General features: G+C 37.7%; 9 protein-coding genes, 1 long non-coding RNA gene and 4 pseudogenes across 16 annotated transcripts; 5 read left to right on the top strand and 9 right to left on the bottom strand.

The window, feature by feature from the left end:
* Nucleotides 1-1278: 1278 nt before the first annotated feature.
* LOC114752858 (aldehyde oxidase GLOX-like) lies at nt 1279-3252 on the bottom strand (annotated as a pseudogene).
* Nucleotides 3253-3633: 381 nt separating this feature from the next.
* Nucleotides 3634-6948, bottom strand: LOC114752862 (E3 ubiquitin-protein ligase RGLG2-like; annotated as a pseudogene).
* Nucleotides 6949-9212: 2264 nt separating this feature from the next.
* On the bottom strand, nt 9213-11909 carry LOC114752860 (cytochrome P450 71A26-like). Its single transcript, XM_028941555.1, is given in 2 exon segments — nt 9213-10038; nt 10184-11909. Coding segments are annotated over 2 exon segments (1560 nt in total). The 5' UTR covers nt 11117-11909; the 3' UTR covers nt 9213-9411.
* Nucleotides 11910-12375: 466 nt separating this feature from the next.
* LOC114752863 (uncharacterized) lies at nt 12376-13042 on the top strand. The gene is made up of 2 exons (XR_003740911.1): nt 12376-12558; nt 12764-13042. It is a non-coding gene; the product is annotated as an uncharacterized LOC114752863 (long non-coding RNA).
* Nucleotides 13043-15295: 2253 nt separating this feature from the next.
* Nucleotides 15296-17035, bottom strand: LOC114752866 (cytochrome P450 71A3-like). Its single transcript, XM_028941557.1, has 2 exons — nt 16139-17035; nt 15296-15980 (listed from the first exon to the last, which is right to left on the bottom strand). The coding sequence occupies exons 1-2, from the start codon at nt 17033-17035 to the stop codon at nt 15366-15368; spliced, it is 1512 nt and encodes a 503-aa protein (XP_028797390.1). The 3' UTR covers nt 15296-15365.
* Nucleotides 17036-21975: 4940 nt separating this feature from the next.
* Nucleotides 21976-24298, bottom strand: LOC114752861 (cytochrome P450 71A2-like; annotated as a pseudogene).
* A 2708-nt stretch (nt 24299-27006) lies between these two features.
* LOC114752864 (cytochrome P450 71A26-like) lies at nt 27007-27948 on the bottom strand. The gene has a single exon (XM_028941556.1). The coding sequence runs from the start codon at nt 27946-27948 to the stop codon at nt 27007-27009; it is 942 nt and encodes a 313-aa protein (XP_028797389.1).
* A 4004-nt stretch (nt 27949-31952) lies between these two features.
* LOC114752868 (manganese-dependent ADP-ribose/CDP-alcohol diphosphatase-like) lies at nt 31953-34163 on the top strand. 5 transcript variants are annotated; one of them, XM_028941564.1, is made up of 3 exons: nt 31953-32123; nt 32531-32771; nt 33044-34160. In XM_028941564.1, the coding sequence occupies exon 3, from the start codon at nt 33065-33067 to the stop codon at nt 34037-34039; it is 975 nt and encodes a 324-aa protein (XP_028797397.1). In that variant the 5' UTR covers nt 31953-32123; nt 32531-32771; nt 33044-33064; the 3' UTR covers nt 34040-34160. The 5 variants fall into 5 exon arrangements, with proteins under 5 accessions (XP_028797397.1, XP_028797396.1, XP_028797394.1 ...); XM_028941563.1 differs by lacking the exon at nt 32531-32771; XM_028941561.1 differs by lacking the exon at nt 32531-32771 and having other exon boundaries at nt 32954-34160.
* A 533-nt stretch (nt 34164-34696) lies between these two features.
* LOC114752871 (high-affinity nitrate transporter 3.1-like) lies at nt 34697-35831 on the bottom strand. The gene is made up of 2 exons (XM_028941569.1): nt 35624-35831; nt 34697-35491 (listed from the first exon to the last, which is right to left on the bottom strand). Exons 1-2 carry the CDS (start codon nt 35751-35753, stop codon nt 35034-35036), a joined length of 588 nt encoding a protein of 195 aa, XP_028797402.1. The 5' UTR covers nt 35754-35831; the 3' UTR covers nt 34697-35033.
* A 3909-nt stretch (nt 35832-39740) lies between these two features.
* LOC114752870 (uncharacterized) lies at nt 39741-42304 on the top strand. 3 transcript variants are annotated; one of them, XM_028941567.1, is made up of 7 exons: nt 39741-39947; nt 40245-40325; nt 40435-40521; nt 40673-40805; nt 40896-40964; nt 41755-41931; nt 42046-42304. In XM_028941567.1, the coding sequence occupies exons 1-7, from the start codon at nt 39762-39764 to the stop codon at nt 42165-42167; spliced, it is 855 nt and encodes a 284-aa protein (XP_028797400.1). In that variant the 5' UTR covers nt 39741-39761; the 3' UTR covers nt 42168-42304. The 3 variants fall into 3 exon arrangements, with proteins under 3 accessions (XP_028797400.1, XP_028797401.1, XP_028797399.1); XM_028941568.1 differs by having other exon boundaries at nt 40893-40964; nt 41782-41931; XM_028941566.1 differs by having other exon boundaries at nt 40893-40964.
* Nucleotides 42305-42675: 371 nt separating this feature from the next.
* On the bottom strand, nt 42676-45219 carry LOC114752869 (uncharacterized). The gene has a single exon (XM_028941565.1). The coding sequence runs from the start codon at nt 44309-44311 to the stop codon at nt 43352-43354; it is 960 nt and encodes a 319-aa protein (XP_028797398.1). The 5' UTR covers nt 44312-45219; the 3' UTR covers nt 42676-43351.
* A 3548-nt stretch (nt 45220-48767) lies between these two features.
* Nucleotides 48768-52498, top strand: LOC114752859 (probable serine/threonine-protein kinase WNK3; annotated as a pseudogene).
* A 1164-nt stretch (nt 52499-53662) lies between these two features.
* LOC114752867 (elongation factor Tu, chloroplastic-like) lies at nt 53663-55497 on the top strand. Its single transcript, XM_028941558.1, is given in 2 exon segments — nt 53663-53954; nt 53957-55497. Coding segments are annotated over 2 exon segments (1455 nt in total). The 5' UTR covers nt 53663-53770; the 3' UTR covers nt 55228-55497.
* Nucleotides 55498-56359: 862 nt separating this feature from the next.
* LOC114752873 (protein DEHYDRATION-INDUCED 19 homolog 5-like) lies at nt 56360-58637 on the bottom strand. The gene is made up of 4 exons (XM_028941570.1): nt 58493-58637; nt 58112-58189; nt 57803-58012; nt 56360-56717 (listed from the first exon to the last, which is right to left on the bottom strand). Exons 1-3 carry the CDS (start codon nt 58574-58576, stop codon nt 57812-57814), a joined length of 363 nt encoding a protein of 120 aa, XP_028797403.1. The 5' UTR covers nt 58577-58637; the 3' UTR covers nt 56360-56717; nt 57803-57811.
* Between the last annotated feature and the right edge of the window lie 42 nt (nt 58638-58679).

Below are 58679 nucleotides of genomic sequence, written 5' to 3'. Positions count from 1 at the left end.
TATATATATATATATATGGAACCATACATAATAGCATTACTAAATACAAATGATACAGATTAGCTTAAACAATCCTCCCCATAGAATAAGTTGGTGGTGATTTATGAAGGCCATGATTCATACTGAAAGGAGTGGGATTGCAGTGCATGAATAGGAAGTTCCCCCGAAGAGATCACTGAGATGACTCTGCCCATTCTTCAGCCTGTGCAGAGCTTTTCGCCATGAGACCTTGAAGCACGCAGAAACTTGCTTCTTTTTTCTGAGGAATCTCTTCAGTCTGGGAACACGAACCTTTGGCCTTCTTCTACCAGCCAGAGCCTTGAACTTAAGCCACGCCTTTGCCTTCTTCACTCTCTTTCTAGTATTCTTCGTCCAGCTCTTGTTCATTTTGCAGCCTCTGGTAGGAAAGCTTGACCCCAGAAGTCATCGTACAGTGAAATTGCTGTATGGTCGGTCAGAGCTTCAAGGGCAAGTCACGCTTGCTTAATTATTTTCTCTTCACGGGATTTAGGACTTTTGCATGGGTGTCCTCTGAATCACTCAACTTTGTGGGCTTAAAGTTGGCTTGCAACACGCATTCATGCGCAAACTAGTTTGGTACAGTTAATTAATGAGGCCATTGGAGCTGCTGCAATTTTTTGGTAAATGCTATGCGCTTCATCGCCGTCTCACATTTAAGAAAACCTAATAATTCACAATCATCTGGTATAGGGTCAACCCAATTTCTTCAATTCTAATTCCTCAAATTAAATTTTTAAGTTTGGGTTATTTAATTTTTTTTATTATGGAAAAAATCTCATACACATGTTTATTTTTGTCTCCCAATTTTATCAAAATTTTATAATAATAAATCTCAGGAAACTTGTCCCACTTATCTTCCCTTCTTAACTCTCTCATAAAGTAATGGAATCCATATTAATTTATTTGGACAAATGTAGTTCGCATTAGAGCCACTTAAATTCAGTTCAAAGTTGGGTAGATAAGAATTTATGTAGCAGACAAAACTCAAGTACTAAAATGATTTCTTCAATTTAACAAAACTCAAGGTATTCTGGGCACTTCATGTTTTTAAAAGCCTAGCGAAGGAGGGTTTTTATTTGGTTAAGCAAATAAATGAAAACCATAAAGTTGACCAAATAAAAGAAAAGGGAAAGAAATCAAAGTCCTTAGACGTTATGCATATGAAAGCACACAATTTCATAAACAAAAGAAAATACTTTCCTGATAAGCTTTTCTTGTAGTCTCTATCATATTGAAATTTTACACTAGCCAATTCACTCAGAAAATATCATAATAAAACAGAGAGATAATTAAGACTAGGCATGAATAAACCGAACCCACAGAGACATGCTGGGGATTCCAGCATTCACAATGGTGAACAAGTAATAACCAGAAGGAGCAACATTTGGCGATGGCGGGGCTTCTACAACCGCATTAATCCAGCCACTTCCATCTCTCTTCATGGTCACGCATCTCAGCTTCAGCAACCTCTGATTCATGGAGAACGAATCGTCGTAAATGGCGGTGCGTACACACTGAACTCCATCTCCTTGCTCGGCCTCCTTCCAAGAAAAAATCTGACACTGAACTGTTTCCCATATTCGATCTCATAGCTTTCATCACCACCACCTCCTCCATATGCAATGGACACATTTCTTGGCCTCCATTGATGGTACCTCCTGTGCATTGTAATTTGGAACGAAAGCTTGTAGTCTCAGCTCAGTTGGGTAGGCCACATTGTGAAATGTGTACTTACTGTGAGGGTTACCTCCTGCAACTAAGACCCTCCCATCAGGAAGAAGAGTCGCTGAAGAGTGGTACATTCTGGCTATTTTGGTAGTAGAACTGAGCCACTGTGAATCTTTTTCCTCGTCTTCTTCCTGGACCATAGAGGTAGGGTTGAAGAGAGGCGTTTCTTGCATTGTCGTACCCTGCAGAACCACTTTTAGCTCCATTGATAATCAGAATCTGTCCAGTTGGGAGGATGAGCATGTCATGTAGGAGACGTGGCCCGGGCATGTTCTCCATTTTCCATACGTGCCTGTTCCCTGTGATCACCATTCTTCCACATGAACGTAACCCATCAAGAATCTTCCATTGTCTGCAGCTCTGTAAGCTCCGGAAGCTGCTCCTCCACAGATCATTACTTCTACTTTCTGGAAATTGTCTCCGTGGTGTAATGGGAGCATCACGGATGAGCCTGAGCTCGGGTAGTTTCTGGAACCATCTCCTGGGATCCGAGGGAAGGTCTTGATCACTCTGTGTCGTCTCAAGTTGTATAAGATAGAATCACGGTTAGCGAAAATGAACAAATTGCCATCTGATGAAAGATGGAGGAAGGGATAGAGGTTGTTCCCTTCTGACTTTCTGTCATTAGTTTGGCGCAAGAATGGAAGAGCAAATGACTTTTCTCTCGAGTCTATTTTTGGGATGACTCATATGAGAAAGCTCCTTTTCCCCCAAACCACGACGACTCGGTCATTTCCGGGCAGAATCTGAGTAGAAGCATACCATCGCCGATCAGACAGGGATTTCTTCGTCTGTGTCCAGTCACATTGGCGATCCCTACAGGGTCTAAACACTCTGACTCTCTTGGCTCCGCGATTATATCCACCAACTTGTAAAGTGTCCCGTTGCTGAGGAATGAAACAGAGGAACACCAAGGATCAGAGACAAGCTTCAAAGGCCTCACTCTGTTACCACCAACGTCATATTCGACAGAGTGAGCATAGCATGCAGAATCCATCAAGTCGTCGCTTCTTCTGGTGCATCTTCCGCCACTGAAACGTCTCCGAAGCCGGTAATCAGACGGGCCAGCTCCGGTTTGATCGAACATTACGACGGTGTTACGTTGAGTTAATGCCATGTGCATCCCCACCACGCCAGTGCTCTTAAGCAGGAGCTGCCATTGCCCTCCCCTGTTTCTTGAGACCACTCTTGTTGCGCCATCTCCAAACCAAAAACAGAGCAAAAATAGGATAAAGATCATCACTGTACTGGAATAAGGGAAGGTTGTTGTGCCACGCTCCATCTATAGCAAGAAATGACTAACATGGAAATGGAAGTGACTTTGAGGCTCCTTTTGTAGCCCCCTGTTCAGTTCGAATCCGATTGACAAGCAGTCATGCTCTTGAAACTGAGCAATCAACTAGGCTAAAAATCAGTCCGCTAATTCATCCTCATATATGTAATGAATCTTGCCGTGAGGAGAGTTTATAGGTCACATAAGAGTATACTTGATAACAACATAGTTGGGGTCGCGTAAGCACGGACGGGATGGGCGTGAAAGATGATCTTTCTGATGCCAAAATTCCGAGCTTATAGTATCAAGGCATTACCTTTTGTTTTCTCGGTTTTTTCATTAACTTTCTCATACTTAAGCAACAAAGATTAGTACAGCCGCAGGTTTGACTATTAAGCCATCTAATTATATATATACAAAGCAATTCCTCTGTCCTGGTTCATCAATAAAACATGGACTTGACGAAACACCACGGAATTAATTAATAAAAAAATCGCTGTCCCGGTTCATCAACGACTTTTTTTTTTTTTTTAAAAATACGAGGTTCAGCAACGAATTTGAAACGCAGAACGCCGTCATGTTATGATGATTGGGATCATTCATATGGAATGTGAGTAGAACTTGAGTTTTTTTATTTTGAGCAAGAGTAAAACTTAAACTTGGACGAATAGATATCCAGTATATGTACTTAAACTTGGACGAATAAATATCCAGTATATGTACACTGTGAATCTGGCGAGCAAACCTCTGCTTCATTCTTCATTTTCATCGACAGACAACTTGCAAAATATATAAACTTGAAAAACAATGGACAGGTTTCCAGATGAGGTATCGTCTAATAAAGTCTTATTCGAGTATCAATGGTACTCCTGCAAATGGGGCATGTCTCCATGTCTTGTCCACACTCGCAGCAAGTCTGCCGATTAAGTAGAGTAGAAGACGAGTCACGTAACCGATGTATGCATTCAACCACAAAGCTAAATGTAAACCTAGAAAATAATTAACTGCCTGGCACTGTTACCTGATGTCCGCAACCAAGGCCATATTCTTAGGCTCAGAGAGGCAAATTGGACAATCCTGCCAGGATTACACAACATAATAATTTAGGATGTTCCAAAATTCATTGAAAAGCCATATCGTTAAGCGAAATAGGTGTGGGTAGAATAAAGGTACATGATTATCAGAAGCAGAACTTGCAGGACGATTTGCGCCCGTATCATGATGCCTGTCAGATGGTGCACTAGGATGAAAACTGCTTGAACGGGAAGCTTTTGGGGCGTTGACAGATGCAGCACCATACAGAGGCGGGGGGAGAGGAACCTATCTATCGCTTTCCCTCTACGAGCACTGTTGAAATATTACAAAAATTAAACGGCGTTACAACAGTTGTTACATCAAGTACGGCAAGTTTTACCCAGAAAAAGAAAAAAAAAAAATAACAGAACGGAACAAATAAAAAAAAGGGCTTAACATGCATACCCCAGTATATTAAGTTCCAATGTTGCCTGGTACTGAGAGGGTATTTCCATTAGCGCAGCAAGTGCAATTCTGTTTCTTTTCTGGATCGATCCATGTTCTTTGACATTATTTCAGTAAAATTCACAAACTGCGCCAAACAGATTAAAGAAAAGCAAAATTACAGATTTTACATTATTGACCAAGGACATGTCAGGAGCAAAACAGACAGCTTATAATCTGGTCTTGAGATGCAAACCTGGAAATTATCAAAGGCCCGGGCTGGTATGTTGTCGTCAAATTCTTTCATCATGTCCCATGGCCCATCTCCAACTCCAACTAATATAATTGACAGTGGATATTCACTGAAAACAACACAAAGTTCAGAAATATGATTCCGAAAAGGGCAATTGAAAGACTACAGCAATGTACAGATAATTGCCTTGCTTTCACAATAGCTTCAACAGTTTGTTTTCCTGAGTGCTTAGCTGTCCTCTCTCAGTATCAAAACTTCTTGTCACCTGAAGCAACCCTGGGCTTCAATTAGTTCAACATAAATAAGTTTCCAATTCCAATTTTCAATCAGGCCCCAAGGCAACCAAGACCATACCATACTGATAATTCTGCAGCAATATCATCTTTAGGCTTTCAGCAAGTTCTTATACAAACAATTAATCTTTTTATTAACAGGGACTTAACATAATCTAAAAACGTTTTACCTGTCCGTCTGCTATTATCAATAAAACATGGTATTGGCCACCACTCTGCTCAACTATGGTGATTGCCATTTCAATTACTGGGGCAAATGATGTTGGCCCTGTCAAAGCATAGTAGGCAGAACAGAAAACACCATAAGCAAGATGCTGTCGTCAAAAAAAACAACAAGGAAATGAGGAATGACCAAGGTTCTAATACCTGCAAGCTTTAATTCAGGGAACCAATTCCCGGTACCGTCTCAACACTTCTTCAATCCTTGACAAATCTCTCATCCGGATAAAAACTAAAAACTTCCTGATCATGGGTTGATGCTGCCAACATGTAAACCACATATAATATAACTTGGAAAGAAACACAAGAGTGTGATACATTAGATACTGAAATTTTGAAATTACCATCGCCAAATCCAAAACAGGGAATTAAGTTATCCTCATCAAAGGAAGACATTGTTTTTCCAATTATTGATATTGCTTGTTCATACGGATTTTGGTCATGACCAATATGATGCAGGCTTCTCCTTTGGAATGATCTTGCACCTGATGAAAGGCGAGTTATGAGTATCAGTTGTCATCTAAATTGCAGAAGAAAGACAACAAAGGAGAGCAGCCAAATGAAGGAAAACCTGTCCACTCATTGCTCTTTGTGAAGTCAATTCCAACAATTAGATTGGAAGACTCTAAACCAGCAGCTGCTAGAGCCTCGGTTACCTGACAAAATCAAGAATTACAGCAGATTGTCAGTGAACTTAAGATACCAACAACTACTGTTATGCCATCAGTCAGAATAACCTAAAATTATTATGTTGTGGAAAACAGCAAAGCAATGGAAACTATTTGTGCCTTAATTTAAACAATGTTTATGATGAAAGCGTCCATATATAATGATGATGATGCCTCCTTAGACGTATAACAGCGATGCACTTGGATCGTGGTTGTCAGAGAGAAGAGTACCGCAAAAAAGAAAATGTTATTCTGGCCTCATAATGCATTAGTTCATAAAACCACTTCGTAAAACGAAACTTGGTGAAAAGAAAAACCACCTGGTCCAAGCTAACGTAGTTGTCACCTATCTTTGAATACTTCCTCTCCAATCTCTTTCGTGATTCAGGTGCACGACCACCACCGTAGGTTTGAGATGGAGCCCCGTAGTATTCACGAGGCAAATGATCTTGGCTTTGTTGCACGTAGGGTGATTGAGGCGGAGGGTAACTCCAAGAATGTGAACTAGTCCTTGAATAAGAACGTTGCCTCCCACTACGCCGTTTTGAAATGGATCCACCCATCCCCTCTAAATTCCACGGAGATTCTGCACCTGATTAAATTCTCTCAGGAAGAACTGCCATGAAAAAGCAAAAGATGTGCCACATTACACTTTGAAACAAAACCTGACAATTTCTGATTTCTCTTTTTCCATAAAAAATACGCGAAAAACATGCAGGAATATGGTTTAATGAAATACAACTGAAACCAGACAGCAAGTCCAAGAACCTGCATTTTAACATTAATTTCAATCCAGCGACATTTGTTTAGTAGCCCCGCCCCACCCCTTATCATTGTTTGAAGCTATGACTAAACACTACATTTAAGATTTGAAGGGGTGGCTGGATTGGAATAAGGAAAAACCAAAACAAAAAAAAAAAACAAACAAACAAACAAAACAAAAGAAGGGATACAGTAGATACCTTTTACAGGGAAGGTGAGGGAGAACATAAGAGAACTGGAAACGTAGAGAGAGAGAGAAGGAAGAGGGAGAATCAGGGGCGATGAAGTGGAAGGGGTAGTTTGCTGAAAAAACAATTGGGTGTGATTGAGAATTTGATAGAGATAGGGATGTTTGGTGATAGCGTCCTTCCGCGAAATTTCTCTCCCCACTATCCCCACCACTATGCTGCCACCGCTTGCTGCTTCTTATATATATTATTATATATATATATATATATATATATATTTGATCTGAATATACGGGTAAAATTGAATTCAACGATCCATAAACGTTTTAGTGCATGTTTTGCGTCAGGTTTTATTCAACAAAATTGACTTCCTACATTTTAAAAAGTCAGTTTGAGATAGCTTTTCAGAAAATGACTTTTAATTTTAAAATAGTTTAGAGTATTTTTTTTTAATTTTTAGCTTTTATTTTGTGATTTTTTAATATTGAAATTGTTTGAAATTAACTTTTCAATATATCGTCTGAATAATAAATTATGTTACCTTGCTTAAATTTTATCCTTATTTTAATTTAAAAATAAGTTAGGATGAAACTTAATTTGACAAATGTTAATTTAAATAAATTTTTATATAGCAGAGCTTTTTATTTTTTATGATAATGTTTAATTTAATGAAGAGAAAAGAAGGGGGAAAAGGTAAGGAAAAGAAAGACACCCTTCAACGGCCGTCTGCGATCGGCCCCGGCTCCTACCTTTTTATCCTGCTTCCTAATGGCTACAATATCTTCCAGCATTAAATTTTGAAAAATTGCCATACATGTATTATCTTATCAGTGATTAATATAAAAACTAATTTGATTTTTAATTTGATTTTAAATAAAAATTTAAATTTATTTTATCTCTAATATTTATTTATTTTGTCCTAAAATAATCCCAATAGTAGTTTCATGTGTTAAGGAGTTATTATCAATTTGTAATTCAAACACATATGATTAATAAATATATTTTAGAAAAGATAATATTTATTTACTATGAATAACTAATTTTAATTTTTTTAAATTAATAAACTAAGTCTTATATTAAAAACCAGAGGTAATACTTTTTAATGAATTGTTATCGCATTAAATATTAAGTGGGTGATTAAATCTTCGTTAAAAATTTGTCTAAACAACTAATATTGACACGAGAAAGAGATGTTCTCGCAATTTAACCAAGTGATTGGGGAATATTATATTATAATTAGATACTGAGGGTAATTATTTTTACTAATTTCAAATTTAAATAATTAAAAAGAAAATGTAAACCTGCATTCGGCACATTATCAATTGGGCTTTATTAATTTCAGCCTGTTTACAGAAATGGCCTGTCGAACCTGTTACACGCTAGGTTGTTTGCCACTTCGAAGGCGAATATTGACATGACTTGTCACCCAAAAAAAAGGACAAATTATAGTTTTAGTCTTTTAAACTTTTAGTTATTAACAAAAAATAATAATGATATTGATATCTTACATGTTGATAAAACGTTCTCAAATGTTAATATATTAAAAACAATGTTTTATTAAAAAATCATAAGTTAAGCCTAATGATTTTAGAGTTAAAGGACTAAAAATATGTTTTTTAAAATTAAAAAACCAAACTAAAACTTTATATAAAATTAAAAGATTAAGTATATATTTTAAACTTAATCTAATTAAATATCCTAGTTAATTTTGATATTAGGGTTGAGGCCACATTTTAATAAATAATATTTAATGAAAATTTAATTTGATTATGTATTAGATTATCCAAAATCTTATCAACTAACCCATTGAATCATAACAAATTAAATTAGACCTGGCGGCGAGTAAATATTATCGTTTTTGTTATGAAACTTCTCACCAAAAAGGTTTCCTTTTTTTCTTGAGGATCATTTTATTTTGTCAATGATTGCGATATTCCTGCTATGGTGGGCGACCAACCAGCACTAGTGCGCACGTCAACCGCTTGATCAAGTATAACTCAACAATCAAATTATATTACCTCCACTCCTTAATATAAGATCCTATTTGGTTTTTATTTTGGTCCTAAATATAAAACCCCAATCCACTTTGTCTCTCATATTTATACATTTTTTTCCAAAATTACCTTTCTAACAATAATAATTCTAGTCAATACACTTGATTAGTAAGGATATTTTAAGAAAGACAGTACTTATTTAGGACAAATAACTAACTCAATTTACTTCCTTCATCTCCTCAAATTAGTCAACTGGCTCTTATAATTAGGACAAGAAGTAGTATTAATTTTTCTCTCTTTTAAATTTAAATGACCTGTCAATTTTACTTACAGCATATACATAACATCTATTTGATACATTTGAATTGTGAAGATGAACTTCAGTGCATTTCTAAATACAGAGCAACGTAAATGAAAATGATAAGTTCAAAAACATACCTTATTACCATAAACAGATTTTACTTTTATAAAGGAGGCATGTGCTAAATATTAAGAAGGGGGGGAAAAAAAAAAGGAAGACACGGAGGGGGGTGAGGTCTCGAGCCTTGACTAGCTCATATTATGCTACTTTCGATATAAGATGATGGATCTGCAATAAGAGGCAACTTTCTATGCACTGAAAGACCGGCTATTTCAGACATATCTAAGGCCTCTGCAGTTTCTCCATTAGGTAAAGCCCAATCAAATTGGAAGACAATGTTTGCCATCACAAGCTCAACAATGGCCATTGCAAACTCTATTCCAGGACACCCCCTTCTTCCTGCTCCAAATGGGATCAGCTGAAAGTCACGTCCTTTATAATCTATCGAACTATTTAAGAACCTCTCTGGCTCGAACTCTTGAGGATTGTCCCAATACACAGGATCTCTTGCTATTGCCCAACCATTCACAATTACTTGTGTCCTAGATTTGATGTCATGGCCTTGAATTTTCACATCTTGCATGCTTTCTCGAGGGACTAGTAAGGGAATTGGGGGATGTAAGCGAAGTGTTTCTTTCAAAACTGCCTTTAAGTAAGGCATGTGATCTATGTCCTCTTTTGTTACCATATCTGATCTCTTTCTCCCCACATTTCTAACCTCATTCTGCAATTTTTTCATGATATCTGGATGCCTTAATAATTCTGCCATTGCCCATTCTAAAGCTGTAAATGACGTGTCAGTCCCTGCAGCAAACATGTCCTGCAGAATCATATTCATATTGACAAGTCTCAATGAGAAGAGATTAACAAGGAAGATCAGTTAGCTGGGTTGAATTTGTCAATTTACGACATCATAATAACAGAGATATATGACATATATTGTAAGCTAAGAGTAGTTTTCTTACCAGGATCAAGGCCTTTATGGCAGTCATGTCAATGGGAAATCCTGTGGAGTTTGTTCTTTGAATCGAAAGCAAGACGTCCACAAAATCTTCATGGCCTTCAGTTTCCCCAGCTTCTTTTGGACGAATCATGTGCTCTGCAACTACTTGCTCCAAAAATTGATCCAATTGGTTAGCCACTTTACGTGCTTTAGCATATAAACCATTCACATTACCAAGCCAGTCAAGCCAGGGTATATAGTCCCCAACCACAAATGTACCCAGTAACTCTCCAAACTTCATCAAAATTTCCATGAAGTTTCTTCCACTTTCCTCACCATATTTCCTCCCCAAAGCCACCCTGCAAGTCACATCGTTCGTAATTGATGCAAATAACTCACTCAAATTCACCTACATGTTCGTAGAAGAATCGTGCTTGATCTTTTCCATCATTATGGCAATTTCTTCCTCTCTCACACCACGAACGGATTGAACCATTTTGTTGCTCAGAAGATGCAGCACACTTATGCTCCTCATCTGCCTCCAGTATTCTCCATACGGAGAAGATGCGATGTCCTTACGGCCATATAACAGTATGTGATTCATTTTACCCTGGGGTCTATTTGCAAATACAAGATCATGGGTTTTCATTACATCACGAGCAGCATCTGCAGAAGAGACTACAAGTACTGGCTTTTCCCCAAAATGAAGAAGCATCAAAGGACCATACTTTTGAGCCAAAGAATGGAGAGCACGATGAGGGTACAAACCTAGTTGATGGAGATTTCCTATGATTGGGAATTTCGGTGGGGAAGGGAGTGAGGTTTTGCTGGTTGTAGATTTGGAATACCATTTGAATAGCAGAACAAGGAAGATGGGGAATATAATAAGCGACCATGTGCGCCACAACATTGAGGTGTTGTCCTGCACTATGGAACTTGTCATAAAAGTTGACATCTCTCTCTCTTCCTCTTGTGTTTGGTCAATCAAGTCAGTCCTATCTGTTTGTTAGATGGACGGGTTCTCTCAATCGCATACAATCCCCTGCATTAACCAGAACCCACATAGGTTAAGAATTTTTTAGCTTTTCCTCACCCGTGTATGTGTATGCCCACTAAAAGATTCAAACATTACAGACTAGACGATCATGTTGTGAGAGATCAGAACGCACCTTCACTGTCAAGTTTGACATAGCAAATAAAAATTTTCTCCAATTTTCGTACCAGCAAGTTGTCCAGCCCTTGCCACCACCTTACCTAAAGCACCCTTTTAACCGTGTTGTTCCACTAGTTTCATATCTGCAGATGCACAGAGCTAATAAGTCATTAACTAAGATATGGTTTATCATCGATATCTTAAAAACATGCATTCCTCAAGTGAGAGAGATATTTAAATTAATGAAAGCCCGAGTGAGATCAGAGAATATCTTTCCATGAGGTTGTCAATATCCTGTTAGTACCCATGGTAACAGATATATAAACCCCAAAGCATAAATGCTGTTAGCAGAAAAGTTTGATGCATCAGTCCACATCGCAAGAATACCAATAATAACGATGGAATAGGAAAAAACTATTTGAAAATTTCATAAGAATTTTAATTGCTTACATAAAAATTTCAGTTTTAATAGTATAGATTTAAAATTCTCAACTTATGATTTTTAAATAAAAAAATTATTTTTTGAAAATCGTACGATTAAAAGATTACATTTGTTTTGAATTATATAACTGTTAAGCAAATATTTTTCAGGAAAAAAATTAGAAGTTTAAATCTTAGCCTTCCACCTTAAATTTATACGGTTGGAATTTGATGAGCATCTTAAAGGAGGGAGGGAGGTTTGCAGTCCAGAAATTGAATAACGTAAGTACAGAGCCGTGCAGAGAGAAATTGAATAACATAAACGGAAGAAAACCCAAATCGAAATCAAAGATAAGGAATCCTACGGAAACAAGAACAAAGAAACCACAAGAGTGCATGAACAGACGGCTGAAGAAAGCTCGCAGGAAGGAGGAAGCTCGACTGTGGAGAGGAGATGGCTGTCGGTCGCCGAAAATTGCAGAAAGCCAAAGCAGATTAAGAGATGCGGTTATTACTTAATAGGATTAAGAGCGAAAGGCCAAGATTCAAAGAGAATAGGAGGTCAGAATTTGCGCCGGAGGTCGGTGTCATGATCAATGAAGAAGGAAGGCCAATTGCTGATTGACTAATGAGAATACTCCAAGGGAAAATAGGGCTGAGTGGAACTGGACAAAAAGCATAAGGACGATATTGATGCAGAGCAAGAAGCACAGCTGGCAGCAAAGCAGAGCAGAACAGGACAAGGTGGTGCGTGCCATGCAAATATTTAGCTGGTTAAGTCATTGGGGGAGGCAGTTTTTGGGCAAATCAAATTTTCTCTGTTTGTATGCTTCTTCCTTCCTCTGTATTTCTTCCCTTCTATGACTCTGCTATTTCTGGTTTTGAGAGTAGCGTTTCAGTGTTATTAAGACCTGTAGCCTATGGCTTATTACTTTCAGTTGTCGAATCTGAGGAATTAACTCATCTATGCCTTCTCTTATTTTGTGGATCTCTGTCACTTTACTTACCACTGAAGGGTGTTCATTACAGCCGGCTTCTTCCCCGTCTTCCACCAACTTCGCCGCGTCGTCGCAGGTGGAGGTCCAGCAAGGACCTTCCGTGATAACGTGATTATCTCAGATCCCTGTTCTGTTCCGTGATAAGCAGGATTGCAGAATTATTGATGAAGGTGGGGGGTTGACCTGTCCGCCAGATTCCGGTTGGAGGGAGAGGTGAGAACCGAGAAGCTGGAAATAGTTTGAGAAATGTGTCGGACGGAAGTCTTTAATTGCACTTTTAGACATATTATAGCTGGAAATTTTAAAGGGGGCGGGGGGGAAAAACTAAAAAGCAAGTGAAACGATGAGTTTTGAAGGAAAGTATTGATGAAAATGTACTGGCCAGCTGGATTCAATTTGCATGTACACGTGGAGTACTCTTGCAACGAAAAGAAAGAAGTAGTGAAGAGTCAAGTGGCAGGATACGTGGGTAGTTCTTTTCTCTGATCAAGAATTATTGAAGTTAAAAATTTAAGAGGAAGATGAGACCAGATGGGGGATATGGCATATTAGAAAATTTTCAAAGGGTGTGGGAAGAGACGTGCACACCAATTGACTCTCGCTTTTCATTTTTTCTGTCTCTCATTTTTGGATTTTCTCGCTTTCTCCGCCAAACTTTCCGTTCGCACTGGTTCGTCAAGGGCAAAACAAATTTCAGGGTCTACTAAAGCCACACCTACAATCATGAGGAGCTGAATCTTCTTCTTCCCTTGGAGATCAACCGAAGCCTGGGTCATGAAGCTTGAAAAGGAGTTTGCTCCTGCGACAGAGCTAGCCAATGTCTAGCACTTGGAAGTATAACGATAAGATTAAAATCAACCCTATAATAATTACAGGATTGGAGGGTGTACAAATGATACATTATGGGACAGAAACTGGCAGATTCGAGTGTTGTTGAGATGCCTAGAGCTGGGAGTCAGTGTGCTAATTGTACTGGCCAAGTTATATGGTTTGGAATTTTCTATTGGCATTTTATGTATGGCATGTAATGGGGAGGTCTGATCTGCTTAATTCGCTGATACGTGTTGGTCTTCTTGGGAGCTATGTTCCTGTTCTTCATTGAATTCACATTTCTATTTTGTGCTCGTCATCCTATCCTTCTGTTTAAAGAAAACATTAGAAAATTTTGGTTAAATGAGTAAATTTTCAGCTCGTAATCCGTGAGATCTCAGTTTTAACTCCGTTAGCCCAATTCACATGGTTGGAAACAAAATTCACTTCACATGTTCACTTTGTATTTTATAAATCATGATTAAAAAATTATTTTTAAAGAATTTTACTGTTTGAATATTTGACATCCTTCCTTTCGATCATTATAAAATCCAATTTGATTCTTAAAAGGTGTTTGGTTCAATAAAAAAAAACATTTTTAAAAAATATTCTTACATAAATCGAAATAAAATTTTTCTTACATATATATTTTATATAACGTAAAATTACTTTTAAAATTATAATTTGATTTTCATTCAAATCTTCTATGCCTAAGTGAAATATAAATGATTAGTTTTGCATGCGTCTCTGTTGTTCGTAATGGAGGATCAGATTATTGATCTCTCACTATTTGCATTATATGAATCAAACACTGACTTTTTATGTTAAGTTGTCAATTTTCCTTATTCTCGTGAATTGTGATAGTATACACGTTCCAATTTCAGACAGTGGAGTGGTAAGGGTGAAAAATCAAATGAAATTTGTAAGTAATATTGTTATATAATGATAACGATTTGATGAAGACTATATATTCTTGGCCTGAGATGTGATGAAGACTTGATTTAGATAATAATTTTTCTCTTCTTTTTTTTTTTTTTCCCGGGCCAGAAGGTCAGAAGGAAGTCAAATCCTTTATTAAGACGCAGAAGAATTTCAGTCCCCCAAAAAAAAAGACGCAGAACAATTTATATAATTTTTTTCCTTCTAAAATCACATGGAAAAAGTCGTCAACAATTAAATGTAATTAAAAGCTACCATTAACACTTGAACGGGGCCACCTTCAGTGTCAAGGCTTGCATAACACATTACGTTGAGATGAGGTTTTATGTTCACAAGCTTTGGCTCTACTGGATGCACTTGTTTCTTTTGAAAATCCTTTGACTCCATGCAAAATAATTTCAAAAATAAGCAACTGAATTAATATGTCACCGTACATTTAAAAGTTATATTAAAAAAATCATAAAGTGTCATTATTTGCCTTTTTTAATAATGGAAAATTGGACACTACATGCTTGCAGGTTGCAGAAGAAGAAATAAGTAGCATTGAGATTATTCTTTTTAGTTTTTAAATGAAATGTGACATAAATTATTTGAAATAAATAAAAATATATACATAAGAAGTACCCCTTGTGATTATATTAAAGGACAAGAGTAAGGTGGAGTATAAACAGTACTCATATATCAGGGGATAAGCCTTTCCCAGGTGTTTTATTTTTAATATTACTATGCTGCAAAGTGCATTCAGATATTATAGAGAAAACACTAATAATAGTCTCTCTCACAAGTCACAACTCTCTCACACTATTCTTCCCCATTCTACTATCAGATATAGATAAGCCTACACACATTCATTAAAGTATTAAATGTTGGTCCTGACATGTTGGTCACTTGTTACGTGGCAACGCAACTACCTGAAGAGGTACCCTTTTATGCACAGTGAGCCCAGCTGTTTCAGACATGTCCAAGTCCTTCCCTTGTTCTCCGTTTGGCAAAGACCAATCAAAATGGAACACAACGTTTGCTATCACGAGCTCGTTCAACGCCATTGCAAGTTGTGTTCCAGGACACCCCCTTCTTCCTGCTCCAAATGGGATCAATTGAAAATCAAGTCCTTTATAATCTATTGAACTGTTCAAGAACCTCTCTGGCTTGAATTGTTGAGGAGTGTTCCAATGCACAGGATCTCTTGCTGCTGCCCAAGCATTCACAGCTACTTGAGTCTTAGTATCAATGTGATGGCCAAGTAGTTTTATTTCTTGCATGCTTTCTCGAGGCATTAGTAAAGGAACTGGAGGGTGTAAGCGAAGTGTTTCTTTCAACACTGCCTTTAGGTAGGGCATGTGATCTGTATCCTCCTCTGTTATTATGTGTGATCTGTCTCTCTTCACATTTTTAACCTCGTCTTGTAGTTTCTTCATAGCATTTGGATGTTTTAACAATTCTGTCATTGTCCATCCTAAGACTGTGTGTGTGGTATCTGTACCTGCAGCAAACATATCCTGTAGAATCAAATTCACTAATAAAATAAAGTATCGGTGAATAAGACATGAGTTTCTTAAAAATACATGCAAGACGGTAACTTAGGATCATAATTTACAACACAGCAGAGACAGACGGCACATTTTTCGTTGACCAGTTAGAATATGAGGATTCTTACCAAGATCACAGCCTTCATGGCAGATCTGTCAATGGGAAAGCCAACGGAGTTTGTCCTTTGAAGCGAAAGCAAAAGGTCCACAAAATCATCATCGCCTTCAGTAGAATCATAGGCTTCTTTTGGACGATTCATGTGCCCCTCAACTACTGCCTCCAGAAATCGATCAAACTCTTCAGCCACTGCATGTGCTCTAGCGTAAAAGCCATTCACATGACCAAGCCAATCAAGCCAAGGTATATAGTCCCCTATCACAGAAGAACCCATTAGCTCTCCAAAGTTGTCTCGTAACTCCGTAAATTTTCTCCCACTTCCCTCGCCATATTTCCTGCCCAAAGCCACCCTGCTGCAAACCACATCGTTCGCAATCGATGAAAATAACTCGCTCAAGTTCACTGATCTGTTAGCAGAACAAGCGTGCTTGATCTTTTCCATCATTATGGAAGTTTCTTCCTCTCTCACACCGCGAAGGGATTGAACCATTTTGTTACTCAGAAGATGCAACACGCAGATGCTTCTTAACTGCCTCCAGTATTCTCCACATGGAGCTGATGCAACGTCCTTGCCATATAATAGCATATCAAACATTTTAAGCTTAGGCCTGTTTGAAAATACTAGATCATGGGTTTTCATCACCTCGCGAGCAGCTTCTGCAGAAGAGACTGCAAGTACTGGTTTTCTCCCAAGATGAAGAAGCATCAAGGGGCCATACTTCTGAGCCAGAGAATGGAGGGTACGATGAGGGTACAAACCTAATTGATGGAGATTTCCTATCACTGGCAATTTTGGTGGAGAAGGGAGTGAGCTTTTGCTGATTGCAGACTTGGAATACCATTTGAATAGTAGAATGAGGAAGATGGGTAAGATAAGGAGCAACCAGGAAGTGTTGTCTTGCGCCATGGAACTTGGCAGAAAACTTGGCATTTTCTATCTTCTATCTTCTCTGTTAGCTCTGAAAGCTTGAGGTCCACTTATATATACACTGTAGCTGCCGTTTCTAATTACATGATAACCACATAAACCTGCGTGGGATGATGGGAGAATGATCGCACAACCATTTCCAACTAAGGCAATGGAATTTTGATATCAAGGCAAGTTTTTTTCCCCCCCACTTTTCTTGGTGGCTATCCAGTCATTGTGCAATTTGAATCATTCCCACTTCATTACGCATGGTATAAATGGCACCTTTAATCTTTTTGTGGTGATAACTTTTACCTAAATGCAAAATGTTAGAATTTACGTTGCATACGGTTCCATGGAACGTAGAAAAGAAACAGATAGAGTCGAGAGTAAATTACCTACCGTGTTTTGATTTGACAAGATAAAGAAGTTTACGTGAGATCTAAACACCTCATCGTCAATTAATAAACGATACTCAGTCGTGCGAGGCTGAGAAACTCTCACGCTATATCTTGTTTGCAGTCGAATCATCATGGAATTTAGCGAAATATAATATATCAGGACAGGGGGGCGGTGGGTAAGTATTACTTCGATCTGATGTTGCATCCATGTTCATTCTCCCTTTTGTGGTTATCGTATATTTTGAGATGAGATTGAACTTCAGAATTATAGGATACAAATAGTTGCGAGAACCTTTTGTGGCAAATGATAGTGGGAGGATCGTCATTCAACTTTTAATCCTGAAAGAGGCATATGGATGTATGACTGAGTGTGACTGGTCCTAATTTATCTTAGTCTATCATAACGTCCAAGCCTTGAACTTCTGACCCACGCTAAACTATGTTTGGCCACGTTATACTCCTACACATTGTTCTGCTTTCATTCCTCTTTGAAACAGAGAGAAATGGGAGCAAAGCAATATGTAGTAGTCAAGCTAAGAAGAAGAGAGAAAAAAGCGGACCAGTTTCAATACCCACCACTTTAATAAATACCATAAGTGCACCGTATCTTAGTTGTTCATATCTCATCTAAATGGTCTGAAAGAATATGATTTCTTTTTTTATTTGTTTAAAATAATTATTTTAATACGTGTACAATTTAAAATAGAAATAATCTCTTACCTATTATTTTTTCAAAAACTAATTTTTCTATTTAAAAATATTTAATTAAAAATTTTAAATTTAAACCATTTAAATCACATATACACAATCTAGATCTAATGAGTTTAATATATTTTTAACTGAAAGTGATTCCAGAAAAAAAGGCATTTTCATGAGCGCAGAGATCGAGAGGAAGAGGACGCTTTCTTTGTTTTCTTCTTGTTCCTTGAGCTATCCAGTAAACAAGTTGTGCTAGAAATTGATTATGCTTCAATCGGCATTTATGATTTAGCTTTCTTCTCAAAATTTGTCGTCGTGATCAAAATTGTTTACTCTCGACCGCCCAAACTTCCAACTTTGAGGCAAAGGACCGTGAATTTAGTTATTCGTAGACAACGATTAATTATATTTTAAGTCATGTAAATTAATTAATACTATACACAGACTTTAATATAAAAAGTAATTGACTAAAACATATTAAAAAAATTTAATAAGTTAGTTATTTATAATAAATAGGTTTTATCTTTTGTAAAATACCATTACAAATAATATATATTAGGATTAATAGTTTATGGAAACTTTTAACATATGCAATCATTATAAGAAGTATTTTGAAAATAAATAAATAAATATAGAAGACAAAGTAGATTATAGTTTTATATTTATAACCAAATTAAATATTAAACTAGTTTTTATATTAAGAAACAGAATTAATATATACACCTGCAAAATAAGATAAATATAGTGCAGATCAGGTCATGAGTGCAAAAATCTAAAACAATTGACAATATAACAGCCAATTAAATTATGTTCCATTTTTTATATTATTCAGTAGCAGAACAAATTCATAAAACAAAGAAGCAACAAAGCGTGTGTTAATCATGATTTTTTGTTGGATTAAATTTGTTCAAATTTAATAATAATGTGAAATATCATCAATTAATGAGAATATTTACTTTATTTTAAGTAATTAATTAATCCTAATTTAACATTACGAGGTTTTGTATCAGGTTGAGTCAAGCCCATTTGACTAGAAGGGCTGTAACCTCCGTAAAGCCTGTGATGGTCAGAAGGATTTTCCGCATAACTTTTGAACCCCGAAAAAGAAAATGGTAGATATCCTCGTTGCTGTAGTGGGCCGTCGAGCTTTTGCGGTTAATATTCCTCCGGTCCTTAATATAGGACCTAATTCTTGAATTGGTTTTGGTTCTAAATATAAGATCCATTTCTCATATTTATCGATTTTCTCTAAATTACCCCTATAGATACTCCATCAACCATAATTAAGTAGAAGAGGGAGAGGAGGTATTAAGTAAAATGATTATGGTGTTTTAAGAAAAATGAGTCACTTTTCCTATAATTAACTAACTTACCTAACTTTCTTAATACAATCAAATTAGTTAAATGGGTCTTATATTAAGGATCGGAGGAGTATCTCATAACCCGACCCGATACGCAGGAGTCAAGTTTTTTTTTTTTTTTTGCTACAGAAGAGGCTTAAAGCCAAAATAAACTAGACAATATTGGGATCACATCCCATACAATCTTCCTGCACGAGAGCCCTTAAACTAGTCGGGCAAGCATCAAAAAACTGAGAATGGGAAATTCCCATTTTAGCCAAACTATCAGCAACCTTGTTACTTTTCCTCGAGATATAGTCCACCTTGACAGTCCAATCAAACTGCAGCATCTGTAGAATCTGAATAAAAAGAAGACTGGACTTGGTACTTGAGTGGTGAGTATGGAGCTGTTGTACCAGGAATTTGGCATCTGATTCCAGGATGATATTTCTGAATCCAAAGTCCCAGGCTAGTTTTAACCCCCTATAAATGGCCCATTCTTCCGCCTCTTGTGCACTGCAGATTCCTAGTTCTTGGGTAAATCCAACAATCCAACAGCCCTTAAAGTCCCGAAGTAAGCCTCCACAACCAGCTTGAGATGAGTTCAAAGCCACAGCACCATCCACATTTAATTTAATCCAATTGAGAGGAGGTGGAGTCCAGGAATAAGAAGTTCCAGCATCACGATTACCAATCAGTTTCGCCTTGCCACAAATAGTGTTCATGCCATAAAGTTTACCACATGTCCTCAAATAAGCTGTAGGATTAAGTGGTTTCATAAAGTTCGTGTCAAAAGCTACCTTATTCCTCCAGCTCCATAATTTCCATACAGCTACTCCCCAAAAAGTATCCCAACTCTGGCTGTGGGAATGTCCCATTTTAGTTTTGAGATTAGCAGCAATCCAATCCTTCAAAGAGAGGGAGAAAAAGGATTGTACATACTTACTTTTAATATTCTCCATCAACATATTTCGAGCAAAATGACAGTCCCGTAAGATATGTAATATATCCTCCGTTTTGTCTTGACAATAACCACAAAGGGGTGAAGTATGAGCCCACGTGCTCCTCCATTCATTTGTTGGCAGACAATTGTTATAAGCTCTCCATAAGAAAGTTCTAATCCTCTCAGCTCCTTTCCACTGCCAGATCAACTTGAATATTGGGTCATATTTATCAGGAGGCCTTGTTTCGATCATTTGGTAGGCACTCTTAATGGAAAAAGAGCCATCTGAAGTACCTTTCCAAGACATCACGTCATATCCTGCACTCTCCATAGGTGGCATAATGCTAATTAGCCGTTGTAAAACACTATGGTCCACAATAGAATTAAGTTGTTGAAAGTTCCAGGTGCCATTAAGTATCCAGTCTGCAACAACACTATCGTTCTCCTCTTTGGTGAGAGGTTGTAGGCAGAGATCTTTAATTCTCTTATCCGTGAATAACCACAGATCATTAAAAAAATTAATACTCATCCCATTCCGAACCTTCCAAATTTGTGTATTGTGAGTTGTGACCCCCTCTTTTTTTTAGGACGCATCCCAATTTAGCCTACGAATATTACAGTCGGCAGTTGGGCCAAAAATGGCCAGCTCGCATTGGCAAAATACCAACCTGCTAAAGTACGGGCTACTTCAGCCCACACTGCTTTGAGCCTGATCCACCACAGGCTAACTCGTAGGTTGGTAGGCTAGCTCTTTTTTTTTTTTTTGCCCCCCAATACAACTCCTAATATATTATACTACCTCCGGTTCTAATTATAAGACCCAGTTGACTAATTTGAGGAGATTAAGGAAGTAAGTTGAGTTAGTTATTTGTCCTAAATAGGTGTTGTCTTTCTTAAAATATCCTTGCTAATCAAGTGTATTGACTAAAACTATCATCGTTAGAAGGGTTACTTTGGGAAAAAATGTGTAAATATGAGAGATAAAATAGATTAGGGTCTTATATTTAGGACCAAAATAAAAGTTAAATAGGGTCTTATATTAAGGACCGGAGGTAGTATAATATAGTTGCAGGATTGTAACTGTCAAATTTCATATGAATATTGCCTCATACATATCATTGTATATGTAATTAAGCACTTTATATATACACATAAAAAATCTATTTAATTAATTTGGATAAGGAAACTAGTTAAATTAATTATTTAGAAAAAATATGTTAGTTTTTCTAAAATATCTTCTTAAATTATAAATCAATCCTTATATTATTTTATTACAACCCAGTACTTAAGTTTAAAACTCTAAGGGGGTGTTTGAGTTGAAATTAAACCATAGTTTCAAAAGTGCTTTTATGATATATGAAGCAAATATGTGAGGAGTTTGCCTCGTTTTATGGAAAAGTGTTTCTGAGAAACACTTTTGGATGCTTCCAAACACCTCCTAAGTCTAATTTTAATATTTCAAACTAAATTCAACCTATACAAATAATAATTTTTTTTTTAAAAAAATAATTTAGGCGGACTAGGGCTACTTCAACCTGCATCGCTAACCCGCATTATTGGCTCTACTTATGGAATATTATTACCGTTTGTTTTTACTTCACATGTTACAAAAGTCACATGATACCAGTTTAGAATTTGCCACTCTCCGTCAAATCACTTTTTATATGTTCATCTCTAACACAAGAAATTACTACCTCATGTCTTAATTATGAAACCTTATTTATAAGGTCTTATAAATAGGAAGGAAGGTAGTATATTTTATTTCCACATACAAATTTTATTTCCTAACAAGAAGCATCACATCACAAAATCATCACCACCATTTGTAGTATCAAAGGCTTCTTTAGGAGGACGTACGATTCTTGTGGCGTTCACTTGTTGCGCGGCAACGCAATTCCCAGAAGAGGCATCTTTTTATGCGCAGTAAGCCCAACTGTTTCACACATGTCCAAGTCCTTCCCCTGTTCTCCTTTTGGCAAAGACCAATCAAAACGGTACAAAACGTTTGCTATCACAAGCTCGTTCAAGGCCATCGCAAGTTGTGTTCCAGGACACCCCCTTCTTCCTGCTCCAAATGGGATCAATTGAAAATCAAGTCCTTTATAATCTATTGAGCTGTTCAAGAACCTCTCCGGCTTGAATTCTTGAGGATTGTCCCAATGCACAGGATCTCTTGCTATTGCCCAAGCATTCACAATTACATGCGTCTTAGCACCAATGTGATGACCAAGTAGTTTTATTTCTTGCATGCTTTCTCGAGGGACTAGTAAAGGAATTGGAGGGTGTAATCGAAGTGTTTCTTTTAACACTGCCCTTAGGTAAGGCATGTGATCTATATCCTCCTCTGTTAGTGTGTGTGATTTGTCTCCTTTTACATTTCTAACCTCGTCTTGTAGCTTTTTCATAACATTTGGATGTCTTAACAATTCTGCCATCGTCCATTCTAAGACTGTGTATGTGGTATCTGTGCCCGCAGCAAACATGTCCTATAAAATCAAATTCACTAGTCATGTCTCAAAATGAATAGGACACGAGTGTTCCTTGAAAATATAGGCGAGGGGGTAACTTGGGACCATAAATGCGTACGTGTGACGATAGACCTAATGACATGGAATATTCAGAAGAACCAGTTACCAATTTAACTAAATTGCTATTCAATTAGAACACGTATTGCAGAAAGTGAAAAATGATATATATATATATTTTGGAGAAAAATTAGAATTGATATTCACACACAATATAACTGTTTTCACCAAAAAAAATTTTTTCCCCATTTATAATAATTAAGTAATTTACTTAGCTCCCTTAACCTATACAAATTTATTAAGTAACTCTTACAGGTAAGAACCAGAACAGTAATTTACAACACACAAGAGAGATGGTACATCGTTTTTCTTACCAAGATCAAGGCCTTTATGGCAGACCTGTCAATGGGAAAGCCAATGGAGTTAGTGCTTTGGACCGAAAGCAAAACGTCCACAAAATCATCATCGCCTTCTTTTGGACGATTCGCCTCGTGCTCCTCAATTACTTCCTCCAAAAATCGATCAAACTCTGCAGCCACTGCGTGCGCTTTACCATACAAGCCACTCACATGACCAACCCAATCAAGCCAGGGTATATAGTCCCCTATCACAAAAGAACCCACCAGCTCTACAAACTTCTCGAGTAACTCCATAAATTTTCTCCCACGCCCCTCTCCATATTTCCTGCCCAAAGCCGCCCTGCAAATCACATCGTTCGTAACCGATGAAATAACTCGCTCAAGTTCACTGATGTGTTAGCAGAACAAGCGTGCGTGATCTTTTCCATCATTACGGAAGTTTCTTCCTCTCTCACACCGCGAAGGGATTGAACCCTTTTGTTACTCAGAAGATGCAACACGCAGATGCTTCTTAACTGCCTCCAGTATTCTCCATATGGAGCTGATGCAACGTCCTTGCCATATAATAGCATATCGAACATTTTAAGCTTAGGCCTGCTTGAAAATACGAGATCATGGGTCTTCATCACCTCACGAGCAGCTTCTGCAGAAGAGACTACGAGTACTGGTTTTTTCCCAAAATGAAGACGCATCAAGGGGCCATACTTCTGAGCCAGAGAATGGAGGGTACGATGAGGGTACAAACCTAGTTGATGGAGATTTCCTATCACTGGCAATTTTGGGGGAGAAGGGAGAGAGGTTTTGTTGACTGCAGAATTGGAATACCATTTGAATATCACAACGAGGGAGATGGGTAAGATAAGGAGCAACCAGCAGGAAGTGCTGTCTTGCACCATGAAACGTGTCACAAAACTCGACATCTTTCTCTCTATCTTCTATCTTCTCTGTGTTTGCTCATTATGAGGTCCCTTCGTACACACACACTTATATACTGTAGCTGCCGCGGGGCAACCATTTCCAAATGTTGCAACGGAATTTCGGAATTAAATGAAAGTTTTTTTTTTTTTTTGACTTTTATCTTGCTGGCTATCCTGTCATTTGGATATAATATGAACCTTTCAACTTTATTAAGCATAGTACGAATGGCAATCGTTGATCATCTTTTTGACAACTTCTGTCTAAATACAAAGTGTTTAAGTGGGATACAAAGAGCTCATCGGCCCATATTTTAGCCAAATAATTGTCTGTTTTTTAATATAAGGACTAAGTATTGAATTAATAATTTTTGTCTTAAATATAATACATATTTATCATATTTATTAATTTTTTTAAAATTATCCTATTGATACTTACTTGACCATAATCAAGCAGGAAAAAGAGGAAGAATATTAAGAAAAATGATTATGATATTTTAAGAAAAACATATTACATTTTTTATAATTAACTAATAACTTACCTAATTAATATGCCTGTGTGTAAGTGGTTGGGAATATTTCTACTCTATCTTTAAGTGGGGCCTACAACTATCTCTCTATCCGCATATGTATGGATTCTGTGGTAAAGATTGGATTGCACGCCTGCGCTGCGAGAAAATTGCAACCGGCCGTCATTATGAAATTTACGTTCATACATATCAGCATATCATGTTGAAATTGCATTAATGCATGATTTAATTTGAACATTAACTAAATGTATCCTGACTTGAGTTCAGCAGCTTTCTGTGGGATCAGAGTAAGTCCCTAATTCAAAAGAGTGCCAAAATTCTTCATTTTTTGCTTTGTTTCAAATGTTCTGTTGAATAAGTCCAGAACCTGAATAAAGCAATTAATTCAGCTGTAGAAGACTCATATACGCGAACTACGACGTGCCTTAATCAGAGATAACCTCACTACTGTATTTGAGCTGTGGTTTGTGGGAACATGTGTCTGTAAATATTTATGTATCCTTTTGTTTTGTGAATTCTCTTCCGGCTTTCCAGGCACTTCTATTTCTCAACAACATCTTAATCATTTTTCCCTTTTCAACCTTGTCTGGGTACTCTGCATAAAACGACTCATTTTTAACTCATCAATCTGGTCAACCCATCCTTTTCAATCACCTTTGGAAGACAAATCTATATTATAAAACTTATATGAAGTAGTCATGCTTCTTATAAACAATGAGTTTAGCAACTCATTATCTTAAACTTCATGCAGTGCCGTGACATGCAGTTTTAGTTTTACAGGATAAACCATACAGTTTTCTTTTCATTTTTTCGGTGAACAGCATAAACCATATTACCTTATACAAATAACCTCACATTACTTGTTATGGCCTCAATTTTTTTTCCATGACTGATTTTGTCTCATATTCTATAAAGGATTAATGTGCAAATTTGTCTCTGGCCATTTAAAAATTTTCTTTTAGAAATAAATTTGTTCTGAAAGTTCAAAATCATAACAATATTGTTCTATATTATAAAAAAAAACTGCCGTTAAAATTAATTACGACTCGTGAGTAATTAATTCTTTTTGTTAAGGACACGTATGTATTTCTATATTAAAACAATTGTCAGAAAAGTGGTTTTCAAATTAGTATTCTCTTTATGTTCATACCAATGTGGTGGTTTTGAAATTGTCAAGTGTCTCTGGCCCAAAAAAAAACAAAGAAAGAAAGAAATTGTCGAGTGTTAACATAAAAAGATGTGGCAATTAATAAACCTAGCTTGTATTTTTCGTGCGTTAGATTAGCATTGCTGTCCAAATAAGTATACTCATATTACATGCATGACAGTAAATTATATCCCGTGTGCAATATTTAATTTGTCTCCAGAGCCACCCCATCCTACAAACTGCATGAAATATGGGAAGCAGAGTCAAACAATGCCGTCCGCCGGATCTTTGGACGCGTGTATGGCGTAATGGCCTCATTCCTTTTGTGACCGCTTTTTTGATTATTTATTGTCCACGGGAATCCTACGCTTTTCGTTTTGCTCCCCCGTACCAAAATGCAATTCAATTACATTCAAGGGGTGTAAAAAAGTGTTCTCAGTAAGAATGAATTTTTTTTTTTTTACATACTTATTTTAAATTTCATAACATTATTATTCAAATTGTATTTATTTTTCTGTCCTCATGACAAGTGTAATATAATCTCAAATAGTACATTCTTAATTGATTACTTTGAACTACTCGACATATTTAAAAATGGAATTGTGCTCGCATTGAGAGCAAGTTTTGTTTGTTCCCCCTTCTGAAATTTCTTGATAATTGAATGAATCAATTACGGGGAAGCCAGATGATAACTGACGAGATGCCAGAAGGCTCCCAGTGATTGGAGGAGAATTGAAGTGTCTCGCACTTTAAAAACAGTCATTTCATCATTCCAACATCCAAATTCTTACGCAAACATAAACTCGCGCCTCTTTCATCAAGTTTCGCTCTTTCCGATCTTCTTAGCACTGGTACGTTTCGTCTCTTTCTCTCTCCTCTTGTCTGGTGGATTCTTTCTCCTGGGTTAATATTCTCCTTTTTGTATCTTTGGATGGGTTATGAATTGATCCCTCCTGATGCTTATTGATCGGCAGCAAATATGAGTTCTTCGTGGAGTTTCATCCCCCGGCGGTTACTGTTATATTTCCTTACTCTCTGCTTGCTCATTATTTCTGTTACACTTTTTCCCCGGGGAAACTCTATTTCTGTACTGTGTTTTAGCGATTTTCCCTTTCAAATGCCCTTTATTTTTTCCATCGCTTTCTTTCCTATGCTTCTTACCAAGATCACAGCCTTTATGGCAGATCTGTCAATGGGAAAGCCAATAGAGTTTGTCCTTTGGAGCGAAAGCAAAAGGTCTACAAAATCATCATCGCCTTCAGTAGAATCATAGGCTTCTTTTGGACGATTCATGTGCTCCTCAACTACTTCCTCCAGAAATCGATCAAACTCTTCAGCCACTGCATGTGTTCTAGCGTAAAAGCCATTCACATGACCAAGCCAATCAAGCCAAGGTGTATAGTCCCCTAACACAAAAGAACCCATTAGCTCTCCAAAGTTGTCTAGTAACTCCATAAATTTTCTCCCACTCCCCTCGCCATATTTCCTGCCTAAAGCCGCCCTGCAAACCACATCGTTCGCAATCGATGAAAATAACTCGCTCAAGTTCACTGATCTGTTAGCAGAACAAGCGTGCTTGATCTTTTCCATCATTATGGAAGTTTCTTCCTCTCTCACACCGCGAAGGGATTGAACCATTTTGTTACTCAGAAGAGGCAACACGCAGATGCTTCTTAACTGCCTCCAGTATTCTCCACATGGAGCTGATGCAACGTCCTTGCCATATAATAGCATATCAAACATTTTAAGCTTAGGCCTGTTTGAAAACACAAGATCATGGGTTTTCATCACCTCGCGAGCAGCTTCTGCAGAAGAGACTACAAGTACTGCTTTTCTCCCAGGATGAAGAAGCATCAAGGGGCCATACTTCTGAGCCAGAGACTGGAGGGTAGGGGGAGGGTACAAACCTAGTTGATGGAGATTTCCTATCACTGGCAATTTTGGTGGAGAAGGGAGTGAGCTTTTGCTGATTGCAGACTTGGAATACCATTTGAATAGTAGAATGAGGAAGATGGGTAAGATAAGGAGCAACCAGGAAGTGTTGTCTTGCGCCATGTAACTTGGCATTTTCTATCTTCTGTGTTAGCTCTGAAAGCTTGAGTTCCACTTATGTATACAGTGTAGCTGCCGTTTCTAATTACATGATAACCACATAAACCTGCGTGGGATGATGGGAGAATGATGGCACAGCCATTTCCAACTAAGGCAAGGGAATTTTGATATCACGGCAATTTTTTTTTTTTCACTTTTCTTGGTGGCTATCCTCTCATTGTGCAATTTGAATCTTTCCCACTTCATTACGCATGGTATAAATGGCACCTTTAATCTTTTTGTGGTGATAACTTTTACCTAAATGCAAAATGTTAGAAATTTACGTTGCATACGGTTCCATGGAACGTGAAAAAGAAACAGGGAGAGTCGAGAGTAAATTACCTACCGTGTTTTGATTTGACAAGATGTTTACATGAGATCCAAACACCTCATCGTCAATTAATAAATGACACTCAAATCGTGCGAGTCTGACAAACTCTCACGCTATATTTTGTTTGCAGTCGAATCATCATGGAATTTAGCGAAATACAGTACTACCTTCTGTCGTTAATATTAGATCTCATTTAATTTTTATTTTAATTTTAAATATAAGATTCTAATTTATTTTGTCTCTCATATTTATATATTTTTTTCAAAGTAGTTTTTTAATAATGGTAGCTCTAACCAATATATTTGATTAGTAAAGATATTTTAAAAAAAACATCTATTTATTAAAAATAATTAATTTAACTTATTTTTCTTAATCTTATCAGATTAATCAACTAGCTTTTATATTTAAGATAGAAATAGTATATGAGGACAGGAGGGCGGTAGGTAAGTATTACTTCGATCTGATTTTGGATCCATGTTCATTCTCCCATTTGTGGTTATCGTGTATTTTGAGATGAGATTGAACTTCAGAATTGTAGGATACAAATAGTTGCGAGAACCTTTTGTGGCAAATGATTGTGGGATGATCGTCATTCAACTTTTAATCCTGAGAGAGGCATATGAATGTATGGCTGAATGTGACTGGTCCTAATTTATCTTAGTCTACTATAACATCCATCCAAGCCTTAAACTTCTGACCCACGCTAAACTATGTTTGGGTTTTTTTCACGTTATAGTCCTACACATTGTTCTGCTTTCATTCCTCTTTGAAACAGAGAGAAATGGAAGCAAAGCAATAGGTAGTAGTCAAGTTAAGAATAAGAAGAGAGAAATTTTCGTGAGCGCAGAGATCGAGAGGAAGAGGACCCCTTTTTTTTTTTTTTTCCTTCTTTTTCCTTGAGCTGTCGAGTACACAAGTTGTGTTGGAAATTGAGGCTTTTTTACTAATATACTGCAAACAGTAAAACATATTACCAAAATCCTGTAAAGTGAAAATTATTTACCAGAATACTATACTTAAAATCATTTATGTAAAGAACAAGTTTAAGATTGCAAGGAAATGGTTCATGCAAAGATGAATTTTACCTTTGCTATTTGTCTCATTGTCCTAACAAGTCTGACACATGTATTATTTTGAATAAAAAAGTAAACTTCAGCACGCATAGATCGATTTTGCCTTGCTCTCTCCTCTCTCTTCTCTCTTGCCACCGGAATCAAACGGAATATTTGAAAAATTGATGAGTACGGAATAGTTTGAAAAAACACACGGTGATGGCTATTTGGGGGAGGAAAAAAATGATTGATAGAGTTAATGTACAAATTATGGGATGGAGTAAAATAGGAAAATCAAATATACACTCAGTTAATTCTTAATGTAAGATCTATTTATTTAATTTAAATAAATTAAAGAAACTAAATTAATTACTTGATTATGAATATCATAAATAAGATAGATAAATGATTTACACTTAGGATCAAAATTTACCCTTAGACTAAGTCTTACATTCAGGACAGGAGGAGTATATTATATCAAAAAATGTAAAAGTATTTTTTTTCCAAATGTAAGACTTTTATCTATCTTAATTCTCATATTTATTATTTTTTCTAAATATAAAATCTTTATCTATTTTATTTCTCATGTTTATAATTTTTTTCTAAATGTAAGATCTTTATCTATCCTATCTTTCATATTTATATCTATCTTAATTCTCGTATTTATCATTTTTTTCAAAAATATAATATTTTTTATTTATTTTATTTCTTATATTTATAATTTTTTTCCCTAAATGTAAGACCTTTATCTATATTATCTCTCATATTTATAATTTTTTTTCAAATTAAAACACTTTTTAAATTTTTTGATATAATAAACTCCTCCTATCCTGAATGTAGGACTTAGTCTGAGGGTAAATTTTGATCCTAAGTGTAAGTCATTTATCTACCTTCTTTCTCATATTCATAATCAAGTAATTAATTTAGTTTCTTTAATTTATTTAAATTAGATAAATAGATCTTATATTAAGAATTAACTGAGTGTATACTTGATTTTTCTATTTTACTTCATCCCATAATTTGTAAATTAACTCTATCAATCATTTTTTTCCTCCCCCAAATAGCCATCACCGTGTGTTTTTTCAAACTATTACTTACTCATCAATCTTTCAAATATTCCGTTTGATTCCGATGGCAGGAGAGAAGAGAGAGGAGAGAGCAAGGCAAAATCGATCTATGTGTGATGAAGTTTACTTTTTTATTCAAAATAATGTATGTGTTAGACTTATTAGGACAATGGGACAAATAGCAAAGGTAAAATTCATCTTCGCATGAACGACTTTCTTACGATCTTAAACTCGTTCTTTTTATGAACGATTTTAAGTATAGTATTCTGGTAAATAATTTTCACTTTGCAAGATTTTGATAATATGTTTTACTGTTTGCAGTATATCAGTAAAAAAGCCGGAAATTGATGATGCTTCTATCGGCATTTATGATTTAACTTTCTTCTCAAAATATGTCGTCGTGATAAAATTGTTTGCTCTCGTCTCTTGGCCGCCCAAACTTCCAACTTTGAAGCAAAGGACCGTGAATTTAGTTATTCGTAGGCAACTATTAATTATATTTTAAGTCATGTAAATTAATTAATACTACGTTCAGACTTTAATATAAGAGCTAATTGATTGAAACAGGCTAAGAAAATTTATTAAGTTAATTATTTGTAATTAATAGGTGTTGTCTTCCCTGAAATATCCTTATTAATAATGTGTGTTAGGATTAACATTTCATATAAACCTTTAACATCTACAATCATTATAAGGATATTTTGGAGAGAAAAAAAGAGATAAATATAGAAAATAAAGTAAATCATGGTCTTATATTTATAATCAAATTAAATGTTAAACTAGCTCGTATGTTAAGAAGTGTAGTTAGTATATACAAATGCAAAAAAAAGGTCCACATTTCACAAGTTACAAACCATTACACAACATGTCATGGTCTTCATGTATTGAGACTCTGAAATATCTCTCTGTACACAACTTTCTTGGTCTTCTTTTCACCTCCATTCTCATATGTGTTCACAACAATATTCAAACATTTCATTGATTTTACCTAGATAATGCCACATGGAGTCAAACAAAAACATCACAAAATTTCGTGATTGGCGCCACGCAAGCGCGTGATGCGCACATATGGGAAGTAGAGTCAAACACTGCCGTCCGCCGGATCTTTGGACGCGTGTATGGCGTAATGGCCTCATTCCTTTTGTGACCGCTTTTTTGATTATTTATTGTTCACGGGAATCCTACGCTTTTCGTTTTGCTCCCCCGTACCAAAATGCAATTCAATTATATTCAAGGGTGTTAAAAAGTGTTCTCAGTAAAAAATAAATTTTTTTTACATACTTATTTTAAATTTCGTAAAATTATTATTTAAATATTTTTTATTTTTCTGTCCTCATGACACGTGTAATATAATCTCGAGTACATTCTTAATTGATTACTTTGAGCTACTCGACATATTTAAAAATGGAATTGTGTGGTTGCACACTTGCACTTGAAATTGTACTCGCATTGAGGGCTAGTTTTGTTTGTTCCCCCTTCTGAAATCTCTTAATAATTGAATGAATCAATTACGGGGAAGCCAGACGATAACTGACGAGATGCCAGAAGGCTCCCAGGGATTGGAGAAGAATTGAAGTGTCTCGCACTTTAAAAACAGTCATTTCATCATTCCAACATCCAAATTCTTACGCAAACATAAACTCGCGCCTCTTTCATCAAGTTTCGCTCTTTCCGATTTTCTTAGCACTGGTACGTTTCGTCTCTTTCTCTCTCCTCTTGTCTGGTGGATTCTTTCTCCTGGGTTAATATTGTCCTTTTTGTATCGTTGGATGGGTTATGAGTTGATCCCTCCTGATGCTTATTGATCGGGAGCAAATATGAGTTCTTCGTGGAGTTTCATCCCGCGGCGGTTACTCTTATATTTCATTACTCTTGCTTGCTCATTATTTCTGTTACACTTTTTCCCCGGGGAAACTCTATTTCTGTACTGTGTTTTAGCGATTTTCCCTTTTAAATGCCCTTTATTTTTTTGCATCGCTTTCGTTCCTAAAGGGACAGCGGGGAATTAGATTCGACGGGTCGCGGTTTATGTGAATATCTTAATTTGATTTGTATATGTTGATGGGATGATATCTTGAATTGTTGATCACGAGCAGCTGTGTGATTTGGGGGTTCAATTTTGTTGGGGTTCATTCAACAAACAAAGGATTCGTTGAAGAATGCCGGAATGTGTTGATACTAACCATCAAGTTAATTTGTCAAATGTACGTATAATTTCATTCAATATAGGAACAATCACAAGTCTTCCAGCGTTGTTCCCAGACACCTAATTGGGTTAAGTGATAGCTGGGATTTTAAGTTAAAGCACGAGAATGTAGAAAAAGTCTAAATTAGTCGGTAAGACTGGCATCTGTGTTAACCATATTCCTAAAATTTGTATTATATTCTCAGGTCATTCTGATTGCCTGCTACTTCTGTTTGTTCTTCTGTACATTCTTCACAATAACTTATGACGTTTCTGTAAATTGGACGGTGACTGTTCTTGTTAATTGTCGGATGATAGCTAAGTTGACTGGCAGGATGAGATGGGTGCTTCTTGCCTGATTTTGTTTTGATTGAACTTCTAAGCACTTCAGTTCTTGGCTGACAATAAATTCATACCCTCTCAGGAACTTGTAGAAGTGTGAACCATGGGTACGTCTAAAGGACTAGCCATTTCACAAGGGAGAGAACCTCTCTTTTCATTTGGATTGATCTCTGATGTCCAGTATGCTGACATTCCTGATGGTCGCTCATTCCTTGGAGTTCCTCGTTATTATAGGCATAGCATTCTCGTATTACAGAGAGCAGTGAAAGCGTGGAATGATCATCAGCGGCATAAATTTGTGATAAATTTTGGGGACATTGTTGATGGATACTGTCCCAAAGATCAATCTTATAGTACCGTGAAGAAAGTTGTGAATGAATTTGACAAGTTCAAGGGAGCCGTGTATCATATGATAGGCAATCACTGTCTATACAACCTTCCTCGCAGCAAGTTACTTCCGCTATTGAACATTCAGAGTCCTGAGGGCCATGCTTACTATGATTTTTCTCCTGTGCCAGAATATAGATTTGTAGTTCTGGATGGCTATGACGTTAGTGCCATTGGTTGGCCTCAAGATCATCCAAGAACATTGGAGGCCTTGAAAATCCTCCGAGAAAAGAATCCAAATGTAGATAAGAACAGTCCTGTAGGTTTAATGGGGCTCGAAAGGAGGTTTCTCATGTTCAATGGAGCTGTTGGAAAGGAACAGATGGAATGGCTGAATGGTGTTCTTGAGGAAGCAACTGAATTGAAACAGAAGGTGGTGGTCTGTTGCCATCTGCCTCTAGACCCAGGGGCCTCAACCGGAGAGGCACTGTTATGGAACTACGATGAAGTAATAGATTTGATTCACCGATATAATTGCGTTAAGCTCTGTCTAGCTGGACACGATCACAAAGGTGGGTTCTGTATTGATTCCCATGGGGTGTATCATAGAGTTCTCGAAGCTGCCTTAGAATGTCCTCCCGGCACGGATGCATTTGGATATATTAATGTTTATACTGACAGGATATCACTTGTGGGTACAGGCAGAATGGCTAGTGAAGACATGCATTTTAGTCCCCAAGGCGATTTTTAATTTAAGGAAGACACAAATTGTTTGATGATACAGCGTGCTGGGATCTTATTGTAAGTCCAACTCTGAGGGAAATTGATGTTTCTATAAATTTATTATGACTTGCATGTTGATGAGCGGTAAACAGCTTGTCCAAGTTTTTCCCTTTGTATTAGGGATTACCTGACATTGTATTTTCCCATGACTGCGCTTCTAACAAGTAAAAAGCAATACACGGGTTTGCTTATGGCGCGCGCGCGCGGGCGCACACAATTCTTCTTCTGTTCGTTGATTGTGACGGGTAAGCCTGTTAACCTGAATGTTTTGGCTTCTCACCGGAGTTCAGCGTTTGCTCTGTGACCGTGTCACACACCCCACCAACGGGTAAATAACCTCAAGGTCAACTCCCAACCATGAGAATGCAAACTGCTTCTGTTAGACACTCTGGCTATTTGAATACATTGTTTAAGAAATAAAAAACCGTAACCGTCTTCTTCCCCATGAGTGAGATAGTGTCACTTTGGCCAGTGATAATGTTACTTGTATATATCTGTAATTTAATAAAGCTTGATCGAGATAGATAATTAAGAAAAGAATAAATGCTGCCGCATAATTTTAACTCGTAATAGTTAAGCCCCTCATCAAATCTATAGTTTATTTTTAGAGCAGAATAACTGAGGATGATGCGAATTAACAAGGCAGCATTAATGACTGAACTTACAGAACTCTATATTGCAGACAAATAAGTAAAAATAGGAGTGGCATTCCATCCCTTACTTATTTCTTCCTTATATCCTTAAAAATATAGACAACAACAATGGAACACCAACTTCCAAACCAGACAATTCTGCCTTCCTGGACAACGGGACAAAGGCCATTTTAGTCTGGGTAAAAGTGACTACAAGCTTGGGGAATTTAACACTGAATAGAAACGCAGTACTGCATGTCGTTTTACCTAGTAACACACTATTGACTTGTCATCTCTATCTTAGGTTGGGAAACCTTTGCCTTTCTCTTCTCAATATAGAAGAAAAAAGAGGGACACCACAGAGAAAGCACTAAAAACAGCCGAGCAGATATCCAGGGAGGCATGGCGTCCACTGATTCCCTGCACTTCGAACAAATTTTTTGTCTTGGCGGCGTCCGTGGTCTGACCGTAAGCCACTTCGTGGTCGTCGGCGTCAAAGGCGTAGGCGCGCACGAAGTACGTGGCCGTGGGCACGTCTTTCTCTACAGTCCACTCGAAACTCTGCGTGGTCGGGTTGGAAGCATCGTAGGGTCTTGATACGATGTCGTGCTGGCAAGTCTTGTCCCTCGAGAGCTCCTCCTCCGTCTTCCTCCAAGCGCGATCTTTCTGGCTGATCGGCGCGTAGCACAGCTTCACCTTGATCTTCTTGTAGGCCGAGTCCGTCCCAGCCGGCAAGGTTCTGTTTAAACCCCATGTCACTTTGATTTTACCTTCTCCAGCTTCCAGAACTGCCAAGTTAATTACATGATCATGATCAATTCACTTAATTATAGTCAATCCGAAATCAAAACGGGAAAGAGTTATAATAATGGCGAATGAATGGAGAATTTGAGAAACAGAAGGTTGTGAATCGTGATTACCTTGGCCCTGTGTGGGTGAAGCAGTGACGTCAAGGGTCTGTTTCAGGGCAGAGAAAAGGCGGTTGCCATAACAGGAACCTGATAAAAAGCAAAGAAGAAGCGACGCTACCACAAGTCCACGTGCTGCCATATTTGCTTCCAAGTTTCTGGAGAAAAGTTAAGAGAAGGAGGAGTCCGAGTGATACAGGCAAAAGCGAATTGGGAATGGTGGGGAGATAGGGTTCTTCTCCTTTTATACAAGTTCCTCAACCCTCTATTAAATAATCAATCAAAGTTGCAGACTCCACATAAAACCAAGCATGGAAGTCAAAGGCTCCAACTTTTATTGATCTTAAACAAAAGGGATGTGGACGGGAAGCAAAGTAAAAGTGGCCTTTGAGCATGTGCTAGGGACGTTACCGAAATTAGCACCACCTGACTGTGCTATTACTTTATTAGCGGAGAATTCTCTTGTAATTTTTTTACCCAGAAATGAAAAAAAAACAAAAAAGTTGTTTGAGTAGAATTCTGACGGGTGTATCTGAATTTGGGGCTTTGCTGAGTTTTATTTATTGCCTTCTTGTCTTCTCTCTTCTGCTTGGTTCCAATTGAGTTTGTCCAAACTCTATTATAGATTGAATCGAACAGAGTGAGATCAACTCGAAAGAAATATATGTAAAAAGAAACTCTCCTATAAATAAGATTAAGTTTGATTTTTATTATCCTCGAATTAATTAGGTTGATTGGTTTACTCCAATTTCACTCCGTGCAAACCTAATCAAATTACCGAGAAAAAATAATAGAAATTAAAATTTAATTTATTGACAATTATAATTTTTAAAAAAAATATAGTCCAATCGAATCAAATGGGTCTATTAATTTTACTGAATTAATGAATTGGATTGGTCATGTTATTATATGGATCCGCAAAACGCGCCAAAGTAACCCAAGCTCTGAGGTCTACTTAAATTATGGAGCATCCGAATGACTCCGTACAGTTCGTCTCTTCTCACGTAATAAGTAGTTCTGTTGTCCCCACATGCCTTAGAAAGGGCAAAGGAACAAACCAATGGGGAGGGGGAGAAATGGCATAGCTATCCGGTTCAGGAAAAGCCAACCCAACAACACATGGTGGGAAGTCTCGCAGTTGCTGAACCAATTTTAAATTTAGCCGTTTGCGCCCACAAATCACAACTTGGTTGGCCTCCTCAACAATTTGTGCTCCAAGTTGTTCCCCTTTCATAAAATTCAACCATTATTATTATATTGCCAGAACATCACATTACTACCTCGTCATCTACCCCCTCTCTTCTGTCTGCCGTACACTACTCGTCTTCCAAGTTTTTGTCGCTGCTGAATGTGAAATAATATACCCCCATGTATGCAACACAATCTGACGTCCACTTTCTTAGCTACTCGTTCGTTGATACGAGCAGGAGAGTTCTCCTCTTCTTCTTCTTCTTTTTTTTGCCTGGTGATAAGAGTTCTCTTCTTTTACTTCCATTTGCTTTTTACTACTATACGTCAAGTTCTGATGAATTTTTCTCTTCTTCCATGGGTTTAATTTAGTTAGAAGAGGGTGAGAGGCGTTTGCTTATTGGATCAAATGTTTCGTTGACAGTAGTGAAATAAATTGTTAGTCCATGTGGTTTCATTCCGCGAAGAACATAAACATTAGTGTTGAATTATTGGATCTGAGGACCGGTATGGTATACACATTATGGAACTCAGATCTGAGCATCAAGGACTCGAAGTTGGATATAATGTTGGCAGAAAAAAGAAAAAAGACCCCGAATCGAAGGAGTACCTTCAAGTTTTAAGAGTAAATAGTGTAGGAAGTTTTTCCTTCACTAGCTCATCTATGATACATAGGAATCAAGAAAGATATAAAATAATAAAGCAACCCAAGAACAAGACATGAATCGAGAGCATAACGCCGGGCATCATATGATCCCAAGAAGCTTGATCCAAAAGTGATGTTTTCTATGCACATAGTATATTCCACGAAGTTTTTGGCTTCACAGTTAAAGCTTAAAACACACGGCACCTCCTTCTCTCAGGATGAGCGAGCTAAATCGAGAGACTTAGTTAGCGAGTCCGTATATATCTTTGGAGGGAACATCAGATTGAGCAGAAGAAGCAAAGGGTCTGAAACACCGAAAAAGATGGTAGAAACGCGGCGGAGGACTTCAGAACCTGCGCTAGATCTCACCGATTTCATAAATGACATGTTTTTCGGAAAAGCTAACAAAGATAACAAAACCTACGATCTCACAGGTGGTCGACAACCAAGCATAGGTTTTGACGACAGCACTAGAAGTAACAGTGCCAGGTTGACGCAAGAATGGTTGGAGGAGGCCCGTGGGGTTGTGGCGAAGTCTCCCGCACGCTGCGACTCGCCGGCACGCCATTTCGGATGTCCCAGATTCGCCACCACACAGCAAGCATCCTCATCACCGCTTCCGTCTCTGCAAAGAGACCCTCTTTCAAGGTCCGCCCGAAGGTATAATTTAGACATAATCTACCGTTCATTCCTACGTCCCCTCAACTATTATGTTCTTCCTAAAAACTGGTTCCCTATTGTTGCATGCACGTCCCTATCATTCAAAAGTCAAAAGTAATTCTATATTGGAAGATGAAGTGAACTCGCTCCTGCCTCTCCCACGATTTGCACACCGATCCAATTGATTACATCAATAATTGATACGAGAAAAAAATATTATTGAACTCTATACTTTAAAAATAACGTTCGTATGTTTTGTCATAAAAAACATAACTTTATGCTTTAAAGTCAACTTACATTATTTTAATACTACGTCCGATCCTTAGTATAAGATTCTGTTTGACTTTTATTTTGGTCCTAAATATAAGATCCCAATCTATTTTGTCTCTCATATTTATACATTTTTTTAAAATAGCCCTTCTAACAATGATAGTTCTAGTCAATACACTTGATTAGCAATGATATTTTAGGAAAGACAATACCTACAAATAACTAACTCAACTTACTTTTTTAATCTCTTCAAATTAGTCAACTGGCTCTTATAATTAGAACAGGGATAATATAATATTGATCAAGTGGATGGATGTATTATTTTGTAGACATGATCTCCAAATGACAATGACATGTATATGTAGACACACATAGTTGGAATTGTGACGCAGAACTTGTATAATATTGGTAAGTCTGCATAATTAGGAAGTAATGGTTGCAACTGGCCCAAAAAAAGCGGGAAATAATGGATGATGATAATGTAGGATAGGATCGGCTGACGGCGTAACAATTAGGAGTGATGGGGTTGTGAGTTTTGAAGGATTTCATGAAGTTTAATTTGCTGGGTTGACTTACGATTGGTAGCGGTTATGTGGGTGATAAAGGAAATTATAGTCAACGGTTGGTTGTGTGAAACAGAAACAGAGGATTCGGAGAAAGCTTGAGGAGTGAGGTACTCTCAAAATCAGTCATACACAGCCGCAGCAAATCCTACACCTTCCTTCCCTCTTCGCCTCCACGCTCCCCTTGCTCTTCTTCTTCTACTCCTCCCCACCATTTGTTCTTCGTTTCCGATCATCCCCTTCCCGATCCTTCTCTCTCTACTCTCCCTCCTCGCCCCTCCCTTCCCCGCAAATCCCGATTACAATCCCATTATTCTTTGCCTCCCCATTCCCGCCGTACCTTCACTACTATTAATCCATCTCCAGACGTCCAATCGCTCTCTTCCTCACACGATGTTGCCGGGCCTGCCTACCGCCGATTCAATTTCAGCTCTTTGCCTCTGTCACCGCCCAGGAATCGTGTCGAGTCCGCTCACCGGAGATCGGTATCGTCTTCCACATGTTTGCTTGAGAAAAATGCTGCCAGGCCTGTGGCCAATGGGTGGTCCAAACAAGGAGACGCAGCTCAGATTCACGATCTTAATCGGTTTCTCCGAGAACAGAGGATTTTGATTCAGAATATCTTGAACGAAGACCTCCATCGAAGGGCCAAAATTGTACTTTCTGGGCCTTCCAACAGTTAAGACTCCATTTTACTCCAATCGACATTATTTCCCTATTATTTTCTTTTCCTTCTAATTGATAGATATCACAAATTTTGCGTGTAACTCAATGCGAGAATGGTGGTGAGTGATCCCATTTCTGTACTGCAGGCATAACATCAATGGTAGCCGCTCTTTGTCATGCATGGCTCTTGTGTTATAGACAGAGGGAGAGTGGTGATGGACTGGAGGATGTTGTGGTGCCTTTGATGAATGTGGAGCGACGCGCCATGTGGAATCTGAGGCAGGCTGCTTGGCTCTTTCACCACGCTGGCCTCGATCCTGCCTCACTGCTTTTTGCTGACGAGGTGATTCTTCAAACCTTGTTGATCGGGAATTTCACACGCATATATCTGGCTTAGTTGTATCTTCTGATGTTGGCATTGTCTGATAATGAACGTCCTGGTCACCATTAGATGTTCAATAACCATTATTTGATTGGTCCACGGGTCCTCATTGCAGAAACAGACAACTCCTTACGTGTGAATTTAATCTCGCATGTCTTGTGATCACTCATCAAGAAGTTGTCTTGGTGTACAGTGTATAACCGGTGTTCTGGGTGATTTTTGTATAGTTTGTTGATTTGGTCTCAAGATTGTTTGCAGGTGGACATTGAAAGCCTTAGGAGGAATGGACAACATAGCATCCTCGTGGTTGGACAAGATATACTAAGCACTACTGGCGAGGTTTGTTCCTACCAAATATTGATGGTTTATATAGTTACAAATGAAATGTGGGACGAGGCATGGGGCTAGATTTTTAAAATTGGCTTTCTGCCTTCCTCTGTTTGGATAGGCTGGATCCCAGTGCACCATTCTTACCGATAATTACTGTGAAGATGCCTATGATCTGCTTCAAAACCCAGTGCTGAGGAAGCTTTTGGTAAGTTGCAATGATAGTGCCCATCGCTTGACAAAGTTTAGTGCTTCGCACATATATGTTTTTCATTTCAAGGAATGCTTATGGGGAGGAAAAAAGATGGACAGGACTGCTCTGTGTGACTCGAATTTTTGTATGCTTTTGTATTTTACAGCTTGCTGGTATTTTGCTGGACACTCAGAATCTGAAGGAATATGCTTTATTTTCTATGACAAGAGACTCAGAAGCAGTCCAATTGCTATTGGCTGGCTCAGCACCGAACTACAGATATACTCTATTTCATCAATGTGAGGTTCATCTTCTCCGCAATAAAATTGAGATGCTTTCGTTGATTACCAAGCTTGATATATCATTTTGTTTTGATTCCCTAACAGTAATGCAAGAACAAAATGCCACTTCCTTCGTCGAAGCTTTGCAGCTCAACTATGGGAAGGATCCCGATGAAAGTGAGTACCCGTGAAAGACCTTTGCATAAATTCCATTGGTCGATTATCCAAATAGGAAAATGCAGCGACATTGGAGTCTGAAACTAGTCGGTCATTTTGGCATCTTTGACTGGGCATATACTTCTGCATCTAACCTTAAAATTTTAGTGATCTGAACAATTAGGTGAGAAGAAAAATTCTTGAGTGCCATGTAGTGTTTGTAAATTAAGGACTCAGATTGAATCCTTACACTGTCCACAAGTATGAATTTAATCTGAGCTTTTAATTGTAAAAATAGTGTATCTATGGTACCCAAGTACTGTTCTACACATAATTGTGAGTTGATTTTAACGTAATTCATGATCAACATTTAAATAAAGGTCACAGAAAGACGGAACGGTGCTTTCAGCAGAAAGAATTAATTAGAAACTGGAGCTCTTTCCATATTGTCAAGTACACGATCAGTTCTAGTAGGGTCTAGTTCTTTCAAGGAAGCCTTGTTTGGTTTAAATTCTAAACAAGGTTCTTTTTGCTTCTAACTAGTTATAGCTGCTTTAGACATGTCTTGACTCGAGGTTTGAGCACCAATTGTTCAAACTGCCGATGCGTAAGCCAATGAAGCAGCAATTCACCATTTCCTGTCTTTTCAGTTACAAATATTTAATCTCACGGGACCTTTCCATTAGCATAGATTTGAAATTTCAATTTGTAAGGATATCGATCACAAACTCTGAGGTGATAATTTTCTGTTGTTCCAAGCTTCAATGGTTTTTTTTTTTTTTTTGTCACAGTCTTTTCTTGGCTTTTTCAGTTTTTACCTTGAGCTTGGAAATTGTAGGGGACGAGAGCAGTGAAAGAAACATGGAACATGTAACCCGGCAGCGGAAGTCAACCTCTACATCTGACTGTGAAGTCGTCATGAAAAGTCCAAATAAGAATTCTGCCGATACAGAGAGTGCTAAAATTAACAAGGATTCACTAAATTCAGGTTGTATGTCGTTTTATTTTTACTCATAGTTGATTAACTCAGTGCTCCTGGTTATTATTATTACTCTGTTAGTCTACTTTTCTCTTTGTATAAATCTGTTAACATTCCTTGCAGCAAAAGATGCATCGCCTCTTTCGCAAATTCCTGTTCCCCCACCTGGTCAACCAGAAAAGGATCCCTCCGGCGAAAAGAACAAGTTCTTCTTATTCAAGTGGTTTGGTTTTGGTTCAAAATGAACAGATGGAGATATCCAATTTTCCTGATGCTTATTAGTTTGTAAATGCAGCCTAACAACGAAAAAAATTGAACAAACATTACCACTCATTAGTGTGAGTGCGCATGAAAAGGTTAAACGCCCTCATCATTTTGACTACTTGGATGCTTTTTGTGCAGAGCCGTGAAGTATGGACCTACCAGAGATTTTTCTTGGGTAAATCAACGTTGTTCCTCTCAATATTTCACCACAACCAAGTAGTTATTGGTGTTGATGTTGACGTGAAAGAATAACCTGCTTGGGTCCATTTCCCCTTAACTGCTCCTTTAAAAACGAACTTGGTTCCTCACTTACTCCTATCTTTTGACCCATGCGGAAAAGAAAACTTGTTAATATTGGATTATCTTCTATGCTTAGTATAAAATCTAATTTTTATCTTTTATGTGATAATTTCTTAATTGGTTTTTGAATCCCCCGGGGGACAAGTAAAGGAACCGCCTCTTTTGACATGGTGTGAGCGACTTCCAAGAATTAAAGAAGAGAAAAATACTCTTTCACATGAATTCTTTTTTAAAGTAAAGGGGAAAAAAAAAACCCACACCTAACAGTTTACTATATTGTAATGCCTGCAATCAGGCAGCTAAGCATTGACCATGATAATCTACCTAATTGAGGGAGAACCATATATGATATGCACAAAAATGGATTCTTATTCTTACACACTGCTTCTAACTTTCTATCATCACCAAACACCCCCACCTTCTTGCCGGGAAAACGCATTTTTATGGGCAAACAGAGACACTCGGTTAAGCAGTCTATTTTGCTGTAGTTTCTGTATATAAAAACTAAAGAATACTCCTTTGGTCGATAGATTTTTGAAAGAAGCACAGCTCGGTTCTCAAGATCAGATCAAGAAAGAGGAAACATAATTTCCAGATGGTAGTCACGCAGATGCCTCTAGACGGAGAATTATTGGGCATGTGTGCCATATTATGTGTCTTGTCGATTTGTGCACTCTTGTTTGACCCCAGCTGTTACTAACTCTCAAATCCTCTGTTTTGGCCCCCACTGACTTTCCCCCTCCAATACCCTCTCGACCCAATCTGCGCCCATGCTGTACCACAACTTGGAGACCCAAGTCCTTTCCAACCTTATTTTGCTGGCATTGATGGTGATGCAGCATCACGCTAATCTGGTTCATTTCTTTCATTCAACCTTCCAAGCATAGAGAAACAAACAAAATTCTGATGACCCACCCAGAGTTGTTAGTCCCTCCACCGATCCTGAACAAACAGTGTGAGTTGATGCTGGAGTCGATGATGAAGATGATACTGGAGGGGATGAAGATGATAGGGACGATTGAGATGTAGATGAGAAAACTGGCTTGAAAATGAATAAAGCATGCTTTAAACCAGGACTAAAGAGCCAATCATGCACATCCCAATATACCTCCACTCTCATTTTGTTGAGATGAATTGACTCGTTGCCTCTAAATTTCCACTGTAAATGCTTTACGTGAATGGCCAAATGGCCATCGATCCTTATCTCCATCTCTGGTTCAACCCCATGTGCTTTGTTGCAATTTCTCGATCCACTTCCCCTGTTCTTGCACTCAATAGAGATCTCATGGCATCTACCTTTCTCGTGGAACTTAGCTCTGGTTGAGAACTTCTTCTTCCCGAAAATATGCTCTTTCCTTGAAACCAAAATGGGATCAATAAGAGATGGCCTACATCCCGTCCTTTTGTAGGCATCATTCTTCAGATCGCCGAGGAGCAGAACAACCTCTCCATCGCAGACCACTGCAACATAGAACTCCGAGGTTGGTTCTGTCTCCCCGTTAAATTTGGCAGCTTTAAGGTCCCAGAAGACATCAACAGGTTTCCCATCTACCACGAATCGTTTGGAACCGTGTTTCCTCCAAAAGTACCATGGCTTAAGCTCGACCTTGCAGGCGTACTGTGTTTCTCCTTCCAGACCTTCCACCGATACTGACAGGCCATGAAGCAGCAAGTTTTTACACCAAGTAATGGTGATCAAGCGGCATTGATCAGCAATTTTTGTTCTGTACACAGACACGAAAACGCTCTGGCCCGAGCGAGTCACAGCCACGTGATCATTCTCTGCAGAAGAAAAACAAGCAGGAATACCAATTGAGTCTTGCATAGCTCTTGATGATGCCGCCCTTTCTGGGTGGTCAAGCCCAGGTCTTGGTTACAGCAGGAAGATGAAGCAGAAGTAGAGGATCGGCGGCAAATTGTAACATGAGAGAGAGAGAGAGAGAGGGAGAGAGATGAGGTCAGAGTCACAGGCTCAGAGGGGAGAGGCAGGATGAAAGCTTAGATGCTGCTTGGTGTGATTGGCAGCATTCAAGGGATTTTTTTAAAAAGGGAGTCCAAACTGGCAAATGGACTGGCACCTAGTGAGAGTGAGTGAAGAAGAAGCCTTTTTATATTCTGCTGCGCCTCTGTCTATTTTCTCTTATCTGTCACCTCAATCTTATTTTATTTCATTTTATTTCGTTTTCTGAAGGGCAGAAATCAGCTTTAGAGTTGTTTTTGGGGGAATCCAAGGTGGTTTTGATGAGAAGGTATAATCAAGATTTAAATAGTTCCAGGAGTATTTAGAAGCATAGAAGGCAGCTTTCACCAGATTTGGTGTCTGGATTTTTACAACCTGAGCCATCCGCCGTGACAGCGCATAACAGTGGGATATGATAAGCCCAAAAATCACCCGTCAAAACAAAACAAATAGGGATTTGTTGTATGGGTTGGCTTTTCCGACGCAAGGTCAGGGTGGGTGATGACTCTCTTCTTATGCTTACGATTACTGTATATCAAAAATTAATATTTTATTTTGCGTAAACAAATATAGTACTGTACTAGTATTTCTCTCCGCCTAAGATTAATAAGCGAGTCAAAGTCATATAACCTCGTGAGCTAGCTGTTGCTGCACTTGAAAGAAAGAAGAGTGAGGTTATCTGTCAAAAAGATAGCAGGAAGCCAGGAATAGGAAGACAGTGTGAGAGTGGCTGGTAAAGAAGCCAGGAGACAAAGACACGAGCATATCTCATCTGCTGTATCTTCAGGTTCAATAATCACAGAGTCAATCAATTTCAAGAGTGGTCGTTGTTTGTCTGAGGTTGATTGTAGTTCAGATGGCAATGGTTTTGATAATGATGCGTCCTGTCCTGTTTTGAATACAAGTCTGTGAATATGATGTGAGTAATTGAGAAGGGAAAAAAAAATTAGGAAAAGGGACTGTTGAGTTATGAGAAGTCATAGAAGGAGGAATCTAATGATGCAGGGGGAGGTCAGAGTAATGTATCGTGGTAGTTGCAGAGATCTGGTCCTGCTCTGCTTCCAAACACACGACTCCCTCTGTTTCCGTCTCCTTTAACCCTCTGCCGTTTCTTTTCTTCTTGTTTTTTTTTTCAATTTCACTATAGGAGAAATCTAGTTATTACATTTTTTAATATTTTTTACCTACAGTAGATTAATGGAAACTATAGAAGTGCACATTTTTCATTTATTGACTTATTGCGCTTAAATATATATACATAAGAATCTCAAAATTATAGAGTGGGTAGGCAGTTCAATTTAAATATTTTTTGTAGGGAGAAACCCTAATTAAAAAAATTGTATCTTCTGCTTTTAGCATTACGAAAGTAATTATTTTTTATTATCAGTAAAGATGACCCTAGAGTCTAAAAAAGTTCAGAAGTTATAAATAAATAATGCACTGTGTGGATTACAGATGGCTTCCTATTTAATGGTATTCGAGCAAAAAGTAACGTGGGTTTATGTATTTCTTCTATCGCTGTTATCTGCTCATGGGATAAAACATAGAAGAAAGGAAAATATTTATAACCTCCTTTTAATATAGCAGTCAACCGCGAGTTAGATTTAATCTTACATATAAAATTTTAATTTATTGTTATCATTTTATAATTTTTTTCCTGAGATGTTTCTTTTTTATTATAAAGGGTTTCACTGAGAGATAGTTTTAATGTACATAAAAAATAATAACTAGAAGTATAATTTAGAAAAACCAACACACATTTGTTACAAATGAGAAACTTAAATAAATTTTTTAATATCTATATAATAGTTATCTGGCTTTTATATTAAAAACAGGAATTAATATTATTTAAGATTTTTTATTTTTATCATTTATTTAATAATGCATTATTTTAAATTATACCTTGAAATTTGATACAGGATATATATTCAAGGATAAAATGAAAAATTAAATTAAAACAAGTAAATAAGGGAGGAAAATTAATAATGAGTAAGAAGTGTTCACCAGCTAAAGAGGTTAATTGACGGTTTAACTGCTTCAAACCTAACCACTTTACCCAATTCAAGAAGGAGAGCAAACTTAGACCAATCTGGGGAGAAAAACCCAGATCCGCCTCTTATCGTAGCATTTTGATTTTAGATTTGCTTTTACCCACTTTTTAATTTATTTTGAGATACAGAGGGTCAGATAATTAGAACTAATTTGTGAAAATTAGCAATAGGACTGGTCCCTATAATCGGCAGCATTCTCCTGTCAGGCTGTCACTAGCCCTTTTAAAGGCTCTTCAAAAGCATATTTTGATAATTATACTTTCAAATATGGGTGAATTTTGAGGGAAATTATGTACAAATACCAAACCCCAGGAAAAGCCTACAGATCTAGACTGAAGAACGCTTTGGGCTAAAGTGGGCTGCAGTAAGCCAACCATTTGACCATAAAAGGCCACTTGTAATGGGCTCAGTGGTGACGCACTTAATGGGCCTTACCAGAGTTTTAAAGTGAAATATGAAGTTGTTAGGAATTAAGTCTAGTACAATGACCTAGTCTATTATAACATGACAAAACATAATTAATAAATCTCTATTGAAAGATATGTATATACTCCTCCGATCCTTAATATAAGATCCATTTAACTAATTTGATTAGATTAAGAAAGTTAGGTAAGTTGGTTAATTATAAGAAAAGTGACACATTTTTCCTAAAACACCATAATCATCTTTCTTAATACCCCCTCTTCCTCTTCTACTTAATTATAGTTGAGAAAGTATCCATAGGGGTAATTTAGAGAAAATTAATAAATATGAGAAATTGGTCTTATATTTAGGACCAAAACTAACTCAAAAATTGGACCCTATATTAAGGACCAGAAGAGTATTTAGTTTTTGATAGTGTCTTAAATATAATTAGTTTTGATAATAGGCCTGTGCCTAGAAGAAAGAAAAAAGTTGACACGTTATACCGCCACGCACCCCGCACATTTTTCCTCCGTCAAGAATTTCTTTTTAAATTATCGAATTTCTAAATTTGGTTTGAAACGTAGTGAGTTATATTTATGTTAAGTAACATAAGAATTCAAAAGAGTTAATTTTATTACTCACATATAAAATATTTTATTTTTATATCTGTGATTATACATATACGTGTGTGTCAGATCAATGACTGATAAGGATGCAAACATGTTGCTAAGTTCACGGAATGGTGATTGTAATTAGTGTTAATTTTTAACATTATCTAGGGTTGATTTATTTTGCTCAGTTGATCGTTCTTACACGCATATTTTTCCTTTTTTAAAATAAAAGTAATCGCTTCTTGTTTGCGTTGATCAAAAGGTGAGGCGAAATCCCCACGCGCATTTGTTGACTTTGATAATGAACATGTTTAATGACGCAATCTTGTTTAGAATCCACTGCGAACTTTCTAGTTAAGACGATCAGTGGATAACAAATAATAAAACCCCAATTAATCTAATCATCCCTCCGCAGTCAGAGATTATCTAACTCTGTCCATTTCTACGACATTATTATCATTATCATTAAAATAATAAAATTAATAGAATAGAAAATTAAAAGCATCGTCTAAATTCTTACATACTACTACTTTTAATTTTTAATATAAGAGCTAGTTTGATTTTCAATTTAGTTCAAAATCTAAAACTTCAATTCACTTTGTTTATAATATTTATTTATTTTGCCTTCAAAATAATTCTTATAGTAGTTGTATTTGTCAAGGAATTACTATCAATAGATAATTCAAACACACATAATTAACAAAAGTATTTCAGGAAAGATAACATCTATTTACTACAAATAGCTAACTTAACTTACTTCTTTAATATTTTCAAATTAACTAACTAGTTCTTATATTAAGGATTCAAGTTAATGTATTTTATGTCACTGAAAATTCTTACATAGTATATACTACTTGTAGTCTTAAATATATTAAACGGTCTTGACTTGATCACAAATATAAGATTTTTTTTTTTTTTTGCTAATGAAAAATATAAGATTGAGTTCTTTCTTATCTCCTATATTAATTGTTTCTTTTTTAATAATATCTCTATTTATTGAAACAGTTTTACCTCTAAGGGTTAAATTCTATCTTAACTTCTTCTTTCTTATTCTATAATAAATTATTTAAAACGCCCTTATATTTAGAAATGAAGGGGTTTAGGACTAGATTAGATAGATAGGAAAATGTCATAATAATTTAAGAACGAACCTAAATTTCAATAATTAGTTAATTAACGGCAGCTAATTATACGTGATATAAATGACCTTCCCCCTTGACCAATAAAAGCAAAGAATGTGAGCTCGCCTTTCCGATGGCAGTGGCCAAGTCGTTAACTCAATGTGACCTTCCCCTCTTCCTCTTAGCCGAGAACGTAACACTTGCTTGGAGAAAGGGCGTGTATATGCTCACGAATGAATGGCAGAATATGGATGCGGCTTTTTTTAACCTTAAATTTCGTTCTTCTTTTAACAACAGCCAAAGAATCAGGCAGGAAACGTCAAGAAAGAAGAGCGTTTCTTTCTTAGCTGTAGAAAAAGAAGGAAACTCACAGACACACTCACTGTTACTTACCTGAAGATCTTCTAAAGTCCAAACGCTTCGTCCGTTTTGACTGATGAATTGAACTCAAAAGAGGAAATTCAATGACTCAGAGGCGGCTTCCATCCACTTGTTTCTCACCAAAACTTCTCTTCCCTTCCCGCATAATTATTTATTTATTTATATGATCATAATCACGTTCACTCTTCTTTCGTCACAGTTCACACGTTTCTGCTTTCTCAATCGCTTTTGGTATATCCCCACACAATGCCCGTATCCACTTGCTTCTTCCACCTTCTCATCATTTTCGGTTCTAACTTTTTTAATTCTGTCCTCATTCTCAGTTGCAGCCGCCTTCAGGACTTTGTTCCGGCAATGCTGCAGGATTCGTCCCAACAAGACTTTGATAGCTCTGACTCTGAATTTGTAGAGGTTGATCCCACCGGTCGTTATGTTCGGGTCAGCTTCCTCTGTTTTGTGGACTTGAACTCTGTTTTTCTATTTGGCTTCAGTATTATTTGAAGTTGTCCCGTTATCTCCTCTTTAATCTGGTTGTGTTTCAACCACGTATGAAATGTGATAATTTTGCAGCCTGGTTCAATCTGATTTAGCTAATTGTTTTGTTTGTTATTGCATAGTTTTATAATCTATTATGTAGCGCTCCCACAAAAATGCGGCTTGTTTTGATCAATATTGTCCCTTAACGGGTCTGTTTTGCTCATTTCTCACTTTGGATGTCTGATTCTTGCAGTACAAGGAAGTTTTAGGGAAGGGAGCTTTCAAGGAAGTGTATCCTTTCACTATTTTTTTCCCCCCTCCTTTGACAGTTTATATTAATATGTTCTGGGTGAAAGCAACTACGTATGTTATTTTTGAGGAAACTCTTCAGGGAGGGTTTTTTTTTTGTTCTTTTTGTTTTTTCTTTTCCTTAGGAGATGGCTTGTTTATTTTAACGACGAAAGATATCGAGCTTTCGATGAGTTGGAAGGAATTGAGGTTGCATGGAATCAAGTTAAAGTGGATGAACGAATGCATAATTCTGAAGATTTGGAACGCCTGTTTAGAAGTTCATCTGCTGAAGACTTTAAAGCATAAAAATATCATCACATTTTATAATTCATGGGTTGATCCTGAGCATGGCAACATCAACTTCATCACTGAAATATTTACTTCTGGAACATTACGCCAGTGAGTTGGGTTCATCATGGTCCTAACCATTCCCTTCCCTTTGCATGTCTTATTGGGCTTTTGTGTCGAAGTTCAATTTTCTTCACGCAGATACAGGAAGAAACACAAGCGTGTTGACTTGAAAGCCTTAAAGAAATGGTCTAGGCAGATTTTGGAGGGGCTTTTCTATCTTCACAGTCATGATCCACCAATTATTCATCGAGATCTTAAGTGTGACAACATCTTTGTCAATGGAAATCAAGGTGAGGTGAAAATTGGTGACTTGGGACTGGCAGCCATTCTTCAACAAGCCAATTCAGCTCATAGTGTCATAGGTAGCATTTGTTAAGTGAGACGTTTGTGTGTGTGTGTGTGTTTTGGATTGTTAACTACTGTGGGATCATTTTAACTCGAGGCATATGTAATTCACATTGCGAAATCAGGTACTCCAGAGTTTATGGCCCCAGAGCTCTATGAAGAGGAATACAATGAGCTTGTTGACATTTATGCTTTTGGCATGTGCTTGCTAGAATTGGTAACCTTTGAGTACCCATATGTTGAATGTGCAAATGCCGCTCAAATATACAAAAAGGTGACATCTGTAAGTGCTTCACAATCTCTGGACTATATCTCATGTCGTGGGACACTAACATCTCGGTTTCAGTTTATTTTGAGAGTGTGTGTTATTTTCCAATTCCTTTCAACACCAAGCATGCAATGCAATTCCTGTCTCAACTTCATTTATCATCAATCATCACTCTCCTCTAGTTAAGAAGCAAAAAAAAGTGGCATTTCCATGATTTGAATCTTTTTGTACCATCCAAGGTACAATCCAGTTGCTTTAATTATAGTTCCTTTTGTTGCCATGCTGCTTTTCGTTAAGGATAAGCTATTCAGATTTTCTGAAGCATTTATATCTGACTTGGTTTTGCTAATATGGTATACTCAGTATAAAATAATTACTTCGATGAGAAGTCTTCAAAAGTGGTGATTCTGGTGGATTTATGGTTCATATATCGTCATGATTTGTGTTGTGCTCTTCATGGTAGGGAGTAAAGCCGGCATCTTTGGCAAAAGTGACAGATCCTAGGGTGAAAGCATTTATAGGGAAGTGTATCGCCCAAGTATCTGAACGATTACCGGCTAAGGATCTCTTGATGGATTCCTTTCTTCATTTAGACGAAGATACTGAGGGTATAAGTCGTTTTTTATGGCCTAAAACTCACCATGCTGGTAAACATTCTTGGCATCTAAATTTCCTACTGCTCGATTCTCTTTTACAATTTGATTTATCAAATGTAGGACATAGTTGTGGCCCTCATGCCATTGGCATAAGCACTCACTGAGGATATTTCTGCAGAGACAAGCAGGGAATTTAGAGTGGAAGGTCAACGGAAAGATGTCAATACAATATTTCTGAAACTGAGACTAGTAGACTTGTCAGGTTTTCTTTCACACATACACACAAATGTCAGATCTAACTGTCTATTATTATTTTTTTCCCCCTTTGGAGGATCTAAAATAGCTGCTGTTTATGTGGGATTAGGTCGTATTTGCAATATCCACTTTCCTTTTAATATTGAGGCAGACACTGCAGTTGGGGTTGCTGGCGAAATGGTTGAAGAGCTTGAGCTCTCTGATCAAGATGTCACAACTATTGCTGAGATGATTGAGTCAGAAATTCAAAACCACTTTCCAGTTTGGAATCCCAGTGAAAGTCCCATCCATGGATCTGGCAAAGGGCCGGCAGTTTCAAGCGGATTTGCCTCTACCAACTTTACTGATAGTCTTGCACTGGATATATTACCCTCTGGCCGTAAGTTCTGGTCGGACTCACCCAAGGGAGCAGTCAAAAACTCTTTTTTAAGGGCCGATGCTTCTAACCTGTCCTGTAAAGTGGATGTGGGCACCGAGGAAAGTAACTTGACTGGAAATGATGCTGTCTCAGTTCATCAGCAGGCTAAGAACTGTGTTCATGATGGCGATAGGAGTTCAGTAAAGAAACCTAGTGGGATTGCTGATTTTCATTCCATTGAGAGAAGGATAGCATCCAAGGATTCAAAAGTAACGGAAGGAGAATCTCCTCCAGAAGCAAAATCTAGCATATTAGGAGATTCTGAATTAGAAAATGTCAACTTAATTGCCTCAGAACTAAAAAAATTGTTGGTGACACAGCAAGAAGACTTAAAAAAACTAGAGAAGAAACATGAATTAGCCGTCTCAGATTTTCTGAAGAAGCTCCCTTCTGAGGTGCGGCAGCTGATTTTAAATGCATATAGCCTGGAGTTACCTGACAGTGCAGATGCAGACAGACTTGAGGCCTCTTCCACTGCTTAATGCGCGTTTATGAGGTTTCTGGTCTCATCCTCATCAAGAAAGCTCTCATCAGAAAAATTCTGAGCTCAGAATCTTGTGTGTCATATTTGGAAATCTCGGGTTACTTAATTATTGTCAATATTTTAGGTTCATCATCAATGATTGAAAGGGGGTATGACTAATGGTAATTCTGCTGGCATGGGTATTGTTGGCATCATGTTAAAAGACAAAGCAGCAAAGTCATACAGGAAGTCATTTCTTCTGAGATTTCGTTGAGAAAATATCGAACTTTCTGCACAGCCCGGAGGATCTGATAAGAAGCATAAGGCCACGAGGAGGAATCACCCTTGAAATTGAGTCATCAAGAGCTCGCCCCCTGTTATATACTTTGATACTGACTATAGACATTCAATTAGGAAGTATACACTTGTACGTATGCTCACTGACAATTCTTTCTCCACAGTACAGACAACCCGTTAATTTTGGGAAAATTCAGTGGAGGTCCTTAGTTGTTCCATATGTAGGCCAAATTTGAGGACACTTCGTTCGCTTCCTTTGGTTTGATCTTCAACTAAATGCTCATGTGCTGAATGGTTGTGACAAGGGCCCTGGCTTATTATTATTGTTATGAGAAATTTTGTGTGGGATTTTGAAGGGTAGATTAGACTTCCAACAAGGCTCCCCAGTGTGGGGATGTCAATTGAGTTCGTGTCAAGATCAATGACTAGGACTCGTATTCTTTAACCTAAATTTCTTAAGTGAAAATGATACAAGTCATTGAACATCTATAATAAAGGAAATATTTCAGCCTCAAGTATTTAAATAGGGAGATATAAATAAATGAAGACATAAATATTTGTGCCATAATTAAAAGAAATGAAAAAATTATTATCAAAATAATGGAAAATATAAAATATAAAAAAGAGCTACTTTGGACTTAAAAAATAATATTAAATCAAAAAAGGTAATTTTCCAAAGCATGAAAATTTGCTTGTCAGGTGTAGGTGGATATATTGTGTTTTTCCAAGGACATTTTGTGTTCTGTGAGTGCGACACGTCATTAAGTAAATAAATTCGCCCCAAAATTCCATGCTCCACAATGCGAGGTTTGTTCGCAAGGAGAGTCCCTCCCCAGACCCGAAATGAGGCAGAAGTGGATAGAGCCGATGTGAGGTCCTCTTTTATTCTGCCACAGATAACAAAATCCTGAAATCGTCATCCTCTTCCCCTATCTTCTCCAGTTCTTCTGCTCTATACCCTCACACCACTCTCTTCTCTCTCACGGATTCTCTAATGGCAATTTCTTCAGCTACAGCTTCTGCTTCCTCCAAGCTCATATTCCTTCATCCCTCTCCCTCTCCTTCTTCCTCTTCCTCTCCCTCCCTCTCTCTAAACCCCCACAAACTCACATCCCCCTCATCCCATCTCTCCTCTTCCTTCATTAATCCCTCCACAATCCTCCACCTTTCTCCCTCCTCCACTCCTCAGCCACCACCCGCCACCGCTCCTTCACAATCCGAGCTGCTCGTGGCAAGTTCGAGAGGAAGAAACCCCATGTCAATATCGGCACCATTGGCCATGTCGACCACGGCAAGACCACTCTCACTGCTGCTCTCACCATGGCCTTAGCGGCTTTGGGAAACAGTGCCCCGAAGAAGTACGACGAAATTGACGCTGCCCCTGAAGAGCGAGCTCGTGGAATCACCATTAATACTGCCACTGTCGAGTATGAGACTGAGAATCGCCATTACGCCCACGTCGACTGTCCTGGCCACGCCGATTATGTCAAGAACATGATTACCGGTGCTGCGCAGATGGACGGGGCTATTCTTGTTGTTTCCGGCGCCGACGGTCCAATGCCGCAGACTAAGGAGCATATACTTTTGGCTAAGCAAGTGGGTGTTCCAAATATGGTCGTGTTTCTAAATAAGCAAGACCAGGTTGATGACGAGGAGCTTTTGCAGCTTGTGGAATTGGAGGTTCGTGAGCTTCTTTCTTCTTATGAATTCCCTGGTGATGATGTCCCCATTATTTCTGGTTCTGCTCTGCTCGCTTTGGAGGCTTTAATGGCGAATCCTACCATTAAACGAGGAGAAAGCCAATGGGTCGACAAAATTTACGAACTCATGGATTCTGTGGATAGCTACATCCCAATTCCCCAGCGTCAAACTGATCTTCCTTTCTTGCTAGCCATTGAAGATGTGTTTTCAATCACGGGTCGTGGGACTGTGGCCACAGGCCGAGTTGAGAGAGGTACAATTAAGGTTGGAGATACTGTGGATATTGTCGGTGTAAGGGAAACTAGAAGCACAACCGTGACTGGCGTAGAAATGTTCCAGAAAATTCTCGATGAGGCCATGGCTGGGGATAACGTGGGGTTGTTGTTGAGAGGTATCCAGAAGATTGATATTCAGAGAGGGATGGTTTTGGCTAAGCCAGGCACCATTACTCCACACACCAAGTTCGAAGCAATTGTTTATGTCCTGAAGAAGGAAGAGGGAGGGAGGCACTCACCATTCTTCGCTGGTTACAGGCCACAGTTCTACATGAGGACTACTGATGTGACTGGGAAAGTGACTGCCATTATGAATGATAAGGATGAAGAATCAAAGATGGTTATGCCTGGAGATCGTGTTAAGATGGTTGTTGAACTTATTGTGCCTGTGGCTTGTGAACAAGGAATGAGGTTTGCTATTAGAGAAGGAGGGAAGACTGTTGGAGCTGGTGTGATTCAATCGATCATTGAGTGAGTGCAAGAGCAAGCAGGACTCTTCAAGTGGTGGAGATCTCCCTATTTACAGTTCTATGCGATTAATTTTCCATTTTACACGAACTGATGCCATATCCAATTTCTTATATTTTGTAGGTCTATCCTTTTGCTTTGAGATGTTTAGTCAAGCTGGATAATATCTTTCGCATGCTCTCTTCTACCTCCCCCCCCCCCCCCCCAATTGTTTCGTCTGATGAGTACTCGAGGTTACTTGAACTTCTGCTTGCATGAGAATATCCGATTTATCTAATGAGGCTGGAAAGTAGTTCTCTCCTAAGTCACTGTTTCTTATGATCTTCAATCATATGACAATCTCATGGACGAGTAGATGTAGCAAGTATCATCGGATGTGCATATTATTGAGATTTGAGACTGCTGATTTATATATCTTTTCTTATCGTGAAACTTCAACTTTTGATGACCTTACGTAGATCTGGTCTTCTGACTTGTGTTTTAATTTAGTTCTTTCAACTTTAATTTGTTTTATATCTTATTCATGCTATATTTATTCATTGATTATGTTTAGTTTAAAATTTTTTTCTTTTTTTGGTTCCAGGAGGACGAAAATAAATCAAACTTAAATGAACAAATAATCAAATATATAAAAGTAATAAAATAATTTATTTTTAAAGAAAATAAATGAGTAAGAGAAGAGTTACTTTGTCACTGAAAAATGGGTTCACTATTTACTAGGGCCTATATGCCCAGTTGCCCACATCTCATCCTAGTCCGAGGTCAACAGACTGAATGCTTATCAGGTGTCATGTTAGGTTTAGTCAACAAGTATAGGCTTCTCCTGTTTTTACATCACTAGCTTTGCAGCAAGTGAAAGAATTGTAATACGAAATAAGTTTTATCATTAAGTCTAACCTTTGGGTACTCAAATGCAGATTCAACTTTTGTTATGTGGTCAGATTGACTCCATCCTTGAGGTTCATGCCTCCAAATGGAAGTCTAATTCACCACTTGATGAATGGAATCACGGAAGGGCGTCTCATCTCATTTTCCCCTTGGCATTGTGGTTTCATATCATGAGTGCTTCCAATAGTCCTTATTCTATTCGATGCAAATGATTGACAGTAATGGTTTGATCTTTAAAAACTTAAAAAAGAGACGCATAACAGAGGAGATACCTAAATAAAATGCAATTTCATCTTTCCATATACTGATATATAGGTATGGTTCTTTATAGCAGTCTACAGAGAGATAAAGATCCTCCATCTCTGGGAGCTTCATGAATACACCTGTGATATCCTAAGTCCATGCACTGCCATTAAATACGGTGCCTGTTGAACCAATATCAAGGGCTGTCTCAAGAAGGAACCTTCAGTTTCCAATATACATGTATATGATTCATGTAGCAGTGAGCAACTCTACCACCATAACTCTTGGAAGATGGTTGATGTTATCAACTGCTGAGCAAAATCCGCCTTCTGCTTTCTCTCCCGCTGATCCTTTTCATCACCCGCCCTGCCCAGAGAAAACCATAACCTGAATTTTAACATTTGGAATTAATCTTCAAAGATGCAACCATGCAGATTTCGTTGAAATGAACACAAGTTTTTCAAGTTAACCACAGTGTGAGAGAGAAGCAGGAAATGAAGACTTGCCCTTGAAATAGCACCAATGAAATGCATGTAAGCTCTTTTAGAACATAAGCAAGATCAATTTACATCAAAATTAAATAATCAGCACAAGGCTTAACCTCCTAAACCAGAGACTGGTGAAAATAACGGAGCAGTTCAGCCAAGAATATTCAAATTCTCACTCCTTGTGTATTTGTAGTACGGGTTAGCTTAACTTGTTTTGACACTGGCAGTAGATAAAATGGACTGGTTGTTAAATGCACTAGATCATTCTTATTACTGTTGTATGTTTATGACCGACAGAATCATGTTAAGCACACCTAGCAAAGTAATTATAATGCAGAAAAACCAGAAAATTATTGCCACGCTGTCTGAAAAGCGTTCGCTTTTGCAGCCAGCTTATCATGTCTATAGCTCTCACTTCAAACCAGTAACTCGTTTCTCAGTTCATCGTCGCGCGCTAGAATGTTCATGTCTATATTAATTTCTCCCACCAATTGCAATTAAACTATAATCTTGCTATCCCTTGTGGATATTTCAAATATTCCTTAAGTGAAAAGGATCATAATGCAAATATCCCAAATAAGAATGAGTTCCTCGTTGACTCAGAAATATACAAGATGGTATGATACAATCATTCAGCAATTAATGTAATGCCAACAGCTATAGAATTTCCCAAATATCATAAGAGAAGAAACGGTTATTTGTAGAGAATAGTGAAATATAGAGTGGAATGCGGTGAATCCATAGTCTACTTCACTATTAGTTTAGTCAATATCAAGTCAGTAATTTAATTTCTAATGTCTATTGTCTCCCACAACAGGAGTTCAGCCAATTGAATAGGCAAAACGGTTGATTTCTAAGTACATTCATTACATTAGGTCCACTCTTAAACTGGAAGCTTCTCTTGATAAGTTGATATACTAACTTCTCATTACTGCTGAATCTCAGATGGAAAAAGAGCCATACCTGTTTCCCTCAGAAATGGTTGAGACATTGTTGGAGATTCATCTTGATGAACACTGTCGGAGTTTTGAATGGAGCTATTGCAGACAAAGGGGTACAGAAGAGGATCAGTTGTTGGTCATGTCGGTTTCCCCTCGCACTAGTCACCAGTTTCTTGCCAAACATCGCTGAATTACCAGACAAGCTGTTCGATTTCTCAGGCTTGCGCCTCCGCTGTAAAACATGAGATCAGTACACACATTCAACTACATTATACAAGAAACAAATGCTTAAAAAGCCCAAAAAACACACCAGAATACATTCAGGACATACCTTAACCGAGCTGGAATGTTGTACAATAAAATGTGCATTTGCATCCCTCCCTAAGTTTGCAGCACAGAGAGGGCAAACCTGAAACAGGAACATTGTAGCAGTCACTCGGAATTCAATAATAATACATGATGTTTATAAAGTTCTGTCTCATCCTTATCATCTGATTCAGGTAAGGATAAGGTATTATATCAACTAGGTACAAAAATGTTTTGTTCAGATATTTCAAAACAGAAGTACCAAACAAGGAACTAAAACTAAGACCAAGTAAGTACAGTCTACTCAAATCAATCAAGGAAAAAGGAACAATAGAGTTTCAATACAATAAGGAATCATGTGAACAAAAATTTCTGCATAAACATAATTTAAGAACAGAAGTCATACGGCATTATTTAGGTCAAAGCAATGCTCCTCTTGCAGATGGCTGCAGAGAACAGGAACTTCGATTCCACATAACAGAAAGGACATGGAAAATAAGATCGCGCATCATCATCTCCATCCGACTCATAGAACACTGAAAGGTTATCTGCATGAGTAAATACGGCGTGTTTGTCAGCAAGCTATTCCCAGC

Source organism: Neltuma alba, unplaced genomic scaffold, assembly GCF_004799145.2.
Source record: "Neltuma alba isolate B1F8T4 unplaced genomic scaffold, ASM479914v2 tig00007583_pilon, whole genome shotgun sequence".
Taxonomy (NCBI): domain Eukaryota; kingdom Viridiplantae; phylum Streptophyta; class Magnoliopsida; order Fabales; family Fabaceae; genus Neltuma; species Neltuma alba.
Note: the sequence above shows the minus strand (reverse complement) of the source record. Positions and strands in the feature narration are given on the sequence as shown.

What these genes read in the sequence shown, in the direction of transcription:
- LOC114752873 (XM_028941570.1), bottom strand. Translation starts at nt 58,576, where the DNA reads ATGTCCTTTCTGTTATGTGGAATCGAAGTTCCTGTTCTCTGCAGCCAT. An exon ending in GCTTTGACCTAAATAATGCC is followed by an intron (nt 58,190 to 58,492) that starts GTATGACTTCTG and finishes TTCCTGTTTCAG; the next exon opens with GTTTGCCCTCTCTGTGCTGC. An exon ending in AACATTCCAGCTCGGTTAAG is followed by an intron (nt 58,013 to 58,111) that starts GTATGTCCTGAA and finishes CATGTTTTACAG; the next exon opens with CGGAGGCGCAAGCCTGAGAA.
- LOC114752864 (XM_028941556.1), bottom strand. Translation starts at nt 27,948, where the DNA reads ATGGCGCAAGACAACACTTCCTGGTTGCTCCTTATCTTACCCATCTTC.
- LOC114752870 (XM_028941566.1), top strand. Translation starts at nt 39,762, where the DNA reads ATGGTAGCCGCTCTTTGTCATGCATGGCTCTTGTGTTATAGACAGAGG. An exon ending in CAGTGCTGAGGAAGCTTTTG is followed by an intron (nt 40,522 to 40,672) that starts GTAAGTTGCAAT and finishes TGTATTTTACAG; the next exon opens with CTTGCTGGTATTTTGCTGGA. An exon ending in ATATACTCTATTTCATCAAT is followed by an intron (nt 40,806 to 40,892) that starts GTGAGGTTCATC and finishes ATTCCCTAACAG; the next exon opens with TAATGCAAGAACAAAATGCC.
- LOC114752868 (XM_028941559.1), top strand. Translation starts at nt 33,065, where the DNA reads ATGGGTACGTCTAAAGGACTAGCCATTTCACAAGGGAGAGAACCTCTC.
- LOC114752866 (XM_028941557.1), bottom strand. Translation starts at nt 17,035, where the DNA reads ATGGCGCAAGACAACACTTCCTGGTTGCTCCTTATCTTACCCATCTTC. An exon ending in CCATGAAGGCTGTGATCTTG is followed by an intron (nt 15,981 to 16,138) that starts GTAAGAATCCTC and finishes TTGATTCTACAG; the next exon opens with GATATGTTTGCTGCAGGTAC.
- LOC114752869 (XM_028941565.1), bottom strand. Translation starts at nt 44,311, where the DNA reads ATGCAAGACTCAATTGGTATTCCTGCTTGTTTTTCTTCTGCAGAGAAT.
- LOC114752871 (XM_028941569.1), bottom strand. Translation starts at nt 35,753, where the DNA reads ATGGCAGCACGTGGACTTGTGGTAGCGTCGCTTCTTCTTTGCTTTTTA. An exon ending in TTCACCCACACAGGGCCAAG is followed by an intron (nt 35,492 to 35,623) that starts GTAATCACGATT and finishes TTAACTTGGCAG; the next exon opens with TTCTGGAAGCTGGAGAAGGT.